This window comes from Eublepharis macularius, chromosome 1, assembly GCF_028583425.1.
Source record: "Eublepharis macularius isolate TG4126 chromosome 1, MPM_Emac_v1.0, whole genome shotgun sequence".
NCBI lineage: Eukaryota > Metazoa > Chordata > Lepidosauria > Squamata > Eublepharidae > Eublepharis > Eublepharis macularius.
Genome location: NC_072790.1, coordinates 127,077,884 through 127,149,972, shown reverse-complemented (window position 1 = coordinate 127,149,972; position 72,089 = coordinate 127,077,884). Strand labels below are relative to the sequence as shown.

The window sequence follows — 72,089 nt, the reverse complement described above, 5'->3', positions numbered from 1 at the left end:
TTGTGGGGAAGGATCATATTGGTGCCGTCCTGAGAGGAAGAGGTTGAAAGAGGGACCATTGGGGAACTTGTCTGGGAGAGGAGGACCACGGGTTACCAGCCATGGAAGCAGCCCCGAGAACCGAGGTGGGCTGGAGCCTGCTGCACAGGAGCTTGGCCGAGAACCACAGTAGACTTGGGGAGGCTCAGAGCCCAGGTAGGTCCAGGTCCAAGGAGGGGTACCCAAGGAGGTTGAGGTTGATCTTCACAAAGCTCAACATGTCCACCAGGTCCAGGTGCAGACATGTGTGGTGGGGACGGAGGAGGTCTCCCAGGTGGGAGAACACCTGCTCGCTCTGCATGCTGCTGGGAGAGTAGGACTGGATGTTGGTTGCCACAATGGACAGGTCTGGCCAGATGGAAGATTTACTCACCCAATACTCCAAGAGATTGGAATGGGGGGGCGGTTCGGTGGGCTCCGCAAGGTACTCTCGCACCATAGCCCCCACCGAGTCCTCCACTGTGAGAGATGTGCCCACTGTGCCGCGGCCAACCACACTGCAACCGACGAGGCCCAGAGATCAAGTGGGGCCATTTGAGTGGGTCTCTCCTGGCATGGCTGACTTCCCAACTCTCCCCACCCCTCCTCCTCCTCATGCTCCTCCTCCTCTGCCGCCCACCCCTCACCCCTGCCTGGTTCCCTCAGGCCAGCTTTCTCTTTCTAGTAACGGAGAACCGCTTTGCGGAGCTCGTTTTTCCAGCGCTGCATCTGACCTGCCTGCATTGCAATACTGCCCTTGATCCGGGGGTCACAGAGGGAGGCCATTTGGTATGGCATAATAATAATAATAATCAGTGTTAGCCCTCAGCCGAGGTGCCTACTGAGCTTGGCCCCAGGCCTGGCAGCAGCCCTGGAACCAGTGGGAGGGTGTAGAGCCCTAGCCCAGCACTCCCAGAAACCTGACCAGGTCAGGCACTGATCATTATCAGTGTGCGCCCTCAGCCAAGGTGCCCATTGAGCTTAGCCCCAGAGCTAGGCATCAGCCCTGGAACCAGAGGGAGGGGGTAGAGCCCTAGCCCAGCACTCCCAGAAACCTGAACAGATCAGGCACTAATAATCAGGGTGAGCCCTCAGCCGAGTTGCCCACTGAGCTTGGCCCCAGAGCCAGGCATAAGCCCTGGAACCAGAGGGAGGGGGTACAGCCCTAGCCCAGCACTCCCAGAAACCTGAACAGATCAGGCACTAATAATCAGGGTGAGCCCTCAGCTGAGGTCCCCACTGAGCTTCGCCCCAGGGCCTGGCAGTAGCCCTGGAACCAGAGGGGATAGATCCCTATCCCACCCACCACACACAGAAAAAAATCCCAGCTCCAATGCACTCTCCCTGTCTCTCTCCGAAAAGGTTAGTAACAGCTCTGTCCCACCTCACTGCCTGCTGAAACTGAAAGCCAGAACTGGGAGCACAGTGCCCTTTTATAACCAGAGGTCTCATAGAGAAAAGCAGGAGGTCTGTGGTTGGCAGTCAGAACTGCTTAACAGGGTTTGCAGGGATGAGATTGGAGTGCCCATGGCTACAGAACAGCACCCCTACCCCTCCCTCCCCCCTGGTCTCTGGTCCCATGTAACCAATTGTAACCAATTTGGAGCTCCATACTTGGAAGGAAGACCTGCCCATCAAGCTAAATTGAGCTTAGATTGGGGTTTCCAGGGCGACAGAAGGAGTGCAGACAGAGTTCAGGCAGTCCCTGCCTCCATTGCCAATGTAATTGATTTAAGGTGCCTAACTGTTTGGCTTCACAAACAGTGGACAAATGCAACGAGCCAAGCTTGCGATGACCACTTGTTCTTTTACAATGGCACCTCATAAACGGCTTGTTTGCAAACAGACTGACAGGCTGTTCGTGGGTTTTTTGCATTCGTAATCCTGTTCGTGCCCATGTCTAGTCCTAACTTGGACATAAGAATGACTTTATTAATATTTTTGTTTGTTTGTTTGTTTGACTTTTATGCCACCTCTCCCTCAAATGAGACCAGAAGCAGCATTTAAATAAATAAACAGACAAAATGGAAGAGGGAAAAGAGGCAAGAATGTAGTTGAAACAATGAACAGAGAAAAGGGTTGGAGAGAAGGAGAGAAGCATAGGTCAAGTTAAAGAAAGAATGGGCAAAGCCCTGAAAGCAACTGAAATGGAGTCTTGTGCTCATCGGCTATGCTACCTTACAGCCAAATTTATACCCATGTTTCCATATACCCCCCCCCCCCCGCAAATGTGGTGAGTATCTCTCATTAAACATTTATTTATTGGAGCCTCGGTTGCCTAACCTGAATTTTCACAAAGAGAGCTTTTCTGTAGAAATTTTGATGGCCTTGGGTAGATGCTTCATCTGGCTATAGTTAAATCTAGCCCCCCAGGAATTTGAGTTCCCATACAGGATATGTGTGTGCATTTTTCCTGGTTATAACTTCATGATTATACAGTGAGTTGTAAGAGCTGATCCCGTTTCTTAATCCCTTGAGTGCTCTTTAGGTAACCTCTGTGAAATCCCTGCAGCCTGATGTTAGCAGGCAATGATCTCACAATCTTAATATGGAGGCTGCAACAAAAAGGCTCTGTAAATCACTAGGCATTGCGATGTAAACATTACCCCTGATAAACAGAAGCAGAACTCTTGAGGCTAAAAAAATTGATCAGTTATTTTCATACAATAAACCCACAATCTTCTGATCTCCTTACAAGATGTGATGTCCAGATCCTATAGACAGATTCTTGACGGTTTAATAAGATTCTAGTGTAGAGGTGAGACAGAAGGATGTTGTTCTGTGAACTGTAAAATTTATCTTGAAAGAAACTGGCAAAGGGTCTTAGACCCTCAATTAATTAAAGTTGAGCTTGTTGTTCTGGTAAACGGCGCGCAGTAGGGATTTGCTGTTTGCATAATTTGCACTTACTGTGTTGGCTGACTCTCAGTACAGTCTCATGTGGATTTAGTCAAGAATTACATAATATTTTTTCTTCTCAACTATCATGAAGTTTCAGTAATTAATATATTTGGAGAAAGTGAGCTCTTAAAAACCTATGATTCAGTGACTCAGAGACCTCACAAGCATAAAATATGGATAGCTTTTATCCCTCCACATGCTAGTGATAATTCACAAAGTAAAACCTTTTATCACTAGCATATATATCACTAGCATATATATATTTGGTAGTAAAATTTCCCCATCATTTAAGTCATCTAAAAATATGCAGCAGGTGTATTATAAGTAAACTCACTATTTACATTTGAACATGACTACAAGAGTAACAGTGTGAAGAGAAAAAAATCTGATTCTGAAAAAGATTATGTCATCATGCCTTGGTATGTGTCAAGTATAAGCAGCATGAGCATTATCTGAAAATTTAAAACCACATGCTACAAAAAGCTACACACTACAAACACATATAAGGGGTGTGATACAGAGCAACAAAGATAATATAAACAAACACTTAAGTGACTGCTAAATCCCATTAAGGGATGAACAGAATATCTTTATTTCACTCAAGCAAATTTGGTAGAGCCAGGAATGGATTGATTCCACTTTTTCAAAATCCAGAATAAATTCCACATGAATATTTTGGAATCTGGAATGCATTCCAGAATCCATGCAAACTAATGTAAGAATGAATGCCCAATGTTCAATCTCAAATTCCCAGAGATATGAAATATTGCATTCAACTGACTTTTACTTCACTAGAAAAACTAGAAGAATGTGAAGCGAGGTCCAACGTAGCCTGTCGACATCCCTAAGCTCTGCTAGGTTTTGCCTCACAGAGGCACACATAATGGACCCATGACTACACTGGAGACCCCAGAGTCCTCAAGGCTAACAAGGCCTAGTACAGTTCCCTATCTACACTATGTCTCGTGACAAATCCTGTCCAGAATAGAACCAGATCCTGCTAGAATGTAGCAGGATCCTGTGTTACACTCCTTCATCCTCATAGGGTTGTTTTCCAATCAGAACAATTTGAACTTTGGGAGACAGAAGCAGAAAAAAGCCACCCTACACTCCCTATCTCAGCAAAAGGCATCATATCTGCCGTGAAAGAAACAAGAGGCAAATGTTTTCTTACCAGTGAATAGAAGAGCCAAAGCAAACTAAATGTGAGAAATCAGTCCTGATTTGAAATGCAAATTTCTACAGAAATTTATTTCACCTCAACTGCCCAAGTGCTCAACATGGAGTCTCTAGTGAGCCTGATGCTAGTGATATGAAGCACGAAGATAACGGCCAGCTGCCTTTTGAACCTGAGATAATAATCAGGAAATCTCAGGCTTGCACTGTACAGAATCCAGATACCATCTTGACACTTTCTCAAGATTGACTCCCATTCACCTCTGTTAAAATTCTCTCATGGAATGTGGTGGGATGAGTTTCCAGGATTGGGTCACCAGATGTAGCTGAATTCCTCAATCAATTTACAATAATATTATTTCAAGAGACTTGGGTTTTGGAAGATGTGTCCCTGTCAGGATTAGACATGGGCACGATCTGAATTACGATTTCAAAAAAACCCCGATTTTGGCGTCTGCGCCATCGTGACTCAGCTAATCGGCAACCGATCCAGCAGTCGAGGGTTTGCTTGTTTGGGACTTGATCGGATATATCGGTTTCTGTTTGGAATTGCAGACACTTTTGCGCCATTAATTTATTCCCGGGGCAATGGAGCTAGGGGAATGAGCTGTGTTTGCCCTCCTTCTGTCGCCCGCGAAACACGAATGGAAGCCCAGCTTTCCTTGATTAGCAGGCTTCCTTCCAACCACAGAGCAGCAATCCAGGGGAGGGAGGGGGAAGGGGGTGTTCTGAAGCCATGGGCACAAAGGAAAGGCAAAAGGCAGTGCGGGAGGCTGGGAGGCCGCCCGCACCGTTCGTCTTTCCCCAGGACAAGGGGTGCGTGGGCAAGCCAGCCGCCCCTCGTCCTGGGAAAAGGCAAAAGGCAGTGTGGGAAGCTGGGAGGCCGCCTGTGCCGTTTGCCTTTCCCCAGGACAAGGGGCACGCAGGCAAGCCGGCCGCCCCTTGTCTTGCAGGGCAGGTGAACGGCACGGGAGGCCACCGAGCCATTTGCGCTGCCGCCAGCTCCGCAGCGCACCGGGACAGCCGGCTTGCTGCATGGGCAGGGGGGGGGCAACCCAGGAGCGTGCACGTGCAAGAGCCTGACTACGGTTGCCCTGGGCGCTGGCACCGTTCGTCTTTCCCCAGGACAAGGGGTGCGCGGGCAAGCCAGCCGCCCCTTGTCCTGGGGAAAGGCAAAAGGCAGTGTGGGAAGCTGGGAGGCCGCCTGTGCCGTTTGCCTTTCCCCAGGACAAGGGGCACGCAGGCAAGCCAGCCGCCCCTTGTCTTGCAGGGCAGGTGAACGGCACGGGAGGCCACCGAGCCATTTGCACTGCCGCCAGCTCCGCAGCGCACCGGGACAGCCGGCTTGCTGCATGGGCGGGGGGGGGGCAACCCAGGAGCGTGCACGTGCAAGAGCCTGACTACGGTTGCCCTGGGCGCTGGCAACCGTAGATCCGGCCCTGGGAATTTCCCCTCCCTGAGGGGAGGCGGCTCGTTGCCGGGTTAAAAAGTCCCCCCTCTACTCTAAGTGTGTGTGTGTGTGTGTGTGTGTGTGTGTGTGTGTGTGTGTGTGTGTGTGTGTGTGTGTGTGTGTGTGAATGTCCCCTCCCTCCCTGCCCGCTGGGCCTGGCGGCTGCTGCCACCAACCACCGTTCCTATATCGCTGGAAACAGGGGGGCACCCTCCCGCTTTGGCCTTCCTGATTCCAGACCGGAAACAGGACTTGATCGGTTAGAATCGGTGGCCTGGGTTCGGCAGCGGCTCAGATCCACGTACAGTTTAATCGGTATTTTTTTTTGGATCGTGCCCATCTCTAGTCAGGATACACAACATTCACAGGGAAAGCATCAAGAGGAAGAAAATGGGGTTGCCACAAAGCCAGCCTCTCATGTCTGATTTCTAATGCTCTGCAATATGACAGAGCAGATCTTCTTGAATATTCCTCCTCAGCATTAGCTGTCTACTTGGAGTTTAATGTATGTGCCTTTATTTTGGTGACAGTTTATATCCCTCCCATTTCAAATAAAATGCTTTTAAACCAGGCTTGGTCTCATTTAGAGAATTTCATAGATAGACTAATTTACCTCTACCCTAGGGCAAAAATTTTTATGGCAGGTGATTTCAATGCCCGTATTGGAAAGAATGATGAATCATGGCTGGCCTTGGCAGGGCTTACTGAAAATGAACCAAATGATTTGGGTTATTTGTATTTCTGTGAAAGAAGATCTAAGGAGGGAAAAGTTAATCCTGAGCGACTGTGCTAATGCGGCTCTGGCCAAATAGACACTCTTCAGCATTGTCTATCTGACTGTGATATGCTCAATGTGGCAAAAGATAGTTAGATAAAATATCCAGGACTCTAGCTATGTAGTGGACAATTTGAGGTTTCTTTTAGCAGGGGTGGATTTTAATATTACATTGGCAGTTGCCAAGTTCCTCTCTCAGTCGATTAAGATTAAAACCTATTAACTTTCTATATTATACAGATCTATGTATTAATAAATTTTCTCTTATTTAATTCTACTGTGACACTGTTCAGAGCTGAATTGGATGTATGAGTAGTATCATTAAAGTAAAGTAAAGCTATAAAACAGTTTATGTAAAAAATATATGCAACTAAAAGAGTTAAAAAGTGGTTTAAATCTAGATATAGACTAGAGCAGTAAAACAACATAATGTATGAAAAGAAAAGCCATAAGAGGACTATATTAGTTGAAAAGATTAATTCTGTATAGTGAATGCTGATCACAGAAATATTATGAATCATGATTTACAACACAATTTTTGAAAACAGACTTGAGTCATTGGGTGGTTTTAACAAGTCAAGATATTTATATGACTTCTGAATCTTTTTTTAATAAGGAAGGGGAAACCTTAATACACGAACCTTGAGATTACTACTTTGTCATAAAACAAGGTGATTCTGCTTGTTTGAAATAAATTACTCTCAAAAAGCCATTCCCCAGACAGGGAGAATGTTACTGCTATTGATCTCTCTCTTTATATACTTTTTGCCCCCATTTCCATAGGTCGCTGCTCAGACAGGAATTTTGCTTGCATATAAAGTGACTGATGTTGCGGCTACATTCACAACCAATTTTCATAAAATACTTATCTATTTTTCACTTGTGACACGGGAGCAGATGGTAATGCAGGCTGTTTTAGCAGCGTGCTAAGAAGGAAGAGCTGTGCCTCAGTGGCAAAATGCAATCTTTTTTGCATATATGAGGTCCCAGGTTATGTAACTGCCAGTTCCACTGGAAGGATCTCAGGTAAAGGCCAGGAAAGGACCTCTGTCGCAGACTCCTCCCCAGACAGCTGTTGACAGGTCTGGTTTGGATGGATCATTGGTCTGAATCTTACAAGGCAGCTTTTTATAACCTTGGGGGAAGTATTATAAATGCTTCAAAGAATTTTGAACTTTTACTAGTAAGTTTTACTTGAAGAAAATTTTTTATGAAAAATATGGCTTTATAACTCATTTATACTTAGAAAAGAAGGAAGGGAAAATGGTTTCTCCCAAACACAATTCGTGGTTATGTTTAAAGTAAACTGGCACTGGAACGTCAGTTTGTACACTGATTATGAAAAGAATGCCATTGTGTACATAATAAAAATTATATCACTGTCTCAATTCATTCAATGTCAAAACCTTTTGTACCAAGGAAGGAAGGAAGATTTTTTTGTAGGGTATGTACACCAAGTTACAATTTGTGTATTTACACAGATCTGTTCAGTATCCGTACAGGTATCCCAAATAAGGAAATGAACACCAAAGTGGGCCCTCCAGCTGCTGAAGGAAGAAAAATGGCCCTGCATGGGTAAATAAGGGAAAGAAATCTGCCTCAAGTTCTGACTGTAAAACTCTAACATTACTGGCAGCATCAAAAAATCCTCCAGCATCCATGTGATGTCATGGGGAAAGGGAGTGGGAATGCACAGACAGCCAACTAGCTGCTGCGCCTGTATATGTTCCCAGATATTCTGGTGTATCTCTGAGATATGCCAGCAGAAAGGCTGAGTGGTGCTGTGCCCCAGCCTGGTATTGACATAGGAACACTGTGGAGCATCACTCAAGCAATTCACTATGGGAAAGGGACAGGCTGAGGAGCATGGCATGAATTAGTTGACTACCTAAGCTGTCCCAGCCTGGGAACTCCCCCAACAGCAGTGAGAAGTTACTCCATTAAAAAGAACAGCCCATAGGCTCCCATGCAATGGAGGAGGCTGAGCACCCCTCACAGGTGAGGCCCCACCCAAAAGCCCATGCAGAGCACAGGATACTGACTACAGGCACAACCAATTGTTTCTTCTCCAGTTAGGGTTGCCAGGTCCCCTCACCCTCTGGGCAGGAGGTGGGAGACCTGGCACTCACCTTTACTGATTTCACATGCGTGCTTTGCAAACACACATGCTCTTAGGCTGCATTCCCATAAGTGATGTCATCGTGCAGGGCCATGTGCTCCCCCTGTGAGTGCTCCTGTGCTCTGCAGTGGGCTGATTTCAGTCCATTTGGGGCCAAATTGAAATTATTTGGGACATAAATTGGCCTGCTATGAAGCATAGGATTTCTCCAGGGCCCTCTTGGTAGCACTCCCATGCTCCACAGTGGGCCAAATTGGGCCCATTTGGGGTCAAAATCAGCCTGCTGCAGAGCACGGGCGCGCTGTCGAGAAGGCCCTGGAGAGCTCCTGTGCTTCATAGTGGGGCAATTTAGGCCCCAAATGGGCCTGATTTGGGGCCCAAATCACCCCATTGCAGAGCATGAGAGTGCACTGTGCCACCTGGGAGCATGCCCAGGGAAGTGCAATCCCTGCCTTTCCCCCCACCAGCCAGGTAAACGGGGGTGGAGGGTAGAAGCAGGGGATTCTAGCAACCCTATCTCCAGTGGTGGCCAAACCCCCTTCCCAGCACACAACCACTGCTCATTCCAGCACAACATAAACCACAGCCATGATGCCCCATAACTCTGTAGGTAAAGCATATGGCATATGAAACTCTGTTTCAGAGGTCTCTGCTGTGCACATTTAGAGTATACAGCATTACACCTAGATGCGGGGAGAAGAACAGACAGGGCACTGAGCACTACTGGGGAAGCACTTAGCACTAACACCAGCTGCTAAAGGACAATAAAGTCCAGACTGGATGGCTAACGTTGTGTCTCATTTTAGAACCCTAGCAAGTACTGTGGCAACCATCACCAAAGTCCTGTCTATACTCCAGGGCTTTGTACCAATTCTTGTGATTTAAGACTTTTTGAAATCCAAATGATTGCCAGCCAGTCAGAGCCCCTGGAACTATACTGGATGGGAGGGATGAGCCAGCCTCATCTTAAGATATTTGGCATCTGTGGATAACAGACTATGTTTAGACAGGCTTTGTATTTTGGCTTTTAGTTAAGATTGGGGTCAGGTTAGGGAAAGAAAATTGTTTTAGAGAAATAAAGAAGCACCCTGCTAAGGGCCTTTCAAATCTAACTTTAATGTACAGGTTCTATGACTAGGATCTCTGTGAGTTAAAGGAATGGCCTGAGTAGCAAGCCTGTCAGCTGTGGATAAAAAAAGAAGAAGTTTACAGTTGAATACTGAGGAATCTGATCTGGAGAAAAAAGGATCAAATTTCCCCTCAGTGTGTGTGGTTGGTGCCTAAGCCTCAGTTTCAATGGATTAATTTCCAGTGGGAAAGGTTTATAATCTCTTGGTAGTGAAGTGAAGTTGAGAGCCATTTGAACATTCTATATTGAAGTATTCCACACCAAACCTTTATTCTGTTACTCCCCTTATTCTCTTTTAGTAATCATTTGTTGTTCAACTTCACTGGTGCTCAAGTCAAAATAGCTGTAAAAAGGGGTTTATGCTTACCTCACAATTCAGTGCAATATTATTTTATTAATGTCACAAGTAAGAATGTGTTAGGGAGCACAAAGCTTACCTTCTACTAATGCATTTAAACAAAGCTTGAATCCTCCCCCTCCATTTTACTGATTGTGGGCAGCTAGAGTTTCAACAAAAAAAGAAGAAAACAGAGTGTGGTGTTTAGACATCTGGTATTAAGTCCAGATGGCAGCTACCTCAGAAGTCTCCTAGTTCTCTTTTGCTTTCCTTATCATCATTGCCACACCACAACATAAAAGTACCCCATCTACAGATACCCCAGTATCCCACCTCCAGAGGCTGTAGACATAGGGGTGAGTATGCACCAACGATAAGCAGAGTGAGAATCCAACTGCCCCACCATGGGAGTCTTCACTTGCCTCCTTCATTTTGCTCTCATGAGGTCAGGCGCTGTCATGGCAAAGCCAGCTTCCACAACAGATGCCAGAAGTGTGTGCATGTGACAACTGGCTGAGGCAGCACCTCTCAGCACGAGGGCCCACGTCACGCAATGGGGTAAACTATTGGGGAAATGTTCTTACGAAAATTCCCAGTGGGGGATGCTGGGATGCTTGCAGCCCCACTGGGCTATTAGCACACTCCCTTGGAAGAGATTCCCCCTCAGGTGGGAGACAGGGCACATCGGCCGTTTGGGGTGCCCAGCAACTGCTCCAGTGTGATCCACTGATCAGCTGGCCAAGCAACCCAGGAATCCATTGCTTTGCAGGATCCAAGCCCTATGCAGCAGCAGCGTTTGATGGAGCAGTTGCAATAGCAGTGCATACCTTATAGCTTGGGTATCATCTGAATGGTAACAGTATGTACCCCAATGGAGGCCCCTGGCAAATACCACCCATGGAGGTGGGATGGTAGACACTTGCAGGGCATGGCCATGGCCAGCACAGCATCTGTGTTGTTTGCTATTGCTGCACATGTCTCTGTTTCACTTTTGTGTTATTGTTCATTCAACAGGAGACTGGGGAGTAGGGTTATTGCAATTTATGCACTCTTCCCAGTCACTGGTTCCTACCCACCTCCTGGAGCATCCTGCCTCAGGCAGCTTTTCAAGCTGGGTGTCTCCCTCGCTCAGATGCATGCTGTGCTAAGGATGTCTCAGCCTGCCTCCTTATGGGCCTTAGGAGCAGTTTGCAAATACACAGGTGCCAAACTAGACAGAGAGAGTTGGCAAGCTAGTTCATCAGAGCTCTTCATGATTTTTAGTTTAATGAAGTCTGGGGTGTGCTACAACAGATGGGTAGCTCCTCCCTCCATCTGTGACCTCCCATTAGGGCTGACTGTTCACCCATCTAAGAGGGTGGGCTTTGATTCAGAGATACCCATGCAGGGATGGTTGTGGTTGGACTTCTATTTTGTTCAGCTGCCAATCATAGCAGGGATTCAGTGGCACCTTAAAAGTTGAACCCTTCCCATCCTTTGGATGCAAAGGAGCTGCTGCCATGGGTGCAGTGAAGGGGGGGGGGATTGTGGAGCAGTATCCCAAATGAAATGATGGATCTCTGAGGCTGCCAGTTAGCCAGACCACCCTGCTTCCTCTGTTGCTGTTAGAGGGAGCAAAATGTGAGCTCTGGGGCTCTTGTTCATCTCTTACTGCTCCCAAGAGGGACTCAAACCATGAACCCTGGCCATGTTATCCCAATGCCTTTCTCCTGAACCATGCCTCTCTTTGCAATATTTTCTGCTTGGCCCCATGGGGCTTTAGTGGGGTGGTTAGCATCTGCTGTCATGCCTCCTGTGATTCTCCCCTTATGGCTCAGTGGTTAGGATTAGAGATGGGCAGGAACTGAAATATGAACCAAAATTAAGCACGAACCAGGCCGGTTCGTGGTTCGCAAACCGTGGTTTGTCAGATCCCATTTCTGATTAACTGCCATGAACTTTAGGCTGGTTCATTTGGTTTGTTTTTTGGTTTGTAACTGCAGACAGCCTGGTGCCAATCAATCAGTTTCCTAGGCAACAGGGGATGGACTTCCTGCAGACCTGCTGACTCGGAAGTGACATTCTTCCGGCATTCTTCTGAAGTGACCTTCTGCTGGCCCAAAAGTGATGATTTTCTGACCCGGATGTGACGTTTTCACGAACCAAAGGAACCGGTTCGCAAACCAGGGGCAGATTCGTGAAAGTTCGTTGTTCATTGTTGGTGAAATTTGACGAACCACGAACAGCATGGTTCGGTTTTTTTCCAGTTCGTGCCCATCTCTAGTTAGGATGCTGGTCTTGGGTGTGGGGAGGCTGTGGTTGTCATGTCTTTCTATTTGTACTTTTTCAAGGGGAAGGAGGTGTGTGGCTTGGAGCAAGGATGTTTGTTTTTGGTCACAACTTTTGCTGCCTGTCAGATCCTTGCCAGGAGGGTGGGTGTCCTGTCTGCCATAGTGGTGCCCTTCCCCTATGGCTAGAGGAGGACCTCTTGGACCCATGCTGTCTTGGGTTTTCACTGTTGCTGGGTCTTCTTTCCTTGTCTGCTTATTCTTTGTAAGAGGGTTGGCAGTGACATCAAGGGGCAGAAAGTCCACAGGAAAGAGACACGCACCACTATTTTTGCATTAGTGGCCAGCCGCCTTCATTATCCCACCCTCATGATTGCACTGCTGATGTAGGATTTTCATCTTGGTAGTCAACAATTTTTCCCTGTGTTATGTTATCATGAGTGTTAGAGTTGGGTCAGTGAACTGGCTGGGCAGGAAGATAAATGAGCATTCCTCTTTCCTTCTTGCTGCACATAAGGTTGAAGTAGTGTTCAAACAAGTCCAATGAAGAAAAATGCCTTTGAGCATGCACCGAAAATCTGTTCACTACTGAACAACTACAGCCAGCTAGCACTTGTCCTGACACTTGTACTGAGCATTCCTTTCTTGTTAGTATTCTAAGAACAATTTTTACAGTACCAACATTTATTGTTCATGGTGGTACTCATCACTAAATATTAAGATGCTGCTTTCATGATTGATTATGAATTTATAACTAAGCAGGATATATGACCCTTATTATATAGTTGTATCAGATGGTGTTACAGAAAATAGTTTTGCCCACCTTTGATTTTATGCCAGCATTAAGGACTAGTCATTGGGAGTCTAAATTAGGTATGTGTTCAATCAGATTTAAAAAGCTGAGCAAAGTATATCAGTGTGTACACTTGCCAGAGTCAAGGCTTGCCATTAAAATGTTCACCAATCTTTGATCATTTTATTATGAAACACATGGCCATCACTGCACACTTAAAAATATTACTGAGCCTTAAAAAAATCCTAATCTTTATATGCCTATATTTTTCTCTGGTTCAACAAAAAAGTTAAATGCATGACTTCTGTGAACAGTTGTGTATGCACACACAGACATCTTTGTAGACTTGTGATTATCATAGATTTAATAGCATTTAAGAAATAATGTATCTGCTTTTTGCCTTTTCTCTTGCAGAAATTCTAAATCACCATAAATGGCATAAGCTTTAAAAATACATTTACCTACTTATAGGATAGAAAACTTAACAGATGTTCTCTTGGCAGCATTAACTGAAGTCACATGCTGACAGTGAATGAATGTTGCTTCACACAATTTACAGAGAAAATTTTCTGACCAGGACAACTATGCCTTTATTCCAAATCCATTCCAACTTTTTGCTAGAGTCTCAAGATGGGTTAGAATGAAATAAAAGGCAGAGTTTGAATGCTTGCTTGCCAATCAGTGGACTTTCTGCATTTGCTTGAAGCTCAGCACTACCGTCCTATGCATATATATGTTTGAATAAGTCTTAGTGAATTTTATGTAAACATGCATAGAATCAGTTTGCACATGTTTTAGCAGATGTAGAAGTTTAGTAGAAGCTGCTTCATTTCTGTGGAAATGTACTCCTTAATCACCAACAAGATTTATCTAGTTTTTCTTGGTCTCTGAGGCACAATCATATAAAACAGAAGTAATTCCAAATGGGTTGGCTAGATTTACTTCTTCCTTTCTTATATATAGATCATATGGCCACCATCAAACATGGAGTTGTGTGCACTGGATTTCAAAGGACAGTCCAGATAATTTATGCACTGGATTGTGGTCTATGAGTGATACAAAGTACCTTGTGCTCTGCCAGGTTATTTACAAATGAACACCTACAATATGTGTTAATTTTTGATTATCCATCCCTAATTAAACTTGCTCTTTCCCTCAAACTGTAATCCTTAGATATTATGATATTGAAAGAAACATTTTCAGACTTGACATAGAACCCCACATGATAAAACCAGGACCTCTGAATTTCATGCTACTCTAACACTGCCTTTGAAGAAACAGAAAAGCTATTTCCCAGCAATTGTTTCAAGAGCTCTTGTAATAACATTTTTCACAGAAGACATCTTTATTAATAAATAAGATATCAGGAAACATTTAGTAAGTTTTATTGCAATTAATGATATTTTCTAAAATGTATTTCTTGGTGCACATTTTGTGTGTGGGGGTTACTTATTCTGCACAGAATTGTTGCAATGTTTTAACAGGATAATTAAATTTGTGGTCAGGTATCACAGGCTAAAATGGCTAATTTAGGACTATGTTTCTGTGAATTAAGCATGAATCTCACAAATCTTACACTAAAGACATCATGATGAGATTCAGCAGATGTTAATAAGGAGTTCGTTGAACTGTCTCAGAGAAAGCAAATTGTGGATTGTAGCCATCTCTTTCATTCTTAATATTACAAATCCTAGTGCTGACAGTTTCTGTTGAGGACTGGAAAATATGGTAATAATATTAGTTCCATACATCACTGTAACTTGTATACGGAGCTATTTTTGTAGCACAGAATTGGGTACATCTTGAGAAACAGTTCTAAAAACAATCTGTATCAAACTAAACACTCCAATTTCTTTACAGTGACGCCTCGATGATAAGCATACGTTTTGAGAATTAATGACTTCAGTGGGTTTAGAAGGGTGAACTCAGCTTAAGACTTCATTGTATAAGATTTAATTCATATATAGTGACCTTCTCACTGGTGAAAAAGAAAACATAACTGAAGACCAAAATGGATGAAAATCCATTTCTAAAATCCAAACCATGTGTACATGTAGATCTAATTTGGAATGGATCAGGGCCATGCTGGGAAGGTGGAGAGGATTTATCCCTTCAATCCCAACTAATCAAAACTGAGCTCACTGAGCTACCAGCGTTTTACAGTGAAAAAATATCCCATCCTTCAGTCATTAGCAACTGTGGGGAGCCCACTTTTAATTAATGACACTGATGTGGTGATTGGTGGGTTACTTTCTCACTCCTCCTTGCATGACTCCAAGTCTGTCATACTTATTTTTTCTGCTCATGTCATGTTCCTACTATGACTTTTTCCTACATAGCTCAGCACTGTACAAGAAGCTCAATCCTGTCAGTATGATAGGCAAGTGCTTCAAAGCTCTTTGCATAAGAATATAAGAGAAGGATAATACATAAATTTAAAACTTTGCCCTTAAGGTACGCCAATAATATTACAATGACAATCATAGTACAGTAACTCTGTATCAGGTTTAACAGCAGAACACTAAGTCTAGATATTAATTTTTCTTTTTATAAGAGTACTGGAGGTAGCCAACTTATATAGTTTCAGTTATCACTTTTTACACACTAGATAAGCCAACAATATTAAGAACAAAAACCATTACCCTCTGCACACCAATCAGCCTGATGAGGACTGATCTTGCCTGGAAGCAAAAAATATTGAGAGCCATTTAAAAGGGAAAGGGTGAGAGATGTCCAGTTCAAGTACCCAAGTTCTTCTAGAGGGAGAAAATTGTGTGTTTATGGATGGCCAGGAGAAAATGTAGAAATCTTCTGTTTTCCGCACCACAATTCCTTTCAGACTCATAGCTTTTAAATCTATATTGGTCCTAGTTGGCTGATCTCAGTCTGCGTGTGTGGTAGGCTTGGCAGGCAGGATAAATGCTTCTCTTCTGTTCACTGCTAGGCAGCGCATATAAGGGGAACAGAAACACAGAGGCAATGGTTACCTCATGACAGCCTGAATATAGGCAGACAGAAAGAAATGTTTTGCTTTTACCAGCTGGTAGCCTTCTAAGGTTTCAGAGATGGAAATAATAGAGGCAGATTTCCACCATCGGCAAGAAAGAATGTTATTGCCTATAGACTAGGCTCTTTCTTCTTAGTCTGAAATTTGTCAAGGAGGATTGTTCAACTGAGAATTACATCCCAATTATATGGTGAAGGGAATGTGCTTCCCATTGAAACCAATGGAAATCCTGCCAGATTGATTTCCTGTATGGTTAGCTTTGTTTCTAGTATTTTAAAGAATCAGGCTGATGCTTAAAACAGCATATAACCCAATTCAAAATCATTCAACATGATTGTTTAGTTTGCAGTTTTTTTCCTTTCTACATCCAGGGACTGTTCAAAAACAGGCTTTTGTAGAGAGCCAATCTTCTGGGTACATATCAGCCTGCTGTGCAGACCTCATCCAGAAATGGCGTCTCTATGGGATACCTTGTTTTGTTTCTTCCATAGCAAAGCAGCATTCATACACCCTACTGCTGCTCCTGTGGTTTTCAGGACTGAAGTATCTATTTTACCACGGAATTACTAAAACTATTAAATCTCCTTCAAACCATTTCTCAAAGCCTATCTTTTTCTGAAATTTCTTCAATGAACTTGTAAGCAAAACAAAAGCCTTAGTATACAGAAATGCAAAGGTTCATGTTTGTCTTTAGTTTCCCCTTCCTATTTTCTCCCAGCCCCTGTTCTCTAAATAAAAAGTGTAAGCTCACTCAAAGAATCTGGGTTTTGGTTATGTTGCCCAGTAATACATCATGTACATGGATCATCCTAAATGAATAATTAAATATAATACTTTTCTTGTCAAAAGTTCAGTTATTAAAAAAATTAAAAGTATTTGCTTGCAGCTGTTTGTTTATATATTATTCAATTACTCTCAGAGAGTCTAATAGCTATAAATAATGTACATATTTTCCTCTTGTGTTTTAAAATTAAATAACTTTTATAATATTCTGTTTTAATATAAATAAGGACTTTATCAAAACCATCTCTAGATTTGAAATATTTCTCAAACATATAAACATTTTCATAACAATTGATTATTAGCTCTTTTCAGGGAATGATTCATTAACTAATTAAGCAGATGCCTTGCAAAAAGGTATTTAAGCATATGTTTCATCAAAATCAATGCACCTTATGTGTGGGTACCCATGGGTAGAAACATTGATTGGTTTCCTCTGACTGACCTCAGGTGTAAGCAGCTATTAATCTTTTAGTTAATGTCATTGTCTTTTGCCTCAGGTCATGTTTGCCCTAGCCAACCATAGTGATTAAGCAGGTAAAAATTGCATCTCAACTTTCTGACCTATATTTTATGTTCTCCAGGTATACCTTCCATAAGAAGTGTACTAAAACACTGATACAAAACCACTAGGAGAACATTTGTCAAGACACCCAGTATTCGAACAAACTGAAAGAACTATCAGTGCCATCCTAAGAACACTTTCCTGGGTGTAAGCCCCATTGAATAGACTCATGAAGTATTCTGAGCATATTTGCATACCTCTGTGAGCTGGGAAATAGGCTGACAGCTTATGTACTTGTGTGACTTTGCTGCTGCATCACTGTTCAAAAACAACAACAAAAGGGACATTTACAGCTCAATACTAAGGGAGAGTGCTGAAAGTGCTCAGGGAGAGGACTAAGGGGTATGCCATCATAACTTGGACTTACATGTGCACAACCCCTCCCCCACCAGCGGCCGGGTGAGGTCCACCACCACCACAGCCTGGCGGACAGGACAGGCGGCTAGACAGAGGCATGAGTGAGGCGTAAGTCCTGGTGCTGAGGGCGGCCCAGGGAGGCTGGTCGCAAGTTAGTCAGCTTCCTAAGCCGTTTCATGTCCCAATACACATCCTGCAGCAGTGGAAAGTTACACCGCAAAAAAAAGGCTGTGTAGCCCATAGGTGCCCATTGAATGGGAAAACTCAGCTCCCCTCCCAGTGCCCAGCCCCATCCATGTAGCCTGGCAGAGCATAGGATGTGGACTACCACAGCGACTAATCCATGTGCGCCCCTGCAATGGATGAGTCCCCTCTCTGGCAGCCAATCAGTCCCCTGCCCACCCTACATAACATCTGGCTGGGAGGGCCCGGGCCCCAGGTATGGCTCTGCACAAGAGCTCCCTGCCGTGGGGACTTACAGCATGAGGCAGGAGAGGGTGCAAGGCAGGAGTGCACGAGGGGGACTTTGCGAATGTTGGAGAATGCTGACCACTCACTCAGGGCAGGAGAGCTGGGTCTTGAATGTCTGCCTAACTACTATCAATCAGGTTCCCTTGTAGGTTATTCAACTATTGATTCCCAACCTAAGGAGGGCTAAGGATGCACTGACAGGTAAGAAGGAACTGCCCGGCTTGCCCATTCCCACCGGCTCCCCCTCTTTTCTTTGCAAGTGCCCAGAGCTGGCATGTCCATTGAGTTGATGCCACCTTGAGTGCTGACCGGAGGCAGGGGCGTGTGCTGCAGGGCTGGCGGCAGCAGCGCTGGTGGCTGAATCAGAGGGCTGGGAACCCACTCCTATGTGCCTCCTCGGTCGCCTGCCATGCCTGGCCCACAGGTGCCTGGCCAGGAGCATGTGCTGGTGGCGGCACGTGGGGCAACTGAGCAGGCAGCCTGCCAGCCCTCCCACTCAGTTGCCACATGTTGCCGCCGCAGCCACCATCACACAGCTGTGGGCCAGCCAGGCACGGCAGGCAGCTGGGGTGGTGTGGGGCAACTAAGCGAGAGAGTGGGAGGCCACCCGCACACCATCCTAGCTGTCTGCCTTGCCAATGGGGTGGCTGGCTCGCAGCAGTACACCCTGAGTGATGACATCATGCGCACTGGGGTAGCAACACGTGGGGGCAGCAACACCCCTGAAGCTGTCCCCAGGTGCAGGTATCTGGCCTCAGGCACCAGAAAGCCTGGCACTGGCCCTGCAAGTGCCCCACCTCCACAGGCTCGACAGGAAGCACAGCCCCTGACCGTGGGCCTGCATGGTCCATGCTTGCCAAGGAGGCATACGCTCAAGAAGCCATGCTTGGCAGAACTGTTACAGGGTGGGTGGATTCCGGTGGCTCATGCTGGGCCTCCGATCCAGCACCCTCAGCTGGACTCCCCTCTCCAGCAAGGGAGAGAGGGCTGCCACAGGCTGGGGTGGTTAGGTGCTTGTTCATGTAACTCCCTGTCAATTGCAGGTGCAAGACAGCCCCTTGACTGTCTGCCTCACAGGATCAGAGCCGCAAGCAACTGCAGGAGTGAACCATCCAGATGCAGATGTGGAGTACTGTCCCACCAGAGAGGCGTTCATCATCTGATTGTTGGCAGCACCTGTGACAAAGAAGCCACTGCTGCCACTGCTCCCAGCCATGGAATCTTCTCAGAATGTGGTAGACTCAAGCCCCTTGCCATACGTGTTTCCGTTTCCCTTTCAGGCAGGCTGCAGTCTGTCAGGGAGGCCAAGGAGCATGGCCGTTCCAGCCCCTGACAATCCCCTTCAATGGCCATTTAAGTCCAGCCCAGGGAGTGGTTTCCCAGGCAGCCCGCATCTCAACCTTGCTCCTGTGAGGGCAGCATGAGGAATAGATCTTGCAGCTCCAACAGCTGCGCAGGCTGGCTTTGCTCCCTTCCTGGCCAGTCAACATTGGGAAGACGTGTGCACCCTATTCAATTTTAGCAGTTCAATAAAATTTGTTTTGAAAAACACCCTCTCCTGTCTGTTTGCTTGTCTTTGGATGACAGTAGCCCCCCTCCTCTTCCCCTAAGGGCTGTCATTCCACACTTCAAACTAGATGGGCTCTGACTCTAGACTGGGATGTGTGGAGTGGCTCCAATGTGGCCTTTGTATGGCTCTGCAGGCCAAAAGAGCAGGTGTCCAGTTGCACCTTGGAGACTCCAGACATCTTCCTTCCCCTTCTCCCATCAGATTCATGGCATGCAGCAAAGTTGGGCTTGGGGTGTAGCCTGTGTGGGTCTGGTGGGCTGGTGGTGGTGCCATGGAGGACTCCCAGTCTCCAATTGCTCTCCTGGTGTCTAATAAGTCAGGCAGAGGACCTCTGCATGCGGAGAGTGAGGTTGTTGCTGGGGGTAGTGGAATGTGGAGCAATGTCCTGGGATCTTGGGGGCTCTTCCCCTGTGAGGCCAGACACCTCTCCTGTTTGCTTTTTGCAGAGGCAGGGATGGACTCTGGGGATCTTGAGCTGGGGAGTGGGATGGCAGCCCCTGGAGCAGGTTCTCTGATCCTGCAGGCCATCATTCCATTCTGGGGACATCATCCCAGGACTGGAGCATGGCTCTCAAGGTCGATGCCACATTCTCCTTTGATGTGGTGATGTGTAATGGAGCTGTTGCAAGTTGGTGGGCATTGGTTGCTCCCATCACATTCAATGGTCCTTTCAGTCCCTTCGATGGTTTCCAATGGGCAGTCCTGTCAGTTGTTGCGGGACCTGCCCCCACTTGCCTCTACATAGCTGCCTCCCCTTGACCTTGGGGGGCTGCTCCTGGGTGCTGGGTCCCTCTTCAGTTTTCTCATATGTTCTAGTCCCACTTTTCAGGGAGGGGGAATATGTTCCTTGAGGCGGCAGCAGCAGGGGGATTGGCAAACGAGCAGAGCTTTGGCCACCAGCCTGGCCCTCAAAGGCAATGGGGGTTGGGCGGTTGAGAGGGTGGGTGCCCTGCTGCACCTTCAGTGTTACCTTCCCCTGCTCCCGGGCTGGGATGCTGCTCCTTGATGGGGGGGGGGTTCGCTGAGCAGTGGAGATCATGGCCTGCCCATTGGCAGCACTGTTGCTCGCCTCTCGCACACCTGTCAGGGGACTGGTGCAGCCATTGGCAGGTGCTGGCGAGATTGTCAGGGGAACACTGGGTGTGTGCTCTCAGCAGTGGCCATGCCTCCCCTTCCTGAGCTCAGGCACCAGCGTGGCTGTCCCACAAAAGTCCATAGGGAGTGGTGGAATGGTGCCACTTTTACATTGACGGGTGGTGCAGGCACTGGGCCAGCCCTTTGGATTAGGCTGTCAGTTGTGTCATTATATATTTTGCTTATATTCTTTGTTGTAGCTTAAATCAATAATTCTGTACTCTGTTTAAGATTCTTTATGCACTTTCTATTGTCTTTTAAAAAAGTAAAGTTATAATATATCTAAAAAACCCCTTTCATATTCTATACAAACCAAACATGAGATTTATTATACTAAGAGAGCTTACTAACTAGGAGGCATTCTACAATGAGCTTTTAAGCAGATCATATTAGTAGAAATTGAGATATAACTGAGTGGTTAAACCCAACTGTTCCAACTTCCATTTATTAGATTTAAACTCATAGTGCCACATCATATATCTATATATATAAAGAAAAGTGTCCTGACTGACTCATCAATGCCCAGCCCAAACCCTTGGACCTAGAAGCATGAAATTTGGGGAGGATGTTCCTTTTGTGGTGTAGAGGCTCACTAAGAAGGAATTTTAAGAAATTCACCCCCTAAGGGGGTAAAAAGGGGTCAAATGTGTTTTCCCATAGGGATACAGCTTCCCTGTGTGGCTGGGAGGCTGCTCATCCCCCTCCCCCCACCGCCAACTGCCAACTCAGCCACTCTGCCCTGAGGTCATTTGCATATGCGGCCTTGACTGGTCATCATCCCAACATTCTAAACAGTATGCAGGACACATGCAGTACTCAGGACACATTCAATGACTCCCAATCATTGAACGTGTCCTGAGGAAAAAATACACCTCCCCTTTGCCAATCTGCCTGTGGGGCCTGGCTTTCCTGTGTGGCTGGCAGGCTGATGGGTCAGCTGTGGAACTGTGTTCTGAGGTAAAAATAAGATCAAGGAAACTGCTGACAGTTGAAGAAAGACAGTAAAAGACTCCTGAAAAGGGATTTTATATAAAAGTCAGTATGGCAGCTGAGTTTTTAAATGTTCATGGGGAGATGGTGCACAACCTTTCTAGGGACATTTCATTGTGAACCACTCACATGAAGCTGCTGAAGGGCCCACCACACCACCCCTCCCTCAGTCCAACTCCACCTCACACCTCTCACAGCCATCACCTCTTACTGCCCCAAGAAGCCTCCTAGCAGACGCTAAAAGGAGAAAGCAACTTAGAGATGCAGCAAAGAAATATGCACATCATACTCCTGTGGTGCACCAAGCAGTGGTGGCCAAGTACCAGCAAGATCACTCTCAGGTGCACAGAGCAACAGAGTCTCTCTATGAGCAAAGCAATCCTGGAAGACAAGTAGAGAGGCTCTCACTTCCATGGAAGGTCAAGGCTCAGTCAGGCATGGCATATGATCCTTAAGTGGCTTATGAGGCAGACAGCACTTTATCTCTGGGTATCATGACCCACAAACGCAAGGACTGCAATGACTTCAAGTGGAAGGAAGTCATATGTTGCATGCGTTGCAGCAATGGCAACGTGCAGCCCCTACCCTTCAAACCTCTGCCCCAACCTCTCTACAGCCTGGTCACGGGCAGCCACCCTGACCATGTTCATTTCAGGGACTGTATATGGAAGTATAATGGCTGCTTCAACATGATACACTCAGGGCCAAGCAGCTACTATGAGACAGCTTGATGCCAACCTTCAAAGTTCAGGGACAGGTGTATCACTTGGTCAGAGGTCTGCTGGCCACACCTCCACAGGAAGCCCAATTCCTGCAAATCTATTTAGTAGGTGAGGACAAAAAGGAATCGCACTTGAGGTGCAGCAACTCTACTGACGTCAAACAGGAATTGGTCAAACAACTGCAGAGGATGCTACACGACGTCAACAAGAAGTCTCTGCAGCAGAATTCTACTCCTACCGCATCATGGTCAGGCAAGGGGAGATAAACCATCTGGTGTACTTCTGCTCCCTCTTCAATCAGTTTTTGATTGACATGTATGCCAAAATAGAGACTGAGAGCCAAGCTACAAGTGATGCCTGATAGGAGTTGGACACGTGTCAGTTTCTCTCAATGGTTGATAGGAAGTGTAGGTATCACTTGTAGCTGCCCCAGCCGGCAGCACGAACTTGCCCGGCATCTGCCTCCACCCCCTCTGCTGGAGCCCTGCAGTTTTGGGCTGCAGCCCCAGCAGCACAAGCTCACCCCTCACTGCCCCCTGCAGCTGCAGCCATGTCTGATCCCCATCCCACCACCGCACTTTGGAAGTGGCCGCCAAGGGAGCGCATGGCTCCCCCCACCCTCTCTCAGAGCCATGTGCTGTCATTTGCAGCCCAGCCTCAGCATGCGCTCGCCCCCCCACCCCCTGAAGCCACAACCCAGTCTTACTGCTGCACCTTGGAGGCGGCCACCGAGGTAGCGTGGGAAGCCATGGCCCCAGCAGTGCTCCTGGCTCCTCTTGGCCCAGCAGAGAGAGGGTGGGAGGGAGGCAGACACTGGGCAAGCTTGCTACCGGCTTCCCATGGTCCAGGAGAGGGTGGGGAGGGAGGCAGATGCTGGGCGAGCTTGCTGCCGGCTTCCCGCACTCCGGTAGAGGGTGGGGAGGAGGCAGATGCCAGGCAAGCTTGCTGCCAGCTGGGCACAGGAGCCAGGAGCGCTGCTGGAGCCACGTTTTCCTGTGTTCCCTCTGCAGCTGCCTACAAAATGTGGTGGTGGGATGGGGACCAGAAGGGGGCGTGGCTGCAGGGGTGGTGGTGAGGGGCGAGGTTGTGTTGCTGGCCAGGCGGCTGCCTGACACTGCATGGCTCCAGTTGAGGGGTGGAGGCAGATGCCAGGTGAGTTCATGCTGCCACCAGGGCAGCTACAAGTGAAGCCTACACTTCCCATCAACTGTTGGGGGAAACTGACATGTGTCCAACTCCTGTCAGGGTCACTTGTAGCTTGGCTCTGAGAGGTTGAACTACATTAGGAATAACCAGGTACTATGCTATTATACTACAAAACCAACTAAAAACACACACACAAACAAAAAAATATTACGTATCCATAAGTATTATAACTGGATTTAAAGTAGTTAAATACCATGGTGAAGCATGGGCATCAAGCTAGTATATTATAAAATAATGGGCTTAGAAAACAAAAACCACCAAAGTAAAAAGGCAACCACCCTGATTAGTTAAACATACAAGTTAACAACCATGTAAATGTAGCACCAAAGAAACAGTCCAAATTAGACCTTTCAAAACACTTGTCATTAGACGATAGATTGTTGAAACTTCAGACAGGTTAAACGTACACTATGTTTTGAGTGAAATAATTATCTTTCCAGGGTTGCAATTACTAGAGTGCTTAGTTGCCATGGGAACCAGGCAACATATAGATGTTGTCAGATGAAGACATCAAGGGGCAGACAGCGGATTTTGAAATCACTACATGCCAAGTGTCAGCTGTCATACATTTCACTGTTCAATTTTTTAAAAGCCTGCAGAAAAAATGGGGGAAAGGAGATTAGCATTTCAAAACAATGTATTAATAGCATGAATACTGTGACTCTTTATCCCACCAACCAAAGAAACTGGATCACTGCCTGAATTCTCTCTCTCTCTCTCTCTCTCTCTCTCTCTCTCTCTCTCTCTCTCTCTCTCTCTCTCTCTCTCAAATATTCAATGTGTACCAAACATATGGAGCAATACAAGGAATTAATGGCATAGCGTCAGCCTTAATTCTGGACTTACTTTGCTTTCCCTACAACTTTAATCCTGCCTATTTTTCTGTGTTAAAATGTCCTGCTGCCTTGGGCTTTGATGCTTTTAGTGCAATGCCCCCGTTGACCTGTTCTCCACTTCCTTTCAAGCAAGTAAAAGACATAATAGGTCTTACAACCTGTCTCTAACAACAAGAACAAGGACCTGTGCTGAGAATGCTCCCTTGGTGTGAAGACTGTAAATGCTGCCAGCTGTGATTCTGTGTACAAAGGATAAAAACAGACTGACAATCCAGTGTTAATATAACCTTGAGGTCACCTTCAGTGTAAGACAGTTTATGGCACATTGTGCTATATAGCTTCTTTTGACCAGCATGATGATAAAAGATTTCCAATATTAATTATTCCTTTGGCTAGTAATTAAAATATATTATAGGCCAGATATTTGATTTTAATATCAACTCCATCCAACCTGTCAGTCAAGAAGAAATGAAAAGGTGCTTTGAGCATGAGAAGGTGCTCTCTTTCATCATCCTTCTGCCATTATTTGACAAGAAGTCATTGCAAGCATGAATTGTAGCCAAATAAAAGAAAATGGAAAGCAACACAGATGTCCCTGAGAAGATATTAATAGTACTTTTATTCTCTTTCAATAGTAATGTAAAGTCCTACCACTTAATGGCTAAAGGAACATTTCTTACGAATGTGTATATATGTAATTGCTTTATGGGATTGGGTCATAAGCACATCTTACTCCGAGACAATTTTGTGAGATAACATCTGGAACCATGGATAGATTGCATTCTACCAAACTGTGTGAATGATGCATTCTGACAAGCCATATTTAGATGCACGAAGCCATGGGGATAATGTAAAGATACAATCTATGGAAACAAAATCTTATGGTCAAATTGCCACAACCTGGTTTGTTTTCTACCTGGAAATTTAGAAGCCTAAAAAAATCAAAAACTATAGTACTAGATGGTTGTTGGGGGTTTTCCGGGCTGTATTGCCGTGGTCTTGGCATTGTAGTTCCTGACGTTTCGCCAGCAGCTGTGGCTGGCATCTTCAGAGGTGTAGCACCAAAAGACAGAGATCTCTCAGTGTCACAGTGTGGAAAAGATGTAGGTCATTTGTATCTACTCAGGAGGGGTGGGGTTGAGCTGAGTCATTTGGTGCTGTCTTTTGTTTGGTGCTGTCTTTTGGTGCTGTCTTTTGGTGCTACACCACATCTGTCTTTTGGTGCTACACCTCTGAAGATGCCAGCCACAGCTGCTGGCGAAACGTCAGGAACTACAATGCCAAGACCACGGCAATACAGCCCGGAAAACCCCCAACAACCATCGTTCTCCGGCCGTGAAAGCCTTCGACAATATATAGTACTAGATCCCAGTCAATGCATGGAATGAAAATAGTTTTGAAGTAGAGTCACTGATTCTGAGGAGTGACTTTGGATAGCTTCATTTTATAAGGCAGGTTGATACTGTTTGCTGTAATAAAAGACAATTTTATTTGTTGTTTACATTCACTCCAATGGCTATGACTTTTGGTAGGCTTTTGAAATAGCAAACATAAAAAATGGAGAAGACAACTACAAGTCAGCTAGAAAATGGGGAGTATGAAGTGCAACTCATGACTAGAAATGGGCACGAACAGAAAAAAAATGAACATGATGTTCGTTGTTTGTTGCCATCCACGAACAAGGACTCACGAACAACCACGAACATGGCCCTGTTCATAAACATGTTTGTGGTTGGCTGTTCCCAGAAACCTTACCTGAGCAGGCAGCAGGAAAGATACCCATAATAAATAATAGCTTGGCCCAGAGCCTGGCAGCAGTCCTGGAACTTGAAGGGGTAGATCCCTATCCCACCACACACAAAGAATATTCAAGCTCCAATGCACTCTCTCTATCAAAATGCCAACAGCAACTCTCTCCCTCTCCACTGTCTGCAAACTAAGCCAGAGCTGGGAGCCCCCCTGCTCTTTGCTCCCTTGTAACAAATTTGGAGCTCCACACTTGAAAGGAAGACCTGCCTATCAAGCTAAATTGGGCTTAGATTGGGGTTTCCAGGGCAACAGCAGGAGTTCAGACAGAGTTCAGACAATCCCTGCCTAAGTTGCCAAGGGAATTGATTGCAGGTGCCAGACTGTCTGGCTTGACGAACAGCAACGAACAGCAACGAATGAAGCTTGCAACGACTACCTGTTCGTTTAGAATGGGACCTCACAAACAGCTTGTTCGTGAACAGCAGATTGGGCTGTTCATGGCTTTTTTTTGTTCATATTGCTGTTTGTGCCCATCTCTACTCATGACACAGAAAGCAAATTCAGCACATTTGAAGACATCTGAGAAATTAAGTTTTTAAGTAGCCTTCTTTAAACAAGATTACATATTTGTCGTGGGTTTATTTTAAAACATAAATACAGATATAGATCTATAAGACCTTCTACATACATACAGTCTCAATAAAATCATCATATCACATGTTCTTCTGGCCTCCAGAAGACAGAGGAAGCTAGAAGTCGTATAATTTCTCTTGGCTCCAGGGGGTTAGAGATAATTACAGATATCAGTCTGCTTTAGTCAACTCCTGCTATCCCCTGGCAAAATAAAATGCAGAAAAGACTGCAGCTAAGTTAGCTCAGAACCAGCACAAATGTTTTAAATGTAGGGGGATGTAGATTCAGCTTCCAAAATTTCCAGAATATCCTCTGCTTGAGAAATTAAGAGAGCCGAACTGAGACCCACTTTGATAAAACATTGATTTAGTTGGACTCTGGTCTGAGGGCTAATTCTAACATACTTCCCACAGTGTGAAGCGGAGAGGGGCAGTGGCCAGCTCTTACCAGTCAGTTGAGGAGATGTGGTTAGTCAGCCATGCAGGGTGTCCTTAATGGCACACGGGGTTGCACTTTGGAAGAGCTGATACTGAGGGTCAAGCTAGATGTACATGTTTTTCCAAAGCCACACAGAAGCTAGTGGGGAATGGCTAATAAAAAAGAAAGGAGAGCCCAAATGGCCTCTGAAGCCACCGCAGGGGAGCTCCTGCCTCCCCCTCCCACAAGCCATTTCCCCATGTCATAAGATCACAAGGGGAGGTTTCCCCCCATTTTTACTGTTCCACATGCACAGAATATTCCATGTGGAGTAGCAAAAACAGATCCTTCCCCGCTCAATATTTTGGAAAATGACTTGAGGGGGAGGGAGCCCTTACTCCCCCTGCAGAGGCCTTCTGAGGCCCTTTGGGGTTTTTTAGTTTCCAGAACACTCAGGGTCAAGTAGATTTCCCCCCCCCCCCCACCTCATTTATTTTTTATTTGCGACATTCATTTTAAATAACTACTTTCCCCCTGCTGGGCTCTCAGGGCGTATCTTTTTTGAAAGGATCTGTAGTCCTCCTATTCATCCTCCTCTTTGTCAGCAGAATCCCTCCAAACTTCATCATAATCCTTCTCCAAAGCAGCCATATCTTCCCGGGCTTTGGAGAACTCCCCCTCCTCCATGCCCTCCCCAACATACCAGTGCACAAAGGCCTGCTTGGCATACATCAGGTCAAACTTATGATCTAGATGAGCCCAAGCCTCCACAATGGCCATCGTGTTGCTCAGCATGCAGATGGCTCGCTGTACCTTTGCTAGGTTTCCACCAGGCACCACCATGGGGGGGGGGCTGGTAGTTGATGCTCATCTTGACACCCATTGGGCACCAGTCCACAAACTGGATGAACCTCCTGGTTTTAATGGCCTCTATAGTGTCATTGATATCTTTGGGTACCATGTTCCCTTGGTAGAGCAGGCAGCAAGCCATGTACTTGCCTCGGTGAGGGTCGCATTTCACCATCTGGTTGGAGAACTCGAAAGAGGCATTGGTGATTTCTGGCACCGAGAGCTGCTCATGGTAGGCCTTTTCAGCAGAGATTATGGGGTTATAGGTGGTCAGTGGGAAGTGGATCCTGGGATAGGGCACCAAGTTGGTCTGAAATTCTTTTAGGTCGACATTCAAGGTACCATCAAATCTCAGGGAAGCAGTGATGGATGACACAATCTACCCAATCAGCCTGTTGAGGCTGATGTATGTTGGATGCTCAGCATTGAGATGCCGGTTACAGATGTCATAGATGGCCTTGTTGTGCACCATGCAGGAGCAATCCAAGTGCTCCAGCATAGTGTGGGTGGTGAGGATGGAGGTGTAGGGATCTACCACTGCTGTAGAAATCTTTGGAGCAGGGTATACCGAGAACTCAAGCTAGGGTCAAGCTAGATATTGAGGTGGGTAAGAGCTAGATACCTGTCACCTCTGTCTCGATGGCATCTCCAACACCTCTGCCCTTGCCCTCATGGGGCCATGGACTCTCCTGAGATGCAACAGACCAGGCATTGTTAGTGCTGCACATGTCTGTTTTCCTTCAGGCAGGTGGCAATCCAACCAGAAGACAGGGGAGCATAGCTGCCACAGTCCTTGGCAATCCACTCAGACTGCATTTCCAGCCCAGCTCCAGGAGCATTCTCCCTGAGACATCCATCTGACATGTAAGTCTGACTCGCTCACTCAGAAGCAGCACAAAGGTTGCCTCAACCTGCCTCCAAAAGATGCATGCACAGTCATGAGTATGGATGAAGAGAGCAGGCAACCTACGCCCAGACATCCTCCTTACATTTGGCGGTTCAGTACCACAATTCTCTCCTTGTTTGTTTGCTTGCTTGTGGATGACAGTAGCTCCACGCCCCTTCCTGCCCGATTTCCACTCCCACATCTGTCACTTCCCCGTAGGACTGCCCCTTCACATATCCCAGAGGATGGTCTCTGGCTCTGGGCTGGTACGGATAAGGTGGCTCCAGGTGTTCCAGGTTCCAGTGCACGTTTTTTTTGTTCTACTACACAACACAGCAGTGGTGCAGTGGCATCTTGGAGGCTGAGGCCACACTTAGCTTCCACACATCTCCCTTCTTCCTCCTCAGATGCATTTCAGGGAACAGGGTGGAAACTGGATTGCTGCTAAAGGGGATCCACACTTTTATTTGTTTGTTTGTTTGTTTATGCAAGCAGAATGCATGTCATTTATAGTCCGTCTTTCTCACTGAGACTCAAGGCAGATTACATAGTGTCAGATTATTACAATCAGTATCATGGACATATCCATACAGTGTCAAGGACATTTCTGTTAACAATACCATAGGATAAATAAATAAAAGTTTACAAAGACATAATATTAGCAAGGATCCAATACAGAGTTCAAGAATTGCTGAAACAGAACAGAATCAATTCTAAGACTGACATTAGACAATATAGTAAAGAGTCCAGTAACACCTTTAAGACTAACGAGCTTTATTGTAGCATAAGCTTTCAAGAACCACAGTTCTCTTTGTCAGATGTTTTTACTTTTCCAGAGGAGGAGTGTGTGTATTTTTTATTATTAGATAAATATCCTTATTAAATATAGGAGAGGATATCAGTAGCAAGGAAGGTAAGTATTTTTTTATTGTGCAGACATTACCTCTAAAATTGCATGATACTTCTTACTCTGATCTCATGTCTGAATAGGTCAGAAAGTTACTCTAAATTTAATGGAAATTTTGAAGTCATGGGGGAAAAAATCAGGGTTCTTCCATTTATTTCCCATGTTAAATAAAAATCTGAAATTGTTGGAGTGGGCTTCTCACTCTCTTCCTCCTGTCACTTTCTTCAAGACAGCCAGTGGCTGAGAAAGAGCTGAAATGCCCCGGGAAATGCAAGCGTTTGGAGGAAACTCTTTCCCCTTAAGAGATTACTCCCTATGTCCCCCAAATCTCTTTCTGAGACTTTGGAGTATGGTGGGGATTTGTCACAACCCGAAGACTTTAATTACTCTCCCCAAAATCCTAATGATGCTTAATATCACCAAGGCCTCTTCTGCATGGTAAACTTTACATTGGGATTTCTGCATATTCAACCAAAGAAGATTGGATCAGTTTGTTTATTGGTTTCGGCCCCATACTACTTTGATCCTTTAATTCTACACTTCAAGGGAGTCAAATCAAAGTGGTGTCTGTTTTTTATTTCTACACTAGAAAAATGCCTGATTCTGCTGTGGGCTTTCAGGACTCATCAGGACTGGTCAGTTTACTCAGTTGATTGATAAGGAAACATACAAAGGGTGTTTTGTGGTTTTTTGGGGTCTTTTTAATAGCATTAATGTTACAACATTGCAAGTTTGCCACTTAAATAAAAAAAAAACCTCAGGAAAAAACCTTGATTGGTTGCTGCTCAACCAATCAGGGTTTAATACTAAAGAAATACTTATTAATACTAAATAAAGAGTAAGAACAGGAAACTGCTATACCGTATACTACCTTGGCACATGCATCACAGTTGTTTCTGTCTGAGAGAGAGGGATAAAACTGAAAATAGAAAACATATTTTGTAGTAGAAAAATGAAGTGTATTATTTGGACAAAAACATTCTCAAACATTCAGAACTGAGCTAGCTGTATGTTTGGATACTGTGTTAAAACTTTTTAATATTGAAAACTTTTAATATAGAAAACATTTAACTGTTCAATAGTATAGCAGATATGCATATAATCATGGACAGAAATATTCATATTTAAACAATAAATAGAAACTGGGAAGTATGTTGTACATATATGCAGTAGATGCAGAGGAGTTAGCCGTGTTAGTCTGTGGTAGCAAAATCAAAAAGAGAAAGCTTACGCTACAATAAAATTGGTTAGTCTTAAAGGTGCTACTGGACTCTTTTTGATATATGCAGTATAATCAAAATTCTCATTATCTAATGTTGTATATTGGTTTACATAAATATCTTCATACTATACATTCAGAGTGAGTAAAACCTTAAATGGCTTAAAAACATTTCAGTTATTTCAAATGAGAAAATATTTTCTTTCTTAGAGCTCCTCAGAATTTTAAACTTTCATTGTAAAAATAATTTTTAAAAAGTCAACAAAACCCAACAAAAATAACATGATTAGGTTGTTGTGGGTTTTCCGGGCTGTATTGCCTTGGTCTTGGCATTGTAGTTCCTGACGTTTCGCCAGCAGCTGTGGCTGGCATCTTCAGAGAATACTTCAAGCAGTATTCAGACCCACCCGAAAAATACAACAGATGCTACGATCAGCAAAAGACAGTAGAGACCCCCTCACCTCTGCAGGAGTATACCGTATACCCTGCAGCTGTGGACAAGTGTACATCGGGACCACAAAGCGTAGCATCCAGACAAGAATAAAAGAACATGAAAGACACTGCAGACTTGGACAACCTGAAAAATCAGCAGTGGCTGAACATAGCCTAACACAAACAGGGCACAGTATCTTATTCCAGGACACCAAAATACTGGACAACACTTCCAACTACTTTGTCAGACTGCACAGGGAAGCCATTGAAATTCACAAGCATAAGCAAAACTTCAACAGGAAAGAAGAAACCTTAAGAATGAACAGAGCATGGTTTCCAGTTCTGAAAAACGCCAGGCTAACAAAACACTCTACACCCGACAATAGCCCTGCGGAGAAGATTAGCACATCAAGCACCAATCCATATGCAAAAGAACCTCCTCAGGATACAGTGAAGCCTCCCGCCATTAGCATTCCACACCCTGGGAAACTCTTACAGGAGGACTCAGCTCAACCCCACCCCTCCTGAGTAGATACAAATGACCTGCCAACACCTTTTCCACACTGTGACACTGAGAGATCTCCGTCTTTTGGTGCTACACCTCTGAAGATGCCAGCCACAGCTGCTGGCGAAACGTCAGGAACTACAATGCCAAGACCACGGCAATACAGCCCGGAAAACCCACAACAACCATCGTTCTCCGGCCGTGAAAGCCTTCGACAATACATCTAACATGATTAGCTCTGTATTTCAGAGGGAAGGCTTCAAATATCTAAACAGGTACATATTGTATAGACATGGGCATGAATCGAAATATGAATCAATTTTTTTGACAAATTGGGTTGATTTGTGTTTTGCAAAAACGCGTTTTGTGGGGCCACAGTTTTCACAAAATTCATGACTTTTTGGCCTGATTCGTTCGATCTGTGAACAATTTGTGATGCCAGACAGGCTGGCGCCGATCCATTGATTCCCTAGGCAACATAGGCCCGGAATGTCTGCAAACCTTTTGTTGCCATTGGAAACCCCACTCTTAGCCCACATAACCTTGATAGGCAGCTCTCCTTGCCAACTAGTGAGCTTCCATTCTGCCCTATATAGTGAGGAGGAGGGAGGTTAATCCCCTAGACAACTGAAGAGATGAGCCTTCTGTAACCATGTGAACACCAATCTCATCCCTCCAAACCCTGTTAGGCAGGTCTGTCTTCCAACCAGAGAGCTCCTGTTCCTCTCTATGTGAGCATTTGTTATATAAGGCACCTCTCTCTGCCTTGTGCTTTTAGTTCCAGTAGCCAGAGAGAGAGGGAGGATCTATTGCTGGGATTTGGAGTGAGAAAGAGTGGAGTTGGGAGCTTTTGGCTGGATTTGCTGCTGTGTCAATATAATCCTCTTTCTTATTTACCTCATTTGTCCTTGATGGGAAGATCTTTGGGTGAGGATGCCTTTTTTTCCTCCACCCCACCCCACCCTTGTCTTAGGCCTTTGCCTAGCTCTGGGGCCTAGCTTGACTGAGGCCTCCTTTATATTTTTTTTGCTTGTCTTTGTCTCTTCTTAATTCTTTCTCTGCTCTTTTGAGGGCTCTGACTCTTGTTGTTTCCTTTGGTTTTATTTTGTACACCTCTCTTGCCTGGGAAAGTGTGGTGGTTTTGAGGGCTTCCCCAAACCCCAGTCTCAGGGCCCAGCTCTGGGGCCCAGCTCTGTGGGTTCCAGTCAATGTTTGCAATCTTAGCCAAACTGGGAGGGTGGGTGGAAGAGAGTCTGCTGAAATCTCCCTGAGCTGGAGCTTCACCAACATGGCAGCTTTCTCCAGAGCAGCATCCCAGGAGCAGGATGCCCAGGAAGAAGGTAGCAGCTGCCCGCCCCCAAATGATCATTGAGAGCCCTCTTGTCCAGCAGGCTGGTGACTGGAGGATTGATTTGCAAAAGCTGCTGCTGCCACCAGCTTTCTCTGGCTCTTCAGGCAGCAATTCTAACAGAGAAGGGAAGGACACTCGGACTTCAGTTCCCAGGAAAACTTGTGAAAACAATCAAGTGCTCTCCACATGAAAAAAGTCACTTGTAGCTTGGCTCTTAGCTGTTTTGTAAAGGAGTTCAGCATAGCCATTACAGCTACTCATAAAACCAGGACTGTATTTAGAAGAATGAGGGAATGGGTTTACTATAGCCTCTGCAAAGAGAATGAGGCTGGGTCCTTCATCTGAATAGACCTGTTTAAAGATGCCTTTGGAAAGATCCCATCTTCCTTGTTTGGAAAAAGAAGACAGGACAGCAATCCTTCAACCAGCAAGTTAGCCTTCTCAATTTTGTACTTTTCTATTCCACACATAATACTAATATGCTTTGCTAATAAAAACTGAGAAGTGCAAATTTCTACATACTTACTCAAAAACAGTTCTCAAGAGTAACCTGAGAATGAGTCTAATATTGTCTTTGTAAGAAGAATGATGCAGTTCTTTCTGAGAGTTAGCTCACTGAATAAAAAGGAACTTGTAACTGAGTAGACCTTTATCAACATGGTTGGGGAGGCCAAAATAGCCTGGGAAAAGGTCCCTCTGACTACAATCCTAACCTCCTTACTTTGGAGGGCAGGGACACGACACCCACTCTCCAAACAGTAGGACATACCACCCAAATAACCTTCTCTCTCAATTTTGTACTTTTCTGTTCTACACATAATACTAATAAACATTGCTAATAAACACTGCAGACTACAATTCCATGTGTGCTTACTTGAGAAAAATACCCAAGAAAACATGGGAAGAAGTCTCCGCAAGTAAAATGAGGATGCAATTCTTCTTCCTGAGAGTAGGGTCATTGAATAAAAGGCGAGTTTCATCTGAGTAGATCAGCTTAGGGGTGGTCTTGGAGGCCAACACAGCCCTGGAAAAGCATTCATTCTAACCCCAGGGGCCATCATTCTAGTCTGGGGACTATCGTTCCAGACCTTGGGGACTGAAGGTCCAGTCCTAAGCTGGTTTACTCAGAAGTAAGTCCCATGTTATTCAATGTCCCATTTTATTACTCCTAGGAAAGGACTGCAGCTCATTTTACTTTCAGGCATTGTGTCTGATCTATTCCCTTGGTTTTGTGATCCATTCCTAGTTTTATTTGTACATTTGCAATGGAGTGGTCTATTGTCTTCAGCTGCAAGTTCACAAGACTTCTAATGAATTAATTTCAAAATCAACTCATCAGATTTGTTAACTTTGTTAACTTTGTTTATGGTAAATTCATCTGGAAAACTCATTTGTGGCAAAGTTTGTTGCATCCATAGATTGGGTATGTAGTTAAAAATGGACTTCGATTTTGAAGTCATGTTATTTATATAGAAAGGATGGGGAGGTACAAAGGAAGAACAATAGCATACTTGGCTCTAGGACCTAAAAATCTTAGCTCTCCCAATGGCCAGACTTTTACACATGCACAGGTAGGATTGCTAGCTACAGGTTAGGAAATTCCTGGAGGTTTGGGGGTGGAGCCTGGGGACATGGGGTTTGAGGGGGAGGGAACTCAGTAGGGTATAATGCCATAGACTCCACCCTCCAAAGCAGCCATTTTTTGCAGGGGAATTGATCGGTGTAATCTAGAGATAAATTGTTAATTCCAGGAGACTTCCACCAGGAAGCTGACAACCATATACAGCTTACATCAGAAGTATATTTGCCATACTATGATCTCATAATCTATGATAGGTAGCAAGCTAAGCAGCAAAAAAATGTTTTCCTGAAAGATAGCTAGGAGACTCAGAAACTTTCAAAACAAGCACAAATTATTAAATAGCAAAAGTTTGGCTTGAAATTGTAGACATTTAATTTTCCAAATACATGGGACAAAGAATCACTGGGCTATATTATATTCTATAAAATTACCTTAGAAATTAAATTATAGAATTATAGTTTATGTTAGGATATAGGCAGACTATGAGAAAATTTTATCACACTTCTTATGATCATATGACTACCATTTTATGCATTGTTTTACTATGTTAGCAGAAAAATTAATATCTAGATGCATCTAAGTTATTTCCTTCTGTGACTTAGAGGATAGACTTAATGCCTATCTTTTGTTGCTTTAAATACCATACTTGCTTTTCAAAGACATGTGTGATAGCTACAGTGCTCCTCAGAGTGCACTTAAGTCCAAGCAATGAAAGTGCACTAATGCCTATTTATTCTGCTTGTGAAAGTCCTCTCAGCTGAGAGAAGGAAGGACATGCTATCATACTCCAAATACTTAACAACCTTCTTCACAGTTGCTGGAAGTACCAGCCTTGTCTATCCTTATACATACAGAACAATGTGCGTTACTTGAAATACATAGAATAGGCTGGATCACACAAATCACATGTTGATAATCTAGGAAAATATGGTTTTGCCATTCTTACGCAGTCCTTGTGAGAGAATGGCTGCAATCTTTCCCCATTAAACTCAGAAGAAGTTCTGACATTGCTGTAAAAGTAAGATAGTAGGTGGCTTAGCTGTGTGTAAATGGCATTTGCAGGATCAAAGGCAGGAAATTAAGTCTTGGTAGGGAAAAAGTATTCACGACCAAGGTGGAGGAACAACACAATCAGGGAAAAGAGGTAAGAGGCAGTGAAACAAATTAATTAAAATAAAACAAAGATATATGTTAGCAAATTGGAATGACATTACAATCATGACTGCAGAGTTTGGATGACTCTCTAATGAATATCATAGCATTGTACTACTTCTCAGTTAAGTCACACGATTAAGGCTATTGACTCCAAATGTGACACATGATTACAACCTGTCTTCAAGGGCAGAAAATAAGTAACTTATAAAATCTGAGCTTCTGATACGGAATGCATACCATCAATTATGGAAGGTACCACCAAATCTAAGGTACAACAGCTTGCTTAACAGTTTGAAGAAATGACAATAATGTGTTGTAGTATTATTGTGTGCATGGAATCATATCTGTTCTTGTTCTACTACTTCACAGTAGTTATCATAGGAATACAAATATTGGCAAAAGGAGAACTTATAATAAGGAGAACTTATTCCTTATTCACACACTTAGAGGTAAAACAAATATAAGTTGGTGATAAGTAAAGTGAAATAAAAATTGGAGGAGCACACAGGACTAGAAGCTACTTCAGATGCAATGAATGAATCACAAGACGTGCAATGAGGAAAGGGGCTATGGCTTGGTAGCAGAGCCTCTGCTTGCATGTCTCAGGTTCAATCCCCAGCATCTCAAGTTAAAAGGATCAAGCACTAGGTGATGTTAAAGACCTCAGTTTGAGACCCTGGAAAGCCTCTGTCAGTGTGAGTAGAAAATACTGACTAGATAAGGGGTCCCCAATGTAGTTCCCACCAACGCTTTTTCTGGTGCTCACCAAGTGTTTTTAGAAAGTGGGTGGGGTCAGGTGGTGCTTTTGCCAAGCATGGCTTTTGATTGGCCATTGGCGTATTGATTGGCTGTGCAAATTTTTAAAAACATTGCTTTGGCAGAAGCTGCTTCTACAGCACAAGGATCTTCACTGTATGACTGAAGGTAAGCTGTAGCAACCATTTTGTGGCTGGCTGCATCTACAGCAGCAGCCATTTTGTGGCAGCCATATTGTTGCTGTGCTCACCACACTGTGTCAGAATTCCAGATGTGCCTGCAGACTCAAAAAGGTTGGGGATCCCTGGACTAGATGGACCAATAGTCTGATTTAGTATAATTTAATATAGGATCATGTGATCCTCAGTAAGGAATCATTTTGTGTAGGAGAAGTATGAAAACAAACATCAGGGTCTAGGATCATAAAATGCACAAAGCTATTATTAAAACTAAAATCTAATCAGGAAAAGCAGTCACTAGTTATGCACATGTAATGGGCTGTAATAATAAAATAGGACAGAGTTAAATGTAGGGTTGCCAGTCCCTCGCTCCCACTCCCCACCTCTGCTTACCTGGCCAGTGGGGGAGGCAAGGGCCCCCCAGGGGCGCGCTTCCGGGCAGCATGGTGCACTCCTGCAGGCCTGATCCAGCCCAATCCAGGCCCAAATTGGGACCAAATTGGGCAGCTGCAGCCTCTAATCAGCCCAGATTTGAATGGATTGGGCCACTGTGGCATGCAAGAGCGCTCCTACACTCTGCAGCGGCCTATTCTGGGCCAATTCTGGCCTGATTTGGGCTGAATTGGCCCAAATCTGGCCCGATTTGAGCCACATCAGGCCCGATTCCACCCCCCACCCATGGAGTGTGGGAGCACTCCCAGAGTGGCCGCAGCCTGCATGATGTTGTCACTTCCCAGAAGTTACATCATTGCATGGGTTTGGGAGCATGCGCGTGTGAAAGAAAGCAGAGTGGGTAGGTGCCAGGTCCCCCACCTCCCACCAGGAGGACAGGGGTACCTGGCAACCCTAGTTAAATGTGAAACCTCTTAATGAATCCCAATTCAGTAGTTTCATGCTGTCACAGTCCTTTTGAAGTTCTTTTGTTGAAGAATGGTGGCTTTCAGGGCAGAAATAGCGTCATGGACACTCCCAGGACTTGTGACTCCATATTACTGGCACAAAACTAGAGGCTGGTCTCTGTATTTTTCTAAATTAGATTTGAATAAGTGGGTGACTGTGGCAATTATCCCTCAAAGTCCTGCCTTCCCTCCAAGTTTTTGAACCAATACTTGAGATTTTGGCTTCATGCAAATCCCAGTGTTTGTAAGCCAATCAGAGCCAATGGAACTCCACTAGACAGGAGTGAGTGAGCAAGCCTTATTTTTAAAGGGGAGGGGAACATGTTGAATAGTGTGTATTCAGCGTGACTGCACCAGCTTTAGGAGGATCCACAAAGAGTCCACACTTTGTTTGTTTAGTAAAGGTGTATAATACAATTTATTTATAGGTGGATATAGAGCAATATATACAGGTTACAGTCCAGAGAGACAAAGTGCTTCGCCTACACCTGGACTTGCAAGAAGCCCCTACCATATTGTACATAGTAGCTATTTATACATGTAGACACCCAATCAGATACATGCATGAGTTTAGCTGAGTCATTCACTTCATGGTCTCCTGACTCTTAACTTAACCATCTGACTCTTTGTCACCTGATGTGTCTACCTGTCATACTGATCGTTCTGATCTAAAGCCTCTGCACACTGGCTTTTGACACTTAGATATCAAAAGAACAAACTTCAATCCTCATACAGAATTTGAGGCTCTGAATAACAGTGTCAGTTTAGCCAGGTCTTTATTTGGCTTTTAGGTAGGATTTGGGGTTGGCTTATGGAACAAAGCTTGCTTTATTGAGACAAATAAGCATCCTGTTATGGGTTTGACATACCAAAATTATGTGTACAGGTTCTGGGGACAGGGGATCTCTCTGTTGAAAAGGCAACCCTGAACCTGTGGAGGAGCCTGTCAGTTGTGGTAATAGGTTCCGGGGGAACCAAATCTCTCCTCAGTGTTTGTTTATATTAAGGGAGGTTCATCTACAAGTTTTCACTCTCATTGAGAAAGTCTGTGTAACCTCTGGGGGTGAAGTTGAGAGCCAGTTTCAAGTATTCCACACAAGACATTAACCCTGATAAATACTTTATTTGCTGTTAAATAAAAACTTCTTGTTTATCGCCATTTGTGCCTTGTTTGTCCAGAGAAATATTTATGGAAAAGCAATTCTATTTACCGCATAAATAATTACAACAACATTCTAGCAAAGTCCCAAATATGAGACCTGAGGCGGCACACAGCTTACATTCCACCAGCACTTTAATATACTTTAATCCAATGTCATTAAATTACCTGATTGTAGGTGGTTGGGGTATAAAAAGAGACAAAAAGAGAACACATTGTAGGACTGGACATTTTAAGAAAAGGGCCTATTGACCTGTACATGTACCAGTAAAATATAGTAAAGTACTAAAGATAATAAATTCTTAGGTACACATGCAGCTGACACAGAGTTAAATTCTTCTCTCTTCTCCTCCCCCATATTTGCCATAGGACCCACAAGAATTTGTGGGGGCATTTCATTTTCCTCTGCATTTCCTCCCCCACTATTTTCTGGGCCAGGCAACAGCCAGTTGTAAGGACCCCATTCCCCTTGAGAGGGCAGGGGATCCCCGCTCCCACCCTCCACTGTCCACCACCACTCACCTGACTGGCAGGGGGGTAAGCACAAGGAATGGACTCTGGAGCCCCAAAGCACACCCCCACGCACTGCGGAGCATTTCTTTGTCATGTGGGGAATGACATAATTCCCAGTACAATAAGGATTTGAAGGCCCCCGCTCAGGGCTCAGTTTTTAAAAAATTGAACTCCATTACCCTTCACTGTTTTTGTTGTTGTTGTTGTTCAAGAGTGCACATGTGCTTCACTCGCAGGGTAAGTACTTCTAAAGTGCATGCCCACCCAAACTCCCTCAGTCCCCCAGTTTGAGCTCTGAGGGACTTGGCAACCCTATCCAGTTGTGTGGTGGTCTGCTGTGCCAAGACACGGGGTGCATGTAGTGGGTCTGTTATGGTCACTGTCAGTCCTGTCTCCATTGAGGCTTCCTCCATCAAGGAAAGGACATGGGGCCTAGAACAGGGAAGTTTTGGCCTATCCCTCTGTTACTTCCCAAGCATGTGCTTTTAGAAATCAATGTTTGACAGCCTCAGCAAAATTGCTATGGTTGCCTAGTAACCTCCAAAATGGCAACTGAGAGCTCAGTAGGCATTCTTTTCTTAAAGCTTCAGGCATTGTTTCTATTACTTGAGGGCAGGGCTTTTTATAAGTGGGAATGTGGTGGAATGGAGTTCCGGCACCTCTTGAAAATACTTGGCAATAGTGTGTGAAATTAATATTATTTCAAAGAATTCCGTGTGTTTCTTTCTCATTTCCTTTTTGAGAGTTCCGCCACCTCTTTTCCCAGAAAAAAAACCCTGCTTGGGGGGCTTTTAATCTCCCAATCTATTTTTTTAGACTTCATATTTTTCTGTAATCCAGGGCTTCTGGTTTGTAGAGAAATCCCCTTGTTGGTGGCGAGAATTAAAAAGAGATAAGTTTGCAGAGTTTGATATTAGCACACTGGAAATAAGTAGACAGACTTCTGAGGTTTTAGCTCTATAAAAATACTTTTACTACATATCAGGGAAAAGGGTACATTTGGTAAGAAAATAAAGAATATCTAACTAGCTAGCTACATTTTGATGGATGGAGAGAAAGACTGAGATAGACTGAGAACTGAGACTGAACTGAACAAAGAGCAATAAAACCTTAGTATATGTTGCTAGCTAATTGCCCCCAATAAACTGGCTTATCCAATAGACAATCCTAGATTCCTTCATTTAGACTAAAAACTCCCCTTTCTATGGCAGGGACATTACTTGAGGCCTAAGTGGTCCTATGCTAACTAGCTATCTGACTAAACAAATAGAATAACAATTTAACTCTTTCATGACTGAACGTAGGATACTTGCAAAAATCCCAACATCCTCTACCTGTCCTTGGCTCCATTTTGCAAGTATATTAATCTACATTCTATGGTCCAGTTCAGAATTAGATATATGATTTTACATGAGTACATATTGATTTATAGCAACATTTTAGTATAGGATTTATAGGCCTTCCAATGAGAATACAGTGGTACCAACCTGCAACAAAGGTACTTAGCAGGTAATCTTTTAATTCATTTATCAAAGCACCCACACAACACATTTGGAGACGTGGAGTAATAATAGCTTTTCAATTTCTTACAGAAGTCTTGTAATTAACTAAAATAATATTTTTGTACATTTTTACTCTCCACATAATCTTTCTGAACTTATTCTATCTTCTATAGATAGCAACACTAAGAAACCAGTGGAAGCTAGCAAAGTACAACAATAAATTTGTGAAAGCTTTCTATTCCACTGCTATTGTATCTTCAAAGGGCCAGCCACTGGATCATTCCAGGTGGTGCACAGCCTATTAAATCAGAGCATTCTCTGCCAGAAGAAAGAGATAAAGTTCTGCCCACTGTGGAAAGCTTGCCTCCTACACTGCAGACAAAATTACTCTCTTTTCAGCATGATTGGGAGACCAGCAGTTTGACTACAGTGCCCAAATAAAGGGTCAGTTTTATACAATCATCTGAATGTAGCAGTACATTTTTTCAAAGACAAAACCACTTGGAGCTACAGGAGAGGACATAACTGGTTGGAATGTTTTTGTGTTAAAAGCTCTCTGTATATATTATAAAACAACAGGTCAGATAGAAGACCAAGTGAAAACCCTTCTCAGTGGCATACTAATTTTCTGCATGCAGGCCATTTTGTCTTGGTGAAAAATTTAAATATACAATCTCTTACCTGAGTCTGAAGTGGCATAATTCCAGAAAAGCTTTACCTCTTGATTCTGCTGATTGTATAAACTAGCCCATGGAGGCTGCAAATTGTGACTCAGAAACTACAAGCCACTTGCAAACAGTCCTAGGGTAGTTCTTGAGCAGTTTAAACAAGTGAGTTATTGTAGATAGAGCTCGGACATGGGAGAACCAGGGTCAATCCCTGCTCAGCTGTAATGCTCCAGGGCCTGTAGTCTGTCTCTCATCTACTGTATCTCACAGGGTTCTATAGGCTCTAATTTTCTTCTGGTATATCAGTGTAACTATTACGTATGGGGGGCACTTTTAAAACATGGATGTAGGTGATGGCATGATGTCATTTTTGAGAAAACCCGGAAGTGACATCAGTCCTCTCTAGGAACTGCCAAAAACTCTATGGTTTTACCAATGGTCATTTAATGTTTTAAAAAAATCTACCACTTGGCAAGGTATTATCTGTATTGTCTGTATATCTTCAGTTTTCAAACCAACATATAGAGGAATGCAGACAACTGTGATCCATGCCTGTCTGATTAAAAATAGCTTAGATTGTCAACAAATATGGAAAACAAAACAATGGCCCACAGACTGGAAACACGCAGTCTATGTTTTATATATTACAGAAAAGCTTTTGTATGTGTGGATCATGAAAAGCTATGGATGGTGTTAAAAAGAAACTGGGGTGTCACAACATCTGATTGTTTTGATGTGCATTCTGTACTCTGGACAAGAGATTACTGTTAGGACAGAATATGGGGAAACATAATGGTTTCCAATTGGCAAAGGTGTCAGACAAAGATGCATACAATCTCCCTATCTGTTTAACCTCTATGCAGAGCATATCATAAGGAAAGCTGGATTATATTTAGAGGAAGCTGGAGTTAAAATTGGTGGAAAGAACATTAACAATTGGAGATAGGCAGATGACACCATGTTACTGGCAGTAAATAGGAAAGACTTGAAAAGACTATTGATGAAGGTTAAAGGAGAAAGCGCTAAAGCAGGGTTATAGCTGAACATCAAGAATTTAATTTAATTTAATTTATTATATTTATATTCCGCCCTCCCTGCTTTCGCAGGCTCAGGGCGGATAAGAAGACAAAAATAATGACTACTGAGGAAGCACACAATTTTAAAGTGACAATGAGGAAATTTAAATTGTTCAAAATTTTCTATTCCCTGGCTCAATAATCAATCAAAAGGGAGACTGCAACCAGGAAATCAGAAGAAGACTGAGACTTGGAAGAGCAGCTGTAAGGGCACTAGAAAAGATCCTAAGGACGTCTCTCTGGGGACAAAGATAATTCAAACTATGGTATTCCCCATTACTATGTATGGATGTGAAAGCTGAACAATGAAGAAAGCTGACAGGAAGAAAATTGATTCATTTGAAATATGGTGTTGGAGGAGAGATTTGTGGATACAGTGGACGGCCAAAAAGACAAATAAGTGGGTTCTAGATCACATCAAGTCTGAATTATCCCTAGAAGCTAGAATGACATAACTGAGGCTTTTGTACTTTGGTCACATAATGAGAAGATAAACCTCGCTGGAAAAGTCTATAATGCTATGAAAAATTGAAGGCAATAGGAAAAGAGGAACATCCAAAACAAAATGGCTTGACTCAATAAAATAAGCCATATCCTCCAGTTTGCAAGATCTGAGCAAGTCTGTTCAAGATCGGACATTTTGGAAGTCATAGGGTCACAATAGGTCAGAGGTGACTTGACAGCACATAACACAGACGCACAAACACAGAGAATGGTCAATACCTCGGAAGGCTTAATTTATTAGGAACATATAGTTCCATTACTTTCACAGTCTTAGTATCTGGATACAGTCCTATGCACATGTACATGGAAACAAGACCTGAACTGCATGTACTTTCTTGCAAGCAAAGTAAATGTGCATGACTGAATATATATTTTGCCTGCTTTTTATCTCTGTGATTGGAGTGGCCCTCTTGTTTTTCAACTTTAATATTTTGAATGAAAACTTTCCACTTTAAATTTGTTTGTAAACCATGTATTAAAGATTTGCAAATGAAAAGAGTCCATCATGTATACTGGTCATAAAATAGCTATGCCTTTAGCATCAGATAAAACTATTATGAGTGATATTATAGCAGGAATCATTTACACATGAGTAAGGAACTTCAGCAGTTCAAGGATGCATGCAATGTTTACTTTTAAAAGTCATGGTGAGATTGCCAAGCATAAGGCCTTTGTTCTCCTATGCAGCAGGTTTTGGACCATGACTCTGTCTCAGAAAACAAAATTTCAGCAGGACTTTATCTTAAGTTGATATGAGTTTTGTGTGCATATGTATGTGTACTTCTTAGTCTGCATGGGTTTTTGTTTTATATTACTTTAATGATTTTATTTGTTAATTGATTTTATGAAATTATTTATTCGATTTTTATCCCACCTTTTTGATGACAGGCAAAACAGAAGTTTTGTAAATGAATAATACTGGTAAACAAACATCTAGAAACACTATTATAATACTTAGGGCCATGCCACATATGATGCTGGGAATAGATAGCCAGCGTTACCATGCTGGGGAAAGGTGGTGGATTGTTCCCCCTCTATATCATTTCCCTGACTGGTAATGGCTTTACTAGGCTACTTTTAAACCCCAAGAAGAAAAAAGAAAGGCACAACTGGGGAACCCAGCCTTCCCCCCTCCAGTGGTTTAAACATTCTGGGAGGCTCCATTGCAAATAGGGGAAATGGCACACTGTGAGAAGATTGTATCCCTTTGACTCTCCCCCCCCCGCCGATTTTCAAGCCCCAATACACCTGTTTTTTTGCAGCTGAAATACAGCTGGGGATATGATCATGGATCTCCAGCATCATCTGTAGTTTGACCCTTCATAGTTCTGAAGGTAAAAAAAGCAGTGATAGGTAGAAAAACGTGTGTGTGTGTGAGAGAGAGAGAGAGAGAGAGAGCTTTAAGAAACACATTACTAAGGAATAGATTTTTTTTTAGGTTACGTGGTTATTAATAGGACAAAAATTAAAAGATGAAAATAATTTCTTTTTTAAAAAAAATCTTTATTATTATCTTCATATAATACACCAAATATGAACAAAATCAGAAAATTTACAACAATATAACCACACAACAATCAATTGATTTTTGTTAACAAACTTTGAAGTAAGAAACATTTCAATAACAACGTACCTAATTTTTACCAAATATCAGACAACTGTATCAACGAAAATAATTTCTACTACTTGCTATATCTAGGAACAAATACTCCATCTAAAGACTTACTACAAAATTCTGTAAGATTTGGTTGGCATGCATATTTGTGATATGATAAAAATAAATAAATGTGGATTAAAAAAATTATTTAGTTAGGCTATATTGAGAGTATGGAATAAATATAAAGTTAGGTTGTATTCTAAAACTCCGCTTTGGATTTCCCCCCAGGAGGCTTCTTTTAGAAGAAAAATGATATTTAAACATAAGAGATTAACATATTGAGATATACTAGATTTTCCACAAGGGGAATGTAAAATGAAAGTGAGAGAGGATCTGAATACACAAGGTTATACATGTCAGTGGTTTTTCTATGCACAATTAACAGAGCAATTTAAAATTGCCAAAATAAATTTGGATTTGATCAAATTATGTTGGTATTTGAAATGGAGCTATGTATGTGTGACGACCATGTTATTGCTAAAATGTATCGGTTTTGTTGAGACTGGAAACAAGAAGAACAGGTGAAAGAAAGTATGTATGATAAAATGGGCAAAGAATTTTGATAATAATATACAACTCAAACAGTGGGAGAATATGTGGTTGAAAAGTCTTAAATTCACTTTAAATATGAGTTTGAAAGAAAATTTTTATAAAATGATGTATAGGTGGTATATGTTGCCAGAGAAATTAGCAAAAATGTATAAGACTGCTTAGATAAAAGCTGGAAATGTGAACAACAGGAGGGGTCATTTTATCACCTGTGATGGACATGTAACAAAGCAAAAAAAATTGACAACAAATACATCTAATTATCCAGAATATTTTAAAGACTAATGTTCAAATGAAGTCGGAGGCCTTTTTGCTGGGATTAATGGATAAATAGCTGGAAGCTACACATGGCATATTATGATAACAGCAGCGAGACTATTATATCCTCAAAAATAAAAAGTTGCAACATTACCTAGAGTAGAAGATTGGCTGGACAAATTGATGGAATATGCTGAGATAGCCAAATTGACATCTTTAATCAGGGAAAAGACGTTAGATAAGTATTTGAGCATTTGAAAGCCCGTTACTGACTTTTTGTAAGAAACAGAAAAAAATGAACTAATGACCTGTGCTTTTGAAGATTAGGGAGAGGGAAGGAATGTATGGATGGAAAGGAAAAGTTGTTATTTATGATAACTTTAGAGTTAGTATATAATATGTAATATTGTTAGAGCTTTTCAAATAGAAAATTGGTATGTATTCCTGTCTCTCTCTCTATTTTCCTTCTTAATTTTTTCTTTCCTTTTTTGTCTGTATGTTTTTTATCTAATTCTAAAACTTTAATAATACTGTATTAAAAATTCTGCTACATTAAATACTGTCACGTTCTAAGTTCTAAGAGGCTAATTAATATTTGTTAATTAAATAGCACTTTAGTGCCATATCTTAACAGGTTTCCACAGTAAGCCATATGTGTGAAAACACTACTAATCGATCCTAACAAATTTAGCAGACTGCTAAACTCATGTATTTGAAATGCAGTAGAGTGTGGTGAGGTTTAAGAAAAAGCACTGACAGACCTACTTTGCTAGACTCTGAAAAGAGGAAGTTTAGAGCAAAATCCTTTATCACAGGGGACAAGTGTATTCATCCTCATTGTTATGCTCTAAAGTACTGAAGACAAGTATACTCATCTTCATTACCTCCTTCCTATTTTCAGATAAAAGTTCTGCTTTCCTCTTTCAATGTCTCCTTTTAGTTCTTTTTAACCCTGAGAAGGTTCTTTTCTAAAGATGATCTCTGGTGTACTTCAGTTCTGACCGTGGGCCCAATTTACATATCTGTTATTTACACATTTTTAGTGAGCATGCAGAGATATGGATTATTTTCATATTGCAGTATCTTGTTACCAATTTGCCAATGTGATTCTGTTAGGGTTGCCAGCTATAGGTTGGAAAATTCCTGGCGATTTAGAGGTGGAGCTTGTAGAGGGTGGGGAAGGACTTCAGCAGAGTATAGTACCATAGATTCTACCTACCAAGGCAGTCATGTTCTTCAATGGAATGGATCTCTGTCAGTTGTGAATCTGAGATCAGTTGTAAATCTGGGAGATCTCCAGTTCCCAGTAGAGGCTGGTAACCCTAGATTCTGCTGACAGTATCTTTGGTATGGGAAACCAGTATACAAATGGAATCACAGATATGGCTTGAGCAAGATAATGACCTTTCTGACCCTGTTTCCCATCTCAACGATGTTAGTACTAACAGCTGTGCAATTCTTTTTTTTAAAAAAATCATTTAATGTTGCTTAAAATGTTATTCATTTTTATTATTTTCATTCCTAGTTTTATTTTTTATTATATTCATTTTACCCATCCTCCTCTCTCTTTACTCTACAGTGATATATTCTAGAGCTAGTGCTGGAACTTTTTCAGTGTTTCCAAATCAGCTCACCTAGTCTATCAAAGCCAGCAGACTGGCACAGGACAGAAAGTTTCCCCAGGATTCTTGTTTTCCCAGTGTACAGAGAGGCACCATAGCTCAGATGCATTAGAGACAACATCTAAAGTACTGGGCAACGCATGGGAAGAGAGAGTCACTGCTGGCTAGGCTAGCTTGGCACATGTCTGTTCTCGACATGCTGAGCTGGCAGTAACAGCCTCCATCCTGTACCATCCCCAGAAAACAGCACAATAAGTGGAGGAGGGGAGGAAGAAAGCCTGCACCTCATTTCCAGTATATCCTATCCTCTTCCCTGCCTTTTCCTCCTCCTGATCTACATGAGTCAGGCAACCAACTTCCAGAAGAACAAAAAGACCTGAATATGATAACTGTTAATTTTAAAAATTAATTTTCACCATAATCATGAGATTTACAGAAACTGATTTTTTCACAAAGATATTTGTTCTGTTATTAGTGAAATATACGGATATGTAGAAAGACTGAAGGCAGATTCTTCATGGGAATCTGTTATTTAAGGCAGAGAAATGGAAGTACCAAATGGAAATTCTCCAGAAGGTTGCCCACCTTCATGGGCATGATACAAACTTGGAGTTAGAAAAGCTTCATTTTGCAGAAGTGCCTTCCAGTGACCAAAAATTTAATCTGGACCCATGACAGGTTTGATTCTACTGCAAAACATTTAGTCAAAACACCTATAAAAAATTGGGAGAAGTCAACAAGTGAGTAGGAGACGGAGTGTCCTTCTTCCACATCACCTTTTGCATCATCACCATGCTTCAGTGTACTCTAAGAACTATCCAGGCTGTTTCTATCCTACATTAAAATTAGAAATGCACACTAGAACATGGCTGACAGGATTTTGGCTAGTAGAGCATGCATAGTGGTGTGCATCTAAGTCACTTGGCAGCCAGTCAAGGCAGAAACATCTTGCTTGGTCATCAACTGAAGGAACCCGTGCTCCTTGGCATTCTCAGATCATGTCTTTCCTCTCCAAGGAGCTTCTGAACCTTGAGAAAATTGCCAGTTTGAGTGAATCTCAGCTGAGAAGCTTGAGCTGTGGGGAGTGACTTGAAGTGTGCAAACACTGCATTTTTCATCTGCATGCTCTTCTCTTCTCTCCTATTTAGGCTATGGTTTCTGTAGATTAAGTATGGAGAATTATGTTTAAATATAACGTTTTAAAATTGAATACTGTCTTAGGTGAGGAAAAATATCAAGCTACTACAATGCAAACACTGTTGGGCTCCACAGAAAACAGACTCTAGCATTATGGAGCAAGACTGTATCCAGTGGGGTGACTTGTAGGGCTGGCCTTGCTCAGGGGCAGAGTGGCAGAGCAAGGCTCAGCCCAGGCTGCAGCACTGCTTCTTTCCTTTGCACAGACCAGCCCGCCTTAGGGGTGGAGCAGCAGAACAAGGTGCAGACACCTTTTCCCCTCAAAGACTGTTGCCAGGTGTCCAGTATTTTGATCTTATTTCCCTGACCCAGTCAAAGAGAATAGCAGATTGTTTTGGTCAAAACTTGACACCTGGCAACCCTCCTAACCACTCTCCAAAAAGCCTTCCTCCATTCCATCTTAAATGGCTCTTCTTTAAACGGATCAGTAAATTAAGTTATAGGAAGATTTCTAAGGCTGGAGGAAGGCTTCAAACTGCTAAGTGAAATGGGAAGATAGAGGTAGGATCCACCCCATTATTTCCCTGTGTTTGTATACAAAATAATGTTATTGCCAAAGGAGAACATTGACAGCTGTGCACTTGTGTAAGGGAATAAGTTGCAATGACAGTTGTATATTTGCAGTTGCATTTTGCAAGTTTCTCTTCTGTTTGAGATGAGGAAGGGAATACTTCCTAGATTCACCACTAGACAGAAAAATAAATAAAAATAGAAAGAGAATTCAATGTAAGTTTTTTCTTTTTTCATCTTTTAAGATAAGGAGTAGAAATAGGTCAGAATCTTTAATAGAACTTTATATCAATATTCTTAAAGGCTATGACAATTAGTTACATTAAGTAATAAGCATTGTTATTTTTAATAACTGTCATTGTTTAAAAAATGGAAAGGATAAGTCGTAGTAATAATGAAATAAGGAGTTTTCTATTATCAAAATAATAAGCTTCTAGGTTTGAACTTCATATGTGTAGCATATGTGGAAAAAATACAAATAAGGATTAATTATCATTTTAATTATTATCGTGATATCAGCAAAGGTTATGATTTTTGTACTCTGTATTTTAATAATCCTTGTAACACATAGCTTTATATTTGTCTTGTTTGTCCCCGTCCCCCCTTTTTTTCTGTACTCCCCTTTTGTTTTAATAATAAATAAATACATTAATTAATTAATTAAAAAAAGAAAATAGCTAAGAAAATGGCAAGAGTATGTCTTGTTCAGTATCATCATCATCATCATCATCATAACATTCAATTTATATACTGCCCTTCAGGACAACTTAATGCCCACTCAGAGTGGTTTACAAAGTATGTCATTATTATCCCCACTCTGCACAAACAATGGGAATTGTTGCCATAATGCTCTATTTGTAGGCATCTCAGAAGCATCTGGATAGTTTGTGAAAGAAGCTGGCAAGTTGTCTTTTATCTGATCCAGCAATGCTATTTTTGCATTCTTATTTTTTCCTCTTAATGTAAATTTGTCCTGGTGAAAATTCTAATGAAGATGCTATCAGAATATGGTTAAATTTATGTGTACATGTTATAATTGAATTAGTTTATATATTTAAATGCTGTTTTAACATTCAAACATTTTACTGTTTTCATGTTTGCTACTGTGAGGACTCTGAATGGAAAGCCAGCATAAAAATGTTTTAAATAATAATTGAAATAATAAATTGAAGCTCAGTTTGCTTCTGGCTCAGAACGTTTCTCTCAGTGCAGTTCACACAATCTTTACAGTTGAAGAGCCTGATGAAACTGATCTTGATTACCTTTAGTATACGTTGGAGGTGAAAATAAAATATTGTGAAGTGTTGAAGCATGTTATCGACAGCTCCAGAAGGAAGAAAAATTGCATGGAATGTAGGAGACAGTGGTTGTATCTCTGTAGTATGTGTTCAGGAAAAGTTGGATTGTTGTTCCTTTGACTACCTTTATTTTTACCTGTGTTTAGAGGTGTGCACTGGGAGAAAATTCGAGTTTCCCCTTCTAGGTTTACTGGAAGTGGGAAACTGTTCTGGAATAACCCGAACCCTGAAGCGGCAAGCCACTTCGGGATTCATGACTTTAAATAACTTTGGTATGCTCCGTAAAGATTTGGAGCATATTGAAGTGAGGGGGAAGCTTAGCCCCAGCCCCCCAGCCCCCACTTATCCCCACCCCCACCCCTACCCCCATACCACTTACCTCTCAGGACCTGAGGGAAGGCCAGCTGGACAGCGGGAGGGTGCGCTACTGCCACCTCTGCCGCCGTGCCGGCCAGCTGGGCAACGAGGAAGGTTGGAGTTGGCTCCTCCTCCACCTGCACTGATGCTGCGCCCGCCAGCTGGGTGGCAGGAGGGTGCACTGCCACCACATCCGCCACCATGCCAGCCAGCTGGGTGGCAGGGAAGGCTGGAGCCAGCTCCTCCATCACCCGTGCCGCTGCACTAGCCAGGTGGGCAGTGGGGAAGGCCGGAGCCAGCACCTTTGGCACCCACGCCGCTGCTGCCACCACCGCGCCACCCAGCTGCGTGCCGGGGAAGGCAGGAGCTGGCTCCTTCACTGCCCATGCCGCCGCCGCTGCTGCTGCACCAACCAGCTGGGCTGTGGGGAAGGCTGCAGCCAGCACCTTCATCGCCTGCACCACCTCCACCGCCACCATAGGAAGGCTGGGTTAAGTGGGGTAGTGGGAGGGAGCCCTTTTAAAAGGCCCCGAAGCCTTCCGAAGCAACCGAAATCGCTTCAGAAAGCTTTGATTTGGGGTTTCCAAATCATGCTGGCCCTGACTCGGGAATACCGAATATACTTGAACCCAAATCCCAAAATGCACATCCATGCCTGTGTTACAAAGAGGCAGCATTTGATTAAACATAATCTATATATTTAATTGGATATTTTGAATAATAGTTTTAATTTATAAAAAAAGATTACATTTGAGCCAGGAGTGAGTGCTGGATTTCAGTCACCAATTTTTTACAGTGCAATCTTATGCAGAGTTACTTTAAGCCTGCTGACTTCATCTGATTCAGACTGCATAGAATTGCAATGTTCCTTTGCTAAGGAACAGCAAAGTAACACTGTTTCCTGTCCTTTTTTCTGATAAAGGAGCGGGGATGGGGCAGGGGCAGGAGGAAGGGGGAATGAGGAAGGGAGGGGGGAGTAAGTGGCCAATCCTTGCAAGTGCTCTCCTTCTCTGGCAAATGCAGTTCTCTTGAAGGAGAGTACATTTTTTAAACTGCCCTGCAAGGAGTTAAATAAGCAGGCTTGCCTTAGTGCAGCCTCCATTTTGTGTGGTGTGTGTGGTCTGGCTGCCTGGTAGAGATCTGAGACACTGCCTGCCAGCTGTTGGCTCTCTCTGCCCTCTGCTTTTGAGTGGATTGGATCCTGCTGCCCCTGCTACACCTGGAGGACTTCTGCAGCTGCCTGGTTTCAGAGTTGTTGATTCACTGTTTTTTTCCCTGTCTTTGTGGGGAGGGGGTTAGCCTGGTGTCTGGGAGGGATAGGGTTGGGAGGGATTTTTTTTTTTCAGTTTGCATTTTAAAAACTGCTTTTTTGCTCTGTGTGTGGGGTGCATTGGTTAGGCTTTTGTGTGCATGGTGACTTTAGTTTCTGGCTTTTGAACTGGGTTATATTTACTGCTCGTTTTATTGCTTGTTCTTCTCGGGAAGGAGGTTTTTTTTATCCTGTTGAGGGTGATTTGTTTTTTGTGTTTTAGAGTTCCTATTAATTTTATTAAATTCACTTGTTCTTGCAGGGGGCTGGTTTCTCCTGTTACGGGAACTTTTTTATAGAGTTTTTGCTTGCCTTTTTTTGCTAGGTTCTATATTCCATTGGCATAGAAGTTTGGTTTGATGTTCAATTCTTGTTGGTTGTTCTTCTTCTGGGTGGGGAGTGTTTGTTGGGGTGCTTGGTCCAGTTTATTAACTTATATTACCTAGTGGTGTGTTTGGAAGTACTTTTGGTTCTTTGAGAGGGTTGTGAACTTTTAAAAAGTGTTTTTAAGATAGGCTAGTTGTAGGTCTTGTAAAGTAAAACTTAGTAGTTTTTAGGGACCAAACAAAGTTTTTTCTCCTTTTAATAAGCTTGTGTAGGAATTAAGAAGAGTTCAAGTTTTAGTCAAATTTATAGATAAATAGGCCACTCATAGTGACATTTAACTAGGTTCCTGCCACCTTTGTTCTTGCTCCCTTGGAGCAAGGCCAGGCACATTAGAAGTAATTTGGGGGGGGGGGTGTCATAGGCTTACCTGTAGACACTACTGGGTTCAGGGGTTGCTTGATTCCTGAAGAGGAATTAAGCTGCTTGCTAGTGTAGATAGTGTCACGTATCTAAACAGGGCCTTTTAAAAAGAGATTTTTGTGTCCATCACCAAGTTTAGACCCACACAACCATTAGCAAGCTTTCAGAGCACGTAAAATTCTCACTTTTGGCTAAGTGTTTTGGGTGGGTTGGTAATTTAACTGTTCAATAAGGTTAGTTACAAGTTAGTGTAGGTTCCAGGGGGCAGAAAAATGAGTGACAGGATACCAGAGAGGGTCCCTGGGGAAAGGGCAAGGGACAAGAATAGAGGGAAGAAAGGGAGGGGAGGGGGAGGGTTGCAGCTCTCCCTCCACATGTATGGAGGAGGCCCACCCCAGCACAGCTGCTGTTCACCAGCCTGGCTTTTGGAGATAGCAAGAGGGTTTGCAAGGCCCTTTTTCCTGAGGCAGCAGCAGCAGAAGCAACACTGCCACAGGTGTCTGAGGCAGGATCTGTCACTGGCAGGGGCCTGCTGCTGAGGCTCCCCTTCCTCCAGCTGTTGAGATCCAGAAGCAGGAGGAGGAGCAGCATGCGATGTCTTTGGAGGTGGGCTAGGGGAATGTGATTTTTCTGTCCCTTGAGCTCACCCTCAGGACCCAGAGGATGTTGGAGGAACTGGCAAAGGGATTCACTGATGGTGGGCCTTCCCCAGTTTCCTCTGAAGCCAGTAGCAGGCCTTTCAGGCATGCTTTAGAAGATACAGCCGCCCTGCTAAAGAAGATACAGCTGCTCAGGTCCAGGAGTGAATAATTGTTACAGCGTTTAAGGGTCTACCACACAGTGTTTGGCCACGCCCCTGAGGAAGATTCTGTACGAAATCTGAGCTTTTCAGCCGGCCCCAGATTGGGTGTGCAGCCGTGGATTCCCTTACCATGTGTGGACATAGCTGTGCATGAATGCTACTTTATTTAAAGAAGATACAGGACACATTTTGTTTGGACCTTTGTATTTTTCAAGTTTAAGGAAGAATCATTGTATAAATTGTAATTGGTCATCTCACTGATTGGTTTATTTATATAAGAAATACATATGGCCCTTTGGGCACTTATAATAGAGTTGTTTATTAATTTGTAATTGTTGTTCCTTCCCGTGAGGGTTCTCTTTACTTTCAGGTTAAGGCAGGAGGAGAGGATGGTGGAGGAAGAGGAAGAGATTGTGGAAGTGGTGACCCCCACATCTCAACCCCTTCACCCTCTGCTATCTTCTTCTGCTCATGCTAGACGTGGTGTGTCTGGCCTGAGTACCTCACATGAGGTGCCTCCTGGGTGCCTGCAGCTGCAGGGCAGCATGGGCCCCCTTGTCCTTTAACATTTGAGAGCATTTCCAGAAGACAGAGAAACCCCGGTATACACAGTGCCAGCACTGTAGTGCTTGGGTCAGTTGAGGGAAGGATGTGAATCATCTCTCAACATCCAGCCTCAGGAACAACATGAGGAAGCACCACCAGGTGGTGCTTCTTTGGGAAGAAAAAGACTGGTATCGCATTGCTGCCAGGAAGCCAGCAGGGGAGCTGTCCCACAACTATCTCTGGCGCTCCCCACCAAGTTTCCTGTAGGAAAGGGATGCCAGCATTTCTGCTTGAGATGTTTGGTGTGCATGGCACAACTGTGCCAAAAAGGGGGATCCAGAGGGCATCACTTGGAAGACTGCATAGATGATCATTGTAGATGGGTAGCCTTTTTTCACATAGAGGACTCTAGCTTCCGAGGGCTGCTCCAAGTAGTCTGTTCTTGGTATACACCCCCTGCTCGCACCATGCTGAGCAGGACCGTGGTGCCCTCCCTTTACAGGATTGTCAAGGAGCATGTGAAGGCACAGTTGTGTCACACCACTGGGAGAATTCTGTATTTCATGTCAGACAGCTGGACCTGCCCTCAGTTGCAGTATGTGTACCTCTTGCTTACTGCACACTAGTGGCAATCTGATTACCTTCAGGGTGGGGGTGGGACAACCATCAGCATGCAGAGCCAGATGCGATACCGTCAGTCCGGCTACTATGAGGCTTTGCTTCATGCTGAAGTTCTCAATGAGGTCACATGGCAGAAAACATCGCTGTCACCAATAAGACTGAATTAGTGAATTGGGTAGGTTGGGCAGGTGTCACCATGTGATATATGGTGACTGATGGTGGCACAAACATGAAGGCAGCAGTGGCTCAAGTGGGGGCTCAAGTGCATTTACTGTGTGGCCCACAACCTTCACTTCATGGTGAAGGATGTCTGGATTCTTCTGAGGAACCTGCAGAGGACCCCACAACTCATGAGTTCCAGGGTCTCCTCCAGAAATACTGGCAACGCATGAGTCACTTCTCATGCAGCATGAAAGCAAGTCACCAACTGTGCCAGAAGCAGGCCAGGACAGGAGTGCTGGAGCATTTCCTGATCTCTGATATTGTTACTCACTGGAACTCCACCCATGCCATGCTTGAGCATTTGGAGGAGCAGCAAGCTGCCCTCATGGTGTGGCTCTCAGAAAGTGATGCTTGGGGAGGGGGGCGGTGTGTACAGCTCAGAGGACTGGCTCACCATCTCCCAGATAGTGGACGTCCTGAGGCCCTTCAAGGAGTTCACTGTTGCTTTCTTGTCTGACTTGGTGACCCTGAGTCTAGTCATTCTTCTGGTGCACACACTTCAGAGTGGTATGGCCTCCTTCCTGGACCCAGACACAGGACATACAGACCTCATTCCAGGAGTGAATGTGCTTGTGAGATGGCTGCAACAGGATATCACATCCCAGCTGCAGCCTCTCACAGAAAAGGAGCCATACACGTTGGCGATCATGTGCAACCTGTGCATCAATGGCGTCTTTGCCATGTGGGCTGAGAACCTCAGCTTGAGAAATGCCCTCTCTTTGCTGGTGTGGTGTACACAGGTCAACAGGGGCTTCCTGTCTGCAAAGTGAGGGAGGGGCAGCTCTGCTGTCCCCTTGCCCCTTCTCAGCAGGCTCTCTTCACATTCCAGCTGCAGCCTCTCACCAAGAAGGAGTCATACATGTTGGCAACCATGTGCAACCTGCATATCAAGGGCCCCTTTGCTAAACAGGCCGAGAACCTCACCAGTGCAACAGATTCCCTCTCTTTGCAGGTATGGCAGAGGCAGTTCAATTGGAGCCTCCTGCCAGCAGAGGGGATGGTCCTTCACAACAGGCTCCCCCCCATGACCAGTTCCGGGATGTCCATGGAGCTGAAGATACTCTAGTATGCCCTCAGTTCCTTTGGAAACATGAAGCGTATGAGTCAGGATTCAGCAGAAGCAGTAGTCAGGGACTACCTTGCAGAGCCCTGCGAGTTGCTTTCCACTGATCCACTAAGCTACTGGGCTAAGAAAAAGGGGGTCTGGATGGAACTCTCTCTCGTGGCTCAGAAGATTCTCTCATGACCTCCAGTGAGCATGCAGAGAGACTGAGTCTTTTCCCTTTGTCAACTTGCATTGCAGGCAACATTGTCAACTTGCATTGCACTCACCTGCTCCCCTGGAGAGTTGAGCCATTGGTTTTCCTGAACCAATGGCTGAAGGTCAACATGCCACTCTTTGATTTCCCAACTCTGGACTTCCAAAGTGAATGAGGTGAGCCCACCTTGTGATATACATCCTCTAGAAGTCTGTGAGATGGGGAAAATGCTCTTCTGAAGACTTAAAAGTTAAATAGAAAACCAGCTGGAGAGGGACATTTGATTCAATTGGCACAACAAATGCACACTCCAATTTGCCCCCCCCCAAACCACCAGAACACATTAGTACAAATTTGTGCAGATAATTGAGAAAATAGGCCCCAGAAATGTTGTGCTCTTGCCACTGGAATATGAAGAGTAAGAGATATCATCATCATCATCATCATCTAATTATAATAATAATTGTTGTTATTATTAACAACATTCAGTTTATATACTGCCCTTCAGAATAACACCCACTCAGAGTGTTTTACGAGGTGTGTTGTTATTATCTTCACGACAATTGCCCTGTGAGGTGGGTGGAGCTGAGAGAGCTCCTAGAAGCTGTGACTGACCCAAGGTCACCCAGTTGACTTCAAGTGGAGGAGTGGGGAATCACATGGTTCTCCAGGTTAGAGTCCTGCCACTTTTAACTGTTACACCAAAATGGTTCTCAGTTTGTTGTTAGGGAAAGTAGGGCCGTTAGGGAAAGTAGAGAATGACACACCATGTGTCTCAGAAGAAAACCCAGAGCCACCCAAAATGAGGCTACAGAATGCTGTTGTGCAATACAATGTATGTAATATGTTGTTCTAATGTTAATTTTTCTCATTGCAGGGGTAAGAGGGCTGGCCGCAGCCTGCACCTCCTTGAGGCCCTGAGCCAGCAAAGGTAGCTGCAGGAGAAGATAACTTGGGTTTCCCAAAAGTACACCTCATTCTCACTTTCAGTCTGAGAACAAGTGGGTGGGATCCATCTTATGCAACTGTGCTTGCTTGCCGTTGCCTTGTGCTTGTGGCTGGGTACTGCTTAGTTCTGTTCTATGGAGTTCCCCCACTGGCTGAACCGAGTGCCTGGCTGCTTTTGGCCTCGGTTGCAAGACTGTTCCTTGCTTCAGTTTGGTTTGTGTGGAATGGATGTGATTCTCTAGTGTAAAGTTGGTCCTCTTGCTTCACTTTGGTTCTGGGGGGGATTCCATTCCCTTGCATCAGTTTGCTTCTAGGAAACAATAGAGAGTGGTTGGTCAGCCTGCTCAGGGGGCACTGCGGTTTGGGGGAGAGGGGCATCAGCTTGGTTCTCTTGGGATTCACCAGGGATGAGCTTGCATTTAGGAGCGCATCTTGGCTGTGGCATCCTTGCCCTGTGTGTATGCGCTCCTGGGAACCAGCTTGGAAAATTTCCCATCACTGGGAAAAATAGAGAGTGGCTGTGGGTACCTTGTTCAGGGGCCCACAGAAGTGGACTCTGACATTCAATATTTCTGAAACTGGGCAGGTCTTTAGAGGACAGTCAGGAGTAGGCCCTCTGCAAATGTGGTGGGGTTTGATTGAAAAATTTCACTCCCCACCCCCTCAGACAGTTTTCCCCATAAGGAATAATAAAGATTGAAGAGTGGCCGGGGCACCTTTTGGGCAGGACATAAAATAGCCTCCTGAGGTTCAATCCCCATGTATCTTGGAGGGTGTTTTATAGGACTGTCTGGAGTAGATACCCTGCAAATCTGGTGAAATTTGGTTAACAAATGATCACCCCTTCACAGGCCACCAGATAACCCTGAAATGAGGTCCCACAGGAAACAATGGCCGAATTTTACCTAATTTGCTCTGTATTACTGAACTGAAATAGAGAATCAATTCAGTATTTGATGATTACCAAATTATTTCTCCAGTTCAGTTTTACCTAAATGAATTTACCAATTTTTTAAATTTGCATACTCCTATACTGAATAGCACCACATATTGTTAAAGCAAACCAGATAAATGAAATGATCAGTCTATATTTTCTAGCAGGGCTGCTCTGTATTTGAAAGTTGCCTGTCAGAAGGCAGGGTAATAGGTTGAGCTTTCTTTACAAGTATATCCCATATTAAGTATGGTTTCAACTGACATACAACTGTCTGTTAAACAACTTGCAAAGCCGTCTAGAACAATCGTACATTCCACTGCAATTGTGCAGGGGGACTGGAAGTCTCAGGAGGATTGTGATAAGTTTTGTTTCTCCATTGTTGACTATGGATATATTTTAATTTACACAACCTCTTTTGTTGACATAACGTTATATCACTGTTAAGAGCAGGACTATAATCTCAGGGAATTTAGGATCCTTAGTCACTCCTTGTGCACCAGGCCCCCAATGCTTTCCAATTCTGCCCCTGAAACAATGGAATTGCATTGTCATCAGGTTTGCAGCAACATCCTAATGTTATGTCGGTGGTGTATCTTCCAGACGTATTAACACAGAAAACTGACAGGATATCCTAAACTAAATCCTAAACTAAATTACCACCTTCTAAACTCAGGATTAGAGATGGGCACGAACCAAAATACGAACCAGTTTGGCACGAACCAGGTTGCTTCATGGTTTGTGAACCAGCAGTTTGTCAGAGCCCATTTCTGATGAACCACAATGAACTTTAGGGCAATTTGTTTGGTTCATTTTTCAATTTGTCACTGCAGACAGCTTGGCTCCAATCAATCAGTTTCTTAAGCAATGGGGGATGGGCTTTCTGCAGACCTTTTGCTGACCCGGACGTGACTTTCTGCTGACCCGGAAGTGGTGTTTTGCTGGCCCAGAAGTGACGTTTTCACAAACCAAACAAACTGGTTCACGAACTGGGGCAGGTTCGTGAAAGTTTGTGGTTTGTGAAATGTGATGAACAAACTGCATGGTTCATTTTTTTTTCTGGTTCATGCCCATCTCTGCTTAGGATTCTGCTTAAGACTGCACTCTTAAAATCATATACATGTCCTTTACTGGAACATAATATTGCACTGTAATATACTTTGGTATTGAAAATGTATTTCTATTGAGCGCAGATAGTTCATTCACAATACTGGGTTTGGCATCTTAGGATGCCCAAAGAACAAACTGCACCATATAACAAGACCATTTTAAAATGTCCTTATAATGCAAATATCCAACTGGTATGTTCTACAGATATAGGTGAAGTACATATATACACACTTTGGGCTTCACACACTTTATTTCTGTACTAGCTTTCAGATCTTTTTTATATATATGTAACACACTAAGTTAAAGAATAAAATGTAGCAGAAAAGTGGAATTTTCTTTTCAGCAAAGAGAACATTTCAACAAATAAAGCAGCTAAATCGAACTTTCCATTTGACAAACATAACACGTTTGCCTGTAACAGATTTAATCCTTTAAGGGATATTCACTTAAGAGACCTCCAGAAAACATCACTGCTGTCACTTGATTTATAGAAACAGTTATTCATCATACTTAAACCAAATGTCATTCATGCCAGTGATCGATGAGTTATTTACTGCCCAGCAGCTTAGATCCCCCCCATCCCCACAACACATTTAAACCATGGCTCTGCGGATCTGCAATATGTTTTTTCCGTTTCAAAAATGCTAATAGATGGGCAAATGCTTGATGAGCATTCAATCATTTCTGAATGTGGGCACGCATTCCAAGAAGGATTCTGTCATGGATTTGTTGTTTTATTATAGTCCTAATCATAGTCCTTTCAGAGTCCATGGGACTTGCTCCCATTGCTACTATGTCTCCTGTGGGCAAAGAATATAAATAGAACTAAAATTTTCTGCTCTCAGTGCCATCATTTATTAGGGGTGATACAGAAGAAATAAATCCCAAATTAAGAGCCAGATAATATAGCATGGGTTTGTAGACATGTATTATTGGGTATATCGTTTCTTAAAAGCTGCACAGTTGCAGTGCACAGAGCTTTCATGACAAAGTAATGTTTGGCTTTTATAAAAATGTGCAAAAGAAGATCATAATTGGGCTTAATGAACAAATGTGCAATTTTTCTTGTTACATAGGCATGCTTCTAATTTTTTAAAAACAAAACAAATGCCTAAGAGAGTGAACAAAACTTGTCTGGAGTCTAGTTAAATTCATTTATGTCTACTGAACAGTTTAATTGTTGCTTTGGTTCCCCTTATTTAAATATATGAATCTGCCTGAGATTGAGTCTGTCAAGTAGTTAATCAACCCAGATATGCTATATTTGTCCAAAGGCCCTGGAAGAGACCTTTCTAGTCCCGCCACTATAGATCATTTTAGATGCTGATACCAAGGATTTAACTTGAGGCATTCTCTATGCCGTTTATGTGCTTATAAACCCCGGCTCAAGACTTGCCTGAGCCCTTGTTTGCAGGCCATGAGGTATCTGGGTGGTGGGCATGGTGGCCACATTCCTTGCTGACCCAGGCAGCTCCAAGAAGCGGCATGGAGCCAACGGGTTCAGCTCACTGGGTTCAGCTCACTGGGTCAGCCAGTCAGGGACAACTGCTGGGCTCTGGGGGAAGGCCTTGCTGGGTGGACCTGAGAAGCATAGTCCCTTGTCTGGTCCACAAGGTGAGCTTAAATGCCACATCTTCCAGGGTCTGGCTGCCACATGGCTTGGGAGATGGATCAGAGAGGCAGTGTTTGAGTGGCTCAGCACTTTTAGCAGCTCCTCTCCATTGGCTCATGGCTTCTTATCGGCAGCGGCAGGACTTTCCCAGTGGCAGCAGGACTTTCCTTCTTTTTTCTGGTGGAGGTAGTGGTCTTCCCTCAGTGGCAGCAGCCCCTCCACACTGGCTTTATCAAGGCAGTGGCCTTTTGCCATGATGGCAGCCTTTACGGGCTTCAGCCTTTTCGGGGCAGCTGCGGTCTTCCAGAAGCAGCTGTTTGGAGTTTTGGGGTGGCCTCTGAGGCCCAGTGGCAGGGGTGCTGCAGGGGGCAGTGGAGGCCCAGGGAGGCTCAGCCCCCTTTCAGCTTGTCCTTGGGAGGGCAGCTAGTCAGTTCAGCAGGCAGTTTTACCACAGTAGTGGTTGATTCAATGGCCTTTGCCTCTCACCTCCCTTAGTTTTTTTCTAGGTGAGCAGTGTACAGAGCACAAATCACAAAGCCATGTGCAATGGAATGCAATTTTAAAAAAGGTTTCCACAGTGCAGCACTCAGAGATGGAAGGGAAGGAGTTAATAACTGCCTGGACTGAGAGCTTGATTGACAGCATGCCCCCCCCCATTGGTTAGTGAGATTCAGCTTCAGGATGATAGGGTGGTGCTGACAGGATTTTGAGTTCAGGTAGGAGATGAGAGAGTGTGGGAGAGATTCTGACAAGTAAAGTCAGACAGGTACCTCTCTGAAGTGAGGGAAAAGATATGTTGCCCTAACTGTAATATCTTTCTTTTGAGGAATATTCTAGAAAAGAAATTCCAAGTGTCAAAGCCAGCACAATTGGAAACCTATTTACAGAGCCAAGATAGAACTGGGCCACCATATTAGGGGCAGGGCTGATTCCTCTAGGGCTGGAAAGTGGGGCAGTAGGAGGAAGTGTAGCAAGGGCCTTTACAATAAATTCGTTGCTTCAGTTTGCTTTATTTCTTTATTTTATTTATTTACTTTGGATTTTTATTCTGCCCTGCCCCCAAGGGCTCAGGGTGGATTACAATTTAAATACACATTAAAGATAATTCATACAATATAAAACCATAAAAAGTTTAAAAACGTTCAGTATACAACAATATAATAACCAGATGCCAGCAGTCAGTAAATGCTACTTAACAATGAATGATCAGTGCATGAGAGTAGTTGTGAAAAATGGGGGGAGAATCTTTCGAGGTCCAGGGGTTTTCCCATAGGGCTGTGTGGCTGGCAGGCTGCTGCCTGCTTCCCCCCCCCCCCCCCCACACACACACCAACTGTCAAATCGGCCACTCTTCCCTGATTGGGCCAGACTTTCAAGGTCATTTGCATATGCTGATTGGTCATCACCCCAACATTCAAAACAGTATGCAGTTGCAATTGGGTGTCATTGAATGTGCCTTGAGGTAGAATACACCTCCCAGTCTTCCCCTCTAGGGTTGCCAATCTCCCTGTGGGGCCTGACTTTCCTATGTGGCTGGCAGGCTCCTGCCTGCTCACATCCCCCCTCCCTGATTGGTCAGCTATGGAACTCTGTGTTCTGAGTTAAAAATCAGGTAAAGGAAATTGCAGACAGTTGAAGAAAGACAGTACAAGACACCTGAATACAGATTTTATATAAAAGTCAGTATGGCAACAGAGTTTTTAAATGTTCATGGGGAGATGGTGTATTACCTTTCTAGGGGCTATTTTGATGTGAACCTCTCACATGAACCTGCCCACCACACCACCACTCCCTCAGTCCAACTCCACCTCACACCTCTTGCAGCCATCACCTCTTACTGTCCCCAAGAAGCCTCCTGGCAGACGTCATGCAAGATACACCAACGCTAAAAGGAGGAAGCAACTTAGAGATGCAGCAAAGAAATATGCACTTTGTACTCCTGCGGTGAACCAAGTAGCCATGGTCAAGTACCAGCAAGATCACCCCGAGGTACACAGAGTGGCAGAGTCTCTCTATGAGCAAAGCAATCCTGGAAGATGAGTAGAGAGGCACTCACTTCCATGAAAGGTCAAGGCTCACTCAGGCATGGCATATGATTCTTCACTACCTTCAAGCTGCCTCTTAACCTCATCCATGTAGAAACCCCCCAGTTCAGCATGTCAAAACAAAGCAACATTGCCCAAGTGCAGTGGAACTGTAAGCTCTTTGTTTGAGATGAGAGCACCATGACGCACACGGGATGTTTTGAGGCACTGAGCATAACCCTCAAAGATGTCAGTGGCAATGAGACAGTGATGGGAGAAGTCACCGTGCTGCTGCATGGAGACTTCTGGCAGACTCTGACAGTAGTTCCAAGGGGAACTCGAGCTGATGAAGTTACCATGTGTGTCAAGGTGTCATACCTGTGGCCCCTCATCAGGAAACTCTCACTAAGAAAGAACATGAGGATCCACTTGAAAGGCGAGGTGTCCACTGGGAAATTCTCTGAACTCCTATTAAAAATAGGGGACGGAGAGTATCCCAAGTCCAAGGGAAAGGTCACCATCCCTGCAGGCCTGGGCACAGTTGTGATGACCCTAGAAGACCTAACAGCCGCGAGATACCCTGATATCGCCACCCTCACGGAGAAGTCTATGGACTGGCTACGCAAGCATGCCATTCTGACCCCCAAGAACGACAAGGCTGCCATCATTAATGAAACATTACTTAACTCCCTCGAAGGGGCAGAAATGGAGTACAGATCTGTGGACTCAGTGGTGCAAATGGATGACGTGGTCCACTACCCTGTGGAGTTCCTCAACATGCTCAACCCTCTTGACTTCCCAGCCCACAAGCTTCTCCGCAAAGTGGGGGCTCCAGTGATGCTGCTTCAGAACCTCAGCCCACCCAAACTCTGCAATGGCACCAGACTGAGTGAAAGCCCTCCACAGGAACATCATCGAGGCCACATTGTTCACTGGCAGTGCTCAGGGGGAGTCAGTGTTCATACCATGCATACCACTCATACCATCAGATAACCTCTTTGAGTTCAAGAGACTGCAGTTCCCCCTCAAGGTCTGCTTTGCTCTGACAATCAACAAGTCCCAGGGGCAGACACTGAAGGTGGCAGGAACTGACTTGAAGAATGACTGCTTCTCACATGGGCCTGCTCCAGAGTGAGCTTACGCAGCAGCCTTGTGATCCTAGCACCTGAGGGGAAAACCACCAATGTGGTTTCTTGAGTAGAAAAAAAAGAGTTCCTTCAGTAGAAAAAAAAACGGTTGTATGTAGTTTTCACTTTACTTATTGCCCTACAATCTTTTCCTTTTAAAATCTCTTCAGTAAATGTTACATTCCAAAACTCACTTCATCAGTGTTTGGCATCATCATACTTCTCTTTATTCAAAAACCTTTGTGAAGCTCGGGTACTATGCTACTATACTACAAAACCAACCCCCCCCCCAAAATCCCCACAAACCAAAAAGTTACATACCCATCAGTATTATAACTGGATTTAAAGTAGTTAAATACCATAGCGAAGCATGGGTATCAAGCTAGTTTACTAATAATATGGACTACAGGCTAAGCAAAGTGCTTACATTTTTTTGCAAAGTGCTATTTTGGGGACAAAGCATAGTTTTTATTAATTACCATACAAAAATGACTTCTATTTGGAGAAAATGTTTACTATAGTTATGCTGTTTAAGTTCTATCAAGTTTGGGAAGAACATGACAATTAAAAGTATTCATATGGACAGAAAGTACACTGTGTGACAGCATGGAATCACTTTATTAGAGAATATTCTTTATTGAGAGAATATTAATTATATGCTAATGTAGTAATCCAAGTCCAATCTTTGAAGTGATGTTGTCATTCAAGGGTTTGAAACATTTCTGAAACAGCTCATTTTGCTGGTCTGAATAATAAATTCTTTACAGATCATTAGGCTTTGTGCTAAATGATTTATGGCTCCATGCATAATAGCTGTATTCTGATGGCTAAAGAACAAATATACACTACAAAGTCAATTGATGCTGTTTTAATGCATACCAGATGCACCAGACTGTATTGTAAATGTCTTTCATAAATGACAGTTCTGGTACAATCATAGAACTAAGGCCTTCGAGAATCCTAAAATATATAAAATAAAAAAATATGTGCTACCCATTTCTCCTAAAACATGCAAGAAACACCTCAAATTTGTACCATGCCTGCAGGCATTATTATTTGCATTATTCCTAAAAACACAAAAGCCACATGGGCTTAATTAAAGCAGATGAAGAAGAGAAAATACAGGTGGCTATTTGTCCAGAGTAAAGAGCCTCTGCTTGAGCCCTGCTTTGTGTGCCCCCATTCACAGAGATGAGGGGATGGCAACCAGAGAAAGGGCATTTTCAGTTGTGGCACCTCATTTGTGGAATGCCACCCACCTTTGAGGCTTGCCTGACACTTATTTTTGTTTTATTTATGTCACTTATAGTTCATCTATCTCACTGAGACACAAGGCGGATTAGTCCTTTATGTGCTTGTTCAAAACATTTATTTTTCACTTACAGGGCCCATCTTTTAAAGCTATTTTATTGTGTGCTTTTAGCTTCAGGATTGTTTTGTGAACATCGTTTTAGGTTGTTCAGCATTTTTTAAAGCTGTTTTTATGCCCTGGCATGTTTAAATGGCTTGTTTTATATTATCATTTTAACTATGAGCTGCCACAAGCAGCATTCTGGAGAGGATGAATATATATTTACAAACTAAATAAGCAAATATTTTTGCCCCAGTACAAAAAATCTCAGAGTATCAAAAGCCAGCCCCCGGTTGATCCCTCAGGTAGGAGTCTGCTTCTTATAGGTGCAAATAGCCTATTCTTGTGAATACAGATGAAAACAAGGTTGCACTTACCTGTAACTGTTGTTCATCGAGTGTTCTTCTGTACACGTACACATGGGAACTGTGGATGCGCAGGTCAGCCATGGACGTATCAAAGCTCCAAAAGGTATGAGATGCTCGCCTGGCCTTTTGAGTGGGTGCTGCTATAAAACGTGGGGCAAGCGGATCTGTCCCTCAGTTCAAAAAGCCGCTGGTGAAGAAGAAGAAATTAGCATATTTAAAGAGCACATGGTGGGGTAAGGAGGGAGGGATGTGTGCCTGCACAGAAGAACACTCTATGAACAACAGTTACAGGTAGGTGCAACCCTGTTTTCATCATTGTGTCTTCTGTGCAGTCCCACATGGGAGAGTAGTGAGCTAACTTACCCAGGAGGTGGGTATGTTGCTCTTCAGGACAGCCTTGCCAACTGCAGCATCCCTTCTGGAGTCTACATCAATTGCATAGTGCTTAATAAAAGTGGATGGAGTCGACCAGGTGGCCACTTTGCATAAGTCCACAAGTGAAATGCTCAGACTAAATGCTGACAAAGTCGACTGGGCCCTTGTCAAATGTGCCCTGAAAGGAAAGACTTGCATTCTGGTTGGGAGAAGAGGGACTGCCCCTTCATCCTCTCATGACAGGCTGAGATGGCCACCAGATGGACCTTCACAGAGAGTTAGAGAGTCCCTGGTTCTTTAACAGGACCAGATAGTCTAAGATGGAAAGGGAGTTCAACTGCCCAAAGGGAGAAATGTTTCTACTTCTCAGAGTATGACTTTTGGGTGGAAGGCTTTCTAGCCTGTAAAATTATGTTTCTGATTGGGGAAGAGAACTCTAGTCTGTCAGCTTCAGAGAATTCTAGTCTGACGTGGTCAGCTTCAGAGAGTCTATATCGTGGTAAAGAACCATGTTGTCTTATAACATTATAATATAATAAATTACTGCCCTTCAGGACAACTTAATGCCCACTCAGAGTGGTTTACCAAGTATGTTATTATTATCCCCACAACAAAACACCCTGTGAGGTGGGTAGGGCTGAGAGAGCTCCAGGGAGCTGTGACCAAGGTCTTCCAGCTGACTTCAAGTGGAGGAGTGGGGACTCAAACCCGGTTCTCCAGATTACAGTCCTGCGCTCTTAACCATTACACCAAACTGGCTCGCAGTTTGCTGTCAACCCTTGAAGAAGGGTTGGTGACAGCAGAAACCGATACATCCTTCCCTGTGACATTCTGGACAGGGTGGAGAACCAAGCCTGTTTGGGTCAATAAGGGGTGATTACAATCACTGATGTCAGAGCCAGTTTGGTGTAGTGGTTAAGAGCACGGGACTCTAATCTGGTGATCCGGATTTGATTCCCCACTCCTCCACTTGAAGCCAGATGAGTGATCTTGGGTCAGTCACAGTTTCTAGGATTTCTCTCAGCCTCACTCAACTCACAGGGTGTTTTGTTGTGGGGATAATAATAACATGCTTTGTAAACCACTCTGAGTGGTCATTAAGTTGTCCTGAAGGGCGGTATATAAATCGAATGTTATTATATTATTATTATTCTCCCTCATCATTTTGCTGAGAGTTAAAGTCATGAAAGGAAGAGGAGGGAAGGCATACAGCAGGCTGCCTGTCCAGGAGATTTGGAAAGTGTCTCCTAGGGAGGACATCCCTCTGCCTGCTTGAGAGCAGTATTTGTCAGGCAGGAAAGCCAGCCTGCCTGTCATAACTGTAAATGCAGGAAGTAACAGGCATGACTCAAGGGTTGAGTTCAGCATATCATTCTGAGACCAATGGGCAATCCAAAATGCTTAATCAAGTCCTGGAGCAATTTTAATGTGTTACATTAATTATCAACAATATAATTGGACTTATTTTCTAGCGTTTGCAGAATATTGTTACAACAATAGTGTTCATAGCTCTACAGGAGCATCCCCATTCAAGATCACACAGGGTTTGAAGGCAAACCCTTGCTGTTTGTGAAAGACCCCTGCCTGGGAGTGGGGGGATCTCAGTACTTGGTGGAACTCTATCATGGAATAGTGGAATCTAATTTTTAAAAAATCCCGGAAAAAGCCAAACAGGATTACAAAAAACATGCAGACTGTAAAGGCTCCCCACCCTGCCCCCCGATCTGAAATCTGGAGATGAGGTTTATGTGTCCACAAAAATCTCAAGAGAGAACAACTGAGCAAAAAACTGGGATGGAAATTGGACCTAATAAAATCCTCGAAGTAATAAATGGGGTGGCTGTTAAACTAGTCCTGCCAAAGAATTTAACACACATACACCCAGTATTCTACTGCAGCTTGTTGAAGAAAGCTCTGGAGGCAAACACCTGGCACCCAAAATCTGGAGCGCACCCCCCCATGATGGATGGATAACCTCATCATGAAGAAGAAGATGTGTTGGACTCAAAATGGAGAAGAGGAAAATTATTTTACCTTATAAAATGGAAGTACTTTGACCAGGGTCAAAATGAGTGGGTTCAAACTAAAGATGTAAAAGCTAAAAGACTCATCAAAACCTTTCACAAACATTATCCAGGGAAACCGAGGGAGGGGTGATCCTATTATAGATGCAGGGTTTTTTTTGGGGGGGGGACGTCAGGCAGGCAAGTCAGCCTGACTGCCATCAATGTGAATGCATATCTACTGGTGGTGGGGCTTTCTTCCTTCATTGTATCTTGGCTACGCTTTGCTAAGAGTATTATCAGTATAGCTGGGAACCGACCTTGGGAAATTCAGCTTTGCATCTTTTTCAGGACTTGTTTGAACTGGGGGGAGGGGACTGGGGGGTATAACCTCTTGGGGAAGACTTTGCTTCAGCATTCCAGGCAATTACTATGTAACAACGCACTTTTAGGGAGTTTTATCAAAATAAAGACCTTTAACTCATACTACCAAAGTGGAAAGTCTGAGAGTATCCCCTAGCCAGGCCTGACAATATTGGGGATACCTCTTGTTGAGTGCAGTAGCAAAGAGGTTTATAGTTGCAAACCCCCAGTTTCAGAACAAGAGTTGAAGGACGTCCATATGGATGGACCATTCGTAATTGAGATCCTTGGACCAACTCAAGGCATCTGCTAGAGTGCTGTCCTCCCCAATGATGTGGATGGCTGTAAGGGAAACCTGATGTTGGATTGCCCATTCCCAATTCAGGGTAGATTCCTGGGAGAGGGAGAGAGACCGTAACCCCCTCCACTTGTTCAGATAATGCATGGCAGTTGTGTTGTCCATGCATATCTGAACATTGTTGCCCTTGACAAGGTGGAGGAAGGCTTTTAGGGCAAATCAGATAGCCCTCAGTTTCAGAAGGTTGATGTGAAACTTTGACTCATGTTGAGACCAAAGGCCGTTCACCTGATCATCTTCAGAGTAAGCCCCTCCCCCCTCCCCCGGACAGGGAAGCATCCGTGTAGATAGAGAGGTGAATGGGGCAGGAACCCCTACCATTGTTCCACCATGACAGGGTTTTGTGAATAATCCTCAGAACTGAGAACTGCTTGTACAGGTTCTGGTAATGCAGATGAAATACCCTAAGAAACCAATTTCGTAACAGCTGGAGCTGGAGTCTGGCAAACTGGACTATCAATGTCATAGAGGCCATAAAATAGTTTTTGGATTTCCCTTGCGCTTTGATGTCTGAAAGAGCACACCTTGTTCAGAGTGACTCAGAACCGAGCTATCTGTTCCTTGGTGGGAAGAACCCGAGCCAGCGTGGAGTGCAACACTGCTCCTACAAATATTACCTTCTGTTGTGGAAACAAGGAAGACTTCTCCAAATTGACCCTGAGACCCAATTGCTGGGCGGTTAACACTTCCTTCACCAAAAGTTCTTGAGGCAGGGAGAGGTTTGACTGGGGAGGAATGTTTGGGGTAATGGATTTGAACTCTAGGGAGTAACCTTCCTAAACTATTGATAGTACCCAGAACTCTTGGTTAATTTTCTCCCATGCCAGTAAGGGCAGGGATTGGCCGACAGGGAGGGGGAAAGATGGCTTGACGTTAAAAACTTTGTTTGGTGGAGCCTGACTGCTCTCTGGGGGAATTGGAACAGCTCAAGGTTCCACTGCTCAAGGCATATGGAACAGGGCTTTATCTGATACATGTGTTCTGTGTGTTGAATAGTGGTTTGTTTAATCAGAAATAATGTTATCAGGTTATTTTTAAGTAAAATTTTTAATTAGTACATGGACTGTTTATTGGCTGAGAAATATGGGGAATATTGGGAAATAAACTTTGAGCATAAAACAAATTTTTAAAAAACCCAATATCTCCTTTAGAGATTGAAGGCTGTGCCCTGAAAAAGACTGAATATTTTAAGAGAATATTCAATTACCATGCAGCATTGTGATGTAGTGCTTAATAGGTTGCTTTAATTCAATGAAAAAAGTTTTATATCTCCATACAGCTGCTTAAAGTAATTCCCCCTCACATATGGATCCAAGCAATTTCCACAAGACCACTGGTCTATCAACATCAGAAATGCTTACTCACACTAGCAGTGGCTCTTTGGAGTCTCAGGGAGAGGTTTCCCATTGCCTATTACATCATCCTTTCCCCTGGAGATGCCAGCGATTGAACCTGAAACTTTCTGCTTGCCAAGCAGATGCTTCTACAGAAGCTCTCAATAAATTAACAAGTATTTCTAAAATGGCTGAAAAGAAAAAAAAAGTTTCACTAGACTCTCCCTTTTTGGCATAAGAGAAATTAAAACTGTCATTGCTAAGTGGTTCCTGAGATGAACTGTGAACTTCTGGGTCATGGCTGACCAATGGCCACAGGTCAATCCATCTTTATTAGCAGTAAAACTGTATCCTCCAAGGATTTCTCAGAGACATATAAGGAAGTTACCTTGCCTCCATTGTCCTCATAGAAACCTTGTGAGGAAAGTTAGATTGGTTTCCCCATGCCTGCTCAACCATTGAGAGCTGAAAACAAAACACTACGATCTGTTTTGTTGCTAAGCTTGGTTGATTCAAAAAAGTGCTCTTTATGAGCTGCTTTTGAGCTGAAGGTATTATTATCAACAATCAAATTAGGAGGGGAAAGGTCAAATCACTACCCAGTAAACCTTAAAAGACTTCTCACAGTCATTAAGTCTCAACTGAGAGCTTTGTAAGTTGTATATATAATTACTGTCAGGAAACATGCCAAAGAAGAAATCAAGAGAAAGCAGAGAGTAGGACGCCATGCCTAATGCTGACTGTAGTGCTAAAGCCTGCAATATATTTTGCTGCTATGGCCCAAATTATGTTGATATTTTGTTCTGCCCCACACAGCAGACATTTAAGGTGATGGTAGCTCAAAGGGTAACTGATGCACTACAATACATTGACAAGTAGATTTATCTGTGTATTTATTAAAAGTGTGGTTATTGATCTTCTAATTTCTGCAAAGAAAATGAAAATAATTGTTTGAATTAAGATTCATTATTAGGTGAGGACAGCAATATTTAGCTTTACACATTACAGCAGAAAATTTCCAGAGTATGAACATAGCATGCTCTAAAAGAAGTGGTACCACTGCAATAGGATAGTTATTGATAATAGAAAAAGTAATTAGCACACACCAGTACTAAAACACTACCAGAATATCATACTCAGAGTGTACTGTTAGATTTTTATCCTATGGGTAGAAGTGTGAATCTGAGAGAGGGAAAGACAAAATGTTTCCTATGCAGCGCTGGAAGATGGGGCTGGATCTTTCTTATCTTCCCCTTCCTTGGGGAAGGAAAAGCAAGTAAAATTGTCCCTCTGTGCTATAATAGAGCATCTTGCACAAACAGAGGTGCTGCTTGTGAATGAGGCAGGAATGGGCTATTTCACCATTCCCCCCTCTTTCCTCCCATGTAGAACTTTTCATACATGTGAGTCCCACTACTTCTAACATTGCCTTTTCAGGGCTTACAGGAGATTGAGGTGGGGATGTGAGAACAATCCTGTTTGGGCACCATCATATGTTGGTGGTGCATATGATCCATCTTTTGATTAGAAGTGTGTGCGTGTGTGTGTGTGGGGGGGGTCTACATGATCACAAGCCCAGAAGGGTCAGGAGCAAGAGACAGCAAAAGAAAGTGGGATCGCAGAGGCTTATGAATTTTCATAATGCCCATTCAGGCAAATATTAAGCATGCAAATGGCTCCGTGG

General features: G+C 43.7%; 1 pseudogene; it reads right to left on the bottom strand.

Annotated features, from left to right (window-relative positions):
- Positions 1–27,984: 27,984 nt before the first annotated feature.
- On the bottom strand, positions 27,985–51,444 carry LOC129324582 (tubulin alpha chain-like; annotated as a pseudogene).
- Between the last annotated feature and the right edge of the window lie 20,645 nt (positions 51,445–72,089).